General features: G+C 39.5%; 2 protein-coding genes across 4 annotated transcripts; both read right to left on the reverse strand.

The window, feature by feature from the left end:
- Nucleotides 1–3674: 3674 nt before the first annotated feature.
- On the reverse strand, nt 3675–9475 carry ak1 (adenylate kinase 1). 2 transcript variants are annotated; one of them, XM_085279748.1, is made up of 7 exons: nt 9325–9475; nt 6093–6127; nt 5439–5474; nt 5167–5330; nt 4858–4974; nt 4575–4766; nt 3675–4474 (listed from the first exon to the last, which is right to left on the reverse strand). In XM_085279748.1, the coding sequence occupies exons 2-7, from the start codon at nt 6097–6099 to the stop codon at nt 4409–4411; spliced, it is 582 nt and encodes a 193-aa protein (XP_085135874.1). In that variant the 5' UTR covers nt 6100–6127; nt 9325–9475; the 3' UTR covers nt 3675–4408. The 2 variants fall into 2 exon arrangements, with proteins under 2 accessions (XP_085135874.1, XP_085135873.1); XM_085279747.1 differs by lacking the exons at nt 6093–6127; nt 9325–9475 and adding an exon at nt 5576–5723.
- A 636-nt stretch (nt 9476–10111) lies between these two features.
- Nucleotides 10112–37205, reverse strand: gpsm1b (G protein signaling modulator 1b). 2 transcript variants are annotated; one of them, XM_085279746.1, is made up of 14 exons: nt 36983–37205; nt 25711–25932; nt 24106–24241; nt 23852–23994; nt 22617–22740; nt 20516–20631; nt 20134–20289; nt 19938–20046; nt 19732–19846; nt 17809–17879; nt 17545–17715; nt 12559–12721; nt 12186–12391; nt 10112–12062 (listed from the first exon to the last, which is right to left on the reverse strand). In XM_085279746.1, the coding sequence occupies exons 1-14, from the start codon at nt 37042–37044 to the stop codon at nt 11862–11864; spliced, it is 1995 nt and encodes a 664-aa protein (XP_085135872.1). In that variant the 5' UTR covers nt 37045–37205; the 3' UTR covers nt 10112–11861. The 2 variants fall into 2 exon arrangements, with proteins under 2 accessions (XP_085135872.1, XP_085135871.1); XM_085279745.1 differs by lacking the exon at nt 36983–37205 and adding an exon at nt 27100–27906.
- Nucleotides 37206–54283: the final 17078 nt, after the last annotated feature.

Raw genomic sequence — 54283 nt, forward strand, 5'->3', positions numbered from 1 at the left:
CCCCCCCAAAAAAAAAAACAAAAAAAACCAACCTCTGTATACATAAGTTACTGGTAGCTGGAATGGCTCCCATGAGATCATGAGATACCCGATGTCTGGAATAAACAAAGCCCAACAAGCCTTTCCTTAGAATTTCTAGCTGATGTTAGATTCTGCTGTGCAAATAAGTGAACGCAGTTATACATCATGTGCACCTTTTTTTCAGATCGTCCTTTCTGCCTTGGCTGAAATCTCACACATGGACTGTTTCATTTGAAACTTGCCTTTTAACCAGGTTTTAAAGCAAATTAATTTGTGCATGCAAGGCCATTCACTTACTGTTTAAAAAACCTCCACAGGGGGGCACTGAAGAAAAAAAATCAAATCCTACATAGGCTATGAAGAAATAAGTGCTCAGATCTTCCCTGCTTGTTGTTCGTTGTGCAGGTGTTGGACTTGGAACATTGCATAAAATCTATTAGTGAAAAAAGAGTGTAAAGATGTGCAAATCATTTTTGACTTAGTAGTGAATTAGACTTCCAAGCAATGGAAGGTGAGGGAGGAAAAATGTTGTTGAGTTCAAAAAGGAGTGAAGAACTAAGTAAAACTACAAAGAAGGTATTTGGTGTATCCTCTGGACGGAAGAAAGAAGGCAATGACACATGGTGGTGGAAAGAGGGAGTACAGGCAAGTATTTGAAGGAAGAGGCTGGCAAAGAAAAAGGGGAAGAAGTAGTAAAGGAGTACTTAAAGTCTAGTTGTATATTAAAGAGAGAGGTGGCAAAGCCCTATAGGACTTGCATCAATTGGCTAGGCAGAGAGTGTGTGCTGGAAAGGATGTGCAGCAAGTTAGGGCAATTAAGGACAGAGACGCAAATGTACTAATGTGTGAAGAGAGCGTGATGAGAAGGTGGATGGAGTCATTTAAGGAGCTAAAGAATGAAAAGAAAAGGGAGAGAAGAGGACAGAAGGAGGACAGTGAAACTTTAGATGAAAATGGTAAATGTTAAATGGCCTGTATTTGTATAGCGCTTTACTTAGTCCCTAAGGACCCCAAAGCGCTTTACACTACATTCAGTCATCCACCCATTCACACACACATTCACACACTGGTGATGGAAAGCTACATTGTAGCCACAGCTGCCCTGGGGCGCACTGACAGAGGCGAGATGACCCCTAAAAGGAAGCCAAAACAAGACTAAATCAATTAAACATCTACTGATCAAACTTGCAAATGTATCATCTGTAATATGTTACTTTGAATTTTATATTAACAACACTCCCTATGCCGCTTTGATAAAGCTGCGATATGGAAAACACTAGAAAACCTGTCTTTCACTCATAATTACAGAAAGAGTTTACCACTCAGTGACAGGCTATGTGAGCAAATACTTGAACAATTTAAAAATGATGCTTTTCAACATATAAATGCAAAGAATTTGGGGGTTATTTTCTATTCATACTGCATAGTAGGTGATGTATCTTCATACTGTAAATAACACATATCATTAAATAATCCAGAGAATCTAAAGCAGCCTTTAACTGCAAGGGGCAACACCAGAAAAAGAAAATGCACATCACAACACTAAAAACCACTGACAGTGAACATTCATCATCAGTTCAGCAAATGCAGCTCATGCAATAAAAAAAAATATACAAAAATGCCACAACTTTCATTGAGCCCGAGCTCATTAAAGATAGTCTCAGTCAAAGTGAAGAACTGTCTCTTGGTCCAACCAATCCAAGTAATGTACACCAAGCCTGTGGTTTGAGGAGGCAAGAGAATTTCCAGCTTGTTAAGAGCTGAACCTACACCCACATTAAATATATATGTGTGTGTGTGTGTGTGTGTGTGTGTGTGTGTGTGTGTGTGTGTGTGTGTGTGTGTGTGTGTGTGTGTGTGTGTGTGTTTTAAAATAAATATGAAGTCATGTCAGCTTGGATGTCACCCGGATTAACAAGGTCCAGATGTTGAGGAATCAGGATGCCCTGATGAGAAGTGGGCTACTGGAACAAGAAGGCATCAGTGGGCAAGAGATGAAATTTTTATATATGAATGTTTTTGAAGAATCATGTGCAGAGAATGCCAAACTATAATCTGCACACTCATCAGAATTCTTCCATAGCAAAAGAGTCTAGGTGCAAATGTGGCCTGTCTGCAATGCAGGCCTGCTACCTTTTTAAAATATTTGCCACAATAGCAAATGAAAAATGTAATGAATGGTCTCTTCTTTTATACATTAATTTTTTACACAACATCACACGGTGTTGTGTAAAAAAAAAAAGTCTGGAGCCAATCTTTATTTTGTTATATTCTTGCTTTCAAAGAGCTAGATATATAATTCTTGAAGTGTAACAACAAGATGATTCCCCAAATCCTATTAACTTAAGATTTGGCATATCTGCTGTGCAGTAGTCCTTAAAAAATCTTAAGGACACTGATGATCGACATCCAAAAGTCATGCCCTTAAAGGCCTGGGCCTTTAGCTGATCCATCTACTGTTTACCAAAGCCTCAAATCATCATCCATAAATTAAAGGTCAGGAGAGAGATACGGTGAGTGTCAACAACCCTCTGCAGAATGCGGTGGAGGCTTTATCGTGGGTTTCTGGTTGCATTCCAGCCAGTAGTTTAGTTGATCTTGTTAAAATTGATGGAAATATGAACGCATAAAAGTGCCATCAGAGTTTGAGCCTCTGTGTAATACAATCTGATTGTCAAAAATTTCAATTTTCATCATACCAATGATAGCAAACACTCAGAAACAGCTCAGGCTTTAACATTATTGAAGCAGTGTGGGATCAACAAAAGTAAGCCAACATCCAAAGAAGAGCTTTGAATGCCCTTCAAGAAGCCCAGACTACTTAAATAAACCAAAAGCACCAAATAACAGAGCAAGAAATAAAGGGGGACTCAAAACATTTGCTCTGTATTGTATATATTTTTTAGTAAATCAGAATAGGTTAGCTTGGTTGCAGATCCCAAACTTGCAGGGCTGTAGGTAAGTAGACACGCGCACACACTTAGGGTTGCTATCACCCCCGTCTCCCTCTCACCTCTCTCCCCCATGCGCCTCTGTCTTTCTTTCTCTGCTGTACGTGATAAATTCCACTGCGACCTCTGGTCATTCCCTTTGTTTTCTACCTTTATTAAGTAAGACCAGCATTCCTAGCATTCAGGCCGCATCCTCAATGGCTTCATGAAAGCGCATAGAGACGCCGTCTCCTGATTGACTTTCCAATGGACACATCCTGTGCACCTTTCAGAGGTTGTTTTCCTCTTCCTTGTCCCTGCAGCACACGGTCATGATCAGAGCTCTCCTTTGAGAGTAGTCCGGATACCTGCCGCAGTGTTTGCTTGGCCAGCTGGAAATGTGTGTTTGTGTGTGCGAGAGAGAGGAAGATGAGAGGCAAGTGAAGACCAGGTGGTCACCAAGGTCTTAAGGGAAAACTTTATAACAGGAGAGGACTGGCTCACAGCTTTCTGCATCCTGTTGTGTCTACAAGCTTCAGCAACACCACCATTTCCCCTTTTGAACTCGTAAGCCTGGTCAAAGTCCCCTTTTTAGGTGCGCTTGTTGTTGTCCAGGATTCCTCACAATATGACTTTTATATTGTTTTATACACTGTAAAGAAGACAGTATGTTTTTTAAGTATTACTACAGACTGCAGGGCAATGGTAACACAATCACCAGTAATAACTCAAATTGTTTTTTATTATAGGCTATTTTAATCTTTCATTTTTACATATACCACATTATAGAAATACATGTAACATGTGTATATCTTAATGAAAAAATAGAAAAGAAATTGAACCTTTTTGTGCTTTAAATGTAACGGTAAATAGATTAACAGAAATGACCGTGTGAAGTTAAAAGCGGTCAGCAACTGTAATTTAAAAGCTCCATCAACGAACATGAAAATGAAGTTCCACCAGTTTGTCCACAGTGATCTCTGCAGTTATTTAATGGCACAATGTATAAAGAAGTCATTAACTCTTGGTTCTAATACGGCAGCACTTAAGAGGAGAAAAAAGGGGGAGTGTAAAGTGCGTGTTTGACCAAGTGTAGGCCTTAAAGGTTAGAAGGTGGTTAATATTTCTTGTATACAGCACCTCTGAGTTGTAGACAGGCCTGCATCCATATCTGTAAATGTTAAGTATAGAATGGAAACAAGACTTATACGTTGTACATATAGAGATATTTTTTAAAGTTGCTTCACACAGAATCATTTCTGTGTAACTTTAAAACTTTAGGTTCTTATTGCTGGATTAGGATTAAAGTTAAGACATCTTTGAGACTGATGGCCAAATGAGTTGAAAGTGTATTGTTTCTCTTTTGATTTGGCTTTTTTTGTTTGTTTTTTTAGTTTGTTTTTTTGAAATTTGAAAATAAACAATCAGACACAGGCCCATCTAGTTATGCTGCTTTACTACAGAGCATCAATAGCCTTGGAGACTTGGCCGAAGACATCATCCACTGGCAGCTCTGAGTCAACCTGGGCAAAATAAGATGACAATGGATGCGTTAGAATATATGTTGACGTTTCACGTGAGATTCAAATGTTGTTTTTCCGCTGTCGCAGCAGTCGCACACACCTTCCTGACAATACCACGGCTCTCATAAAAGGCAATCACTGGCTCGGTTGCTTTGTAATACAGGTCCAGGCGCTTCTTGATGGTCTCCTCGTTGTCATCAGAGCGGCCGCTGGTCTCACCGCGTTTCAAAAGCCTCTTGGCCATAGTCTCTGCTTTTGCGTCGACGTACAGCAGCAAGCAGGGTTTGCCGATCTGGGATCAAAGACAGTTTGTTCATTTAAGCTTCCGTCTTTCTTTCTTTTTTTTTTTAAATCATTGCTGCAAAGATGAATTAAGCCCATACCTTCTTCTCAAACTCCTCCCCCTGCTTCACCTCACGGGGATAGCCATCAATAAGGAAACCCTTGGAGACATCAGCCTTGGCAATCATGGCTTCCTTAATCATGTCTAAGACTGTGTCCTGCAGGTAGCCCCAAAACATTATGATCAATCTTCACTATGATATGGCACTGACAAAAAAAGCTGTCTTAGAAGAGCTGACACTTGTATTTTGTCTTTTCATTTAGTATTGGACAAAAAAAACATGAAACCTTTTGTTTTCTTTTAAATTATGCATACTCGCAATTATTTCAGTTATAGTGCCCTCTCTTACCAAAGGTACCAGCTCTCCCTTCTGCATGATGGCCTGGAGATGCTTGCCCCTCTCAGAGCCAGAAGCCACCTCAGCACGGAGCAGATCCCCAGATGACAGGTGAGTGTAGCCGTACTTTGCCACTATCTTCTCACACTGGGTGCCCTTTCCAGAGCCAGGCCCACCTTTAAAAGAAGATTAAACAAAAAAAAAAAAACAGTCATGTGGCATGAAGGCAAATAAAAGCTAAATGCGCTACTGCTAAAGTGCTAAGAGCGGCTCAGGGTACTTACCCACAACAAAAATGATCTTGGCATCTTTGAGCTTGTCTGAAATGAGCAGGCACAGACAAAGTTATACATGCGTGAATCGGGAGGTTTTTCTTGACAGCAAAAGTTCAAATCACAAGGAAAACGTTTTTGTAACAAACCGTCTGGATAGTCGGATGTGGAGGAAAGACGCGCACATGATGAAGAAGAAAACACGTCCATTTTTAACTGCTGCAACAGGCTGTTTAGACTGAGCTTGTTTATGTCTAGCTTAGTGCTATTGCTTAAGTAGTGTTGGCATGGCAACTGTTGTTATCCCTTGTTTTGTTGCCAAGTGTTCCCAGGCACTTATAACAAAGTCTGAATTGCAAATCTAGCCAATAAGGCCATTTCCATTTGTTCTTAATCATATTCTGCGATCGTGTCTGGGTTTTTCATTAAATGCAATATCACGACAAAGAATCCGAGCGCAATATTTTTAAAATGTACATATTAAAACCTTCCCTGTGTTATCCAAACTGTCCAAAAGAGGGCAGTAGAGTCCATGGAAACGCAACCGTCTGTCTGCTTTCCTTTACTCCATTAGATTAATAATAAACACACAAATGAACACGTTCCACCTCATTATCATCAATAAAGAGACATTTATAATAATACTTGAACAGGTGTATTAATTACCTGCCATTGTGTTACGTCTGAGTGTTTTCGGTCAACTAAAAGAGAGAAAAGGACACAGAAAAGTGAATATATTCACAGAAGATACATACAGCAAGCAAGGTCAAGCAAGGCATAGATTTATAGGTAGCCCTTTAATGTATAAATCAATAACTTTGGATTATGTATGCATGATCACCTTAATTACTGTGCCAGATTTAGGCTATAATCACCATAACAGGGTCGTTTTCACCTCTACATATTCTTTAAGCAATACAGGACAGTTTTGTGTGCTCAAAAGATCAAATTGCTCTATTTAAAATAGTTTTTTTGTTTCATTTCATTTCATTTTAGAATAATTCCCAGCATAAAATTGAAAATAATTTTGATATTTCAGTATTTATAATTAAAAGTTTAACAGAATTCATATGAAATCTTTAAGGAATTGACACAAAAGCAGAGAAAATTTTGGAGTAGATGTCATAACAATTTTATATTTTACACAATATTCCAACTTTGGGGGGGAAATTGGTTTTGGTAAAGCTGGCAATATTACTATTCCTGGTAAAGTCACAACAGTTTGTTTGTGTGTGTGTTTTGTATAGTATAATGTAGGAAAAGCCAGTTTTCTGGTGTGTCATTGAGAGTACAGTGTACTGAGCACGACTGAGCAGACACAACAGCACACAGCATGCTGTTAATGGCAACCCTGCTTTTCTTTCCTATAGTGTTAAAGCTGGTATGAGCATATTTTGATTCACAAAACCTTTGGCGTAATAAAATACCTTTTAGTGTTGTATTAATAGACCTGGGCATATCTAAAAAAGACAATAGCCAGTTTGTTTCCTGTTTACACGTCCGTTTTAGCTGACTCAAAGACAGAAGTCTGAAGAATGAGGAAGAAGGCTGGGTTGCTGGCATAAATAGGCACGTTCAAGTAGCTGCATGTCCGTCTGAACATACAGTTGAAAAACAAAATACTTTAAAGCAGTGCCAGTCAAAAATATGCCCACACACTCTGTCAAAGTTGTCATGTATTGTTTCCTAAATTAAGCTGCTGTGCACTGAGGTGAGTTTTTGCACTACTTGTGTGCCTTTGGAGTTATGCATACAGCACTTTTTGGCTATTGTGCTTGTTACTATGTTACACACATGAAACAAATTGGCTAGCTATAGTCTTAAAGTAACTTTAGAAGCTGCTTGTATGTCAAATTAAATGTGTGTCAAAAGGCAAGAGAGTACTTCTCAGGTTACTTGGTGCCTCCAAGTGCCTTGGCATTGGCACTAAAAAGGAAAGGACACACTGTACACCAGAAAAAAAACATTATATGGTGACAAATATCTTCATAGGTGCAGTGTTGGACATTTTGAGTGTAATCGTGGACCGTGTATTTAAATGAACAACTAAAAAACAGTATTTTAGGATTTATTATTTAATAGGAGTTAAATATTCCTCAAGGATCTCCAGGAACTGTTTTACTGTGGCAAGATTTTATTAGAATGCATTAAAAGAACCACACCTCGAGGAGTAGCATTAAATTAATTGAAACAAACCTGACCTGGTGACATTGCAGCAGTTTGCATTTTATCTAGCCCTTGCAATTCAAATAGTACAGTTTGCATAGTGCCAGGTTGCAAAATACGCTTGCAGAACAGTGCGATATGAGTCATTTTATGGCTAAACTGCCAGACAGAAAAAGCAAGATATACATTAAAGTATACTTAATCTGAAGGAAACTTGTACATTCCTAAACCTAGTGTGTGCTTCTTGGTTTGCATTAAAAGTTTGTCAGCTTGTTCTCTGATTCTCACTTGTACTACGCCTCAGTGCTCCCTGCCGTTGCTTCTCAGGTGTCCAGTTGTATGTCAGCAGCCATTAACCCTGTGGTCTGGGTAAATGTCACTCGGAGGCTGACATCTGAGTCAGCACAGAACCTGTTTTGGGAGTCTCTGTGTGGCCTATTATGGTGCCACCTTCTGTGTCCTGACACATCATATGTGTACTAACTCCTGATTGCACAACTCCTAGGTGTGGGCATGGCATTTAACACTGTCTGCAATTATGGAAGGGAAACTACATACTACATTTCCTCGGGAGAGTCTTAACAGAGACTTGGTGTCTAAATTGTCCCTTATATAATCCTGCAATATGAAAATTCAATTCAGTCCAATCAAGTGCTGAAATTATTTAGAGAACCTGATATAGTAGTGGTGGTCTATTCATATATGCAGTTTTGGATTTTTTTAATTCTATCTTTACAGATCCTACAATCACCATTACATCCATCCTAAGGAAGATGGGACAGTCCATCTTGCCTGCACCACCCTCATGTCTAATTACCGTTTTTAAACATGCGGCCCTGCTAAAAAAAGACTCAAGCCGATGTGCAGCTGTTAAAGGTTATCTGTCAAGCATTCCTAAAAAGCCCATGGAGATGAAGCTCTGACTGACCGCCCCTGAAAGCAAAACACAGAAAGCGATGATCTAACAGCACATTCTCCCTGTAAATCGTTTGGTTACCAGGGTGCTCTGCGGTTTTAATTGAGAGCGCTGTCCCTTTAAGGGAAATCAGGGGACCCTTTGACGTCAGTGCGGTGGGAGATATTCCGTGTTGTTTGTGGAAGGATGGAGCATGAGACATTCAATTGTTTGCTGTGGGTGTTATTAATGTGTCTGTGCTCCAAATTGCACGTAGAAAACAGGAATCAATAGCACTCAGCCCTCATCAGCTGCTAATGATCCTCGCGGGCTCTGAAAGCTTTGCAGCGGACTTTAATGGCTACGCGGGGTTGCATGAAAATGCCCTTTTAAATGGCTGCAGGTTCAGGAGAATGTTGACACGGTATCAAAGTAGAAGAAACCAGAGAAGGAAAAGTCAAAGCAAAACAAGCAAATACAATCAGTGCTAATTATAGTTTTGGGGATAATTATGATGTAATGCCTTAAGTAACATCACTGTGAATGACAGACGAGCCCTGCATGCCTTTACACTGCAAAGAAATCCATGATTGGCTCCTTTGGCACATAAAGAAAAAAAGAAATGTCAACCATTTTAAAGTGTGACTAAACGGTCCCATGACAGTTCCCATAAGACCCTCTGCCTCTGTCATTCCCACTCTCCATCCCGTCAAACAGCCCTGCCCACTTTGTCTCTCCGATATTCCTCTATTTGTCTCCCTCTCTGACAAGCCCAGCCCTGTTCAGAGGCGTTTCCTGCCTGTTTTCCTCTATAGAGCCTTTGTCCTCTGTACTGACCTCTCTTTCGCGTTGTGGCTTTAGATCTCAGCGCAAGGGGCTGCTGTCCCTGGATCCCCGTGTGCGTGTGACTGCACAGTTCCTGCTGCACGCCAGCCCTCCCTCTCCGCTTCTATGCCTTTTTATAGCTCGCCTGAGCCTGCTCAAGTTTGCATTGCATTCTGGGTAGGAGGGAGGAAAGAAGGGATGATGGACAGGAGGAAGTGGGGAAAGCGGAGTGGCATGGTCTGACAGCTGCACATCAACACACCCCCTTAGTAAATTAAAATCTTGTGGTCAGTGTGTCTTTGCAAGTTTGGGGGATATCTGATGAGAAGAAGAGGACATGTGACATGCAAAAATGCTCAGTGTTTGAGGAAGTTTGATTAAGTGATATGTAACCATTAAAAAACACAGATGCATTATAATGGTGCTTTTTAACCGAATATTGAATCTAATTATTATATAATAGAATTGCAGTGCTTTGTAATTACACTATGCAGATTAAAACAGCTGTAATTACACCGCAGGTTTATCCGATGTGATGCAGGGAGTGGTGTAAATGCAAATAAGAAACTTTATGTTTGTTATATTTAATTCTTCACATTCCTACCCAGTCTTAGTTGAGCAACCATATTTGAGTGGGCCAACAGAGTCCGATTAGCTTTTTGTGAAATGTTCCACAAAAGATTACAGCTTGAGAAATCCAATCCATTCAAATGATTGCAAGGTTCATACAGCACAGAGGTGTACGTGTAAGCAAAGAGGAACTAATGCATGCAAGCTTTTTTTAAAAACAAGTCCAAACTAAACATCTCAAACATTTTATTAAAAGCATGAGGGGACATATTCATGCCCTTAAAAGGAACATAAATACAAAATATCTTTATATATACAAATTATGGCAAAGACAAATCGAAGCGTACCGTGTAGTGTCTAAAAAAATGTTAATTCACAAAAAACATGAAGAGAATTTTTTTAATCTTAGCTCCCAATGTGTTGTTTATCAAAGAGAGATGGACCAAACATAAAGCACTGTGGTACATGATCCATCCTGATTCACAATTCAGTATGTTTAAGGTTCATGTAAGCACTGAGGTACTACTTTTGATTAAAAAAAATTAAAAATAAAGCAAGCCACTGGGTAAGGTCAAATATGTTCGGTGCCATGATGCAGTCACTTTGTACAATAAATATTTTCAAGCCTTTAGCGAAAAAACCAAGAAGAAAAGTTTGTAAGAAACAGGAAAGTGCACCAGGCCGTACCTGGATTTAATGGTGCAATTTAAAGTTTACCAAACAATATATCATGGTAACAATTAGGGTACAGGTTAGCATAACTTTGTTTGCAGAATTTGTGCAGAACAGAATGTAGGTATAATATAAACCTTCAAATATTCTAGAAGAGGGGAAGCCTGTTTTCCCCGACAGACTGCACTCTTCATTTCACAGAGGTAATACTACATTTTGGCCACCGAGAGGCAACATATAGTAGCAACACAGAGTTAGCATTGCTCACCGTGTTAGAATTTTCAAAATATGACACACGTGTCTCATTTCTTATTTAATATATTTGCTTCTAAGTCTATTTAAGTAACAATAAAGGCAGTAAGTAGCAGTAGTCCATTATCAGAATTTTTTGAACACAAAGGGCAGCACATAGCACCACTTTAAAAGCCAAGCAGAAACATAAACTGGAGATTAAATATCACACCATCGTACTTTTGAGCCTGTGAAATGTTGCAGATTTTGTTTTGTTTTTTTGCTCAGTAACATTAGCACAGCATGTGAGATGCACTTTTTAAAGGCATAGATTCGCATAAATTGCATTTTCGTGGGAAACCAGACTTAAATCAGTGTTTTAATTTAACCAAATATAATCGCTTCGTGTGGATGGAGTGCAGTTACCAATAATGGAGAAGTTCATATTGACCAAAGCATTTTTTGTCATAACACTGGGGGATAGGGTTTGTAATACTGTAAATAACAGCACATTTCTATGAGCAGTGGGGACCACGAAAATCGAATGATAAAAGCAGCATTGAGCACTTCAGATATATCTGTCTCAAATTTTCATTATCAGGTATGTTTTTAAGATTCTAAGATTCTCTAATGTCAACACTGTTTCTATAAATAAGTCTTTGTGACTTCCACTGTAGCTATCTATATTAAATGTCCATATTATACAATGTGCTTCTAGAAGAAACACATCTGACACCCGTGAATACAATCTTGAGTCAGATTCTTTTTTTTAATGCTGATTAAGGCATTAGATTAAATATATATTTAATATTTGTAATCATGTCACCCCCACACTTTCATTTTCCTCTTCTCTGCATCACTGAGGTTAAATTCTGCCTGTTTGCCATTATATTTACACACATTTAACATAATACACTGAGCAACATTTAACAGGGCAACATCTATTGCACATTGAATTTGTCTTGTTATTAAAAAGCTTGTTAGTTCACCCTTTAGTACTGTCCTTAAATGTTGGCTCATCCTTTCCTTTTTTCCTGCTTCCATTTTCTTTGACATGAAGCTTTATTCACCAAATCCTAGCTGGAAAATCCGCTAGCTGGCTCGGGACTTGGGGACGGAGGGCTTTCCTGGTCATCTGTGGGCAGCTGGACGCGCTGCTCGTCCATACGCTTGGCCTGCACCCTCTGGATCAGACTGAAGAAGTCTTCATCAGGCACCGTAGGGGCATGGGGGCCCGCTTCTGGTGGGGAGCACCGCTGATCGTCAATTCTAGATGACTAGAACCAGAAAGAGCGCATACAGATTATTTAATATAGGATTCACATTTGCTAAAGAGGCAACCTACATAAACAATACAACAACCACATTTCAAATTTATGTGTGTGCTAATGTGTCATTACCTGGCACTTAATAAGCATGTTGAAGAAGTCATCACTGGGCTCTTGATGATCTCCCTCTCCCACCAGGTGACCCAGGTTGTTATGAGTAATCCTCAGGCCCGGGAGGTTACCAACATTAACGCGTTGGTCATCAAGACGTCGACTCTGAGAGCTGGCGATCAAATCAAACAGCTCCTCTGTCTGGGGGGAAGTGGTAATTGCAGGATCTAAAGAAAAAGGGGGGCGGAGATATCCCAGTGAGTGCAAATGATCTGGTAGATCCCAAACCTTTGCAGGGATGAGCTTTCAGCAAGAACAGAGATGCCATAAAGAAAGCAGTTAATCCTAAGATAGGACACAAAAGACATAAAAGGCATATGCTGTTGTCACAAACCTATCATCTCACTCAGGGATGACATGGAGGTTGCGGCGCCTTCTCTGTTGTCTCCATTCTGTGGCTCATCGAGGTGGCAGCGCTGGTCATCCATGCGGCTGCTCTGGAATTTGCTGAGGAGGTCAAAGAAGCAGTCTTCATCAGAGGGGTCACGGCCCAGCTTCTGCAACGAAAACAACAAATCTCTCACTTTAAGCACAAAGAGCGTCTGTCTTATCTGCCGAGTGCCTGTTTTCTCATTTTCTTATTTTTTGCTGCTCTGTCTGAAAAGATACTTCCTGAAAGTGAGGCAACTAAAGTATTTCAAGCGCACTTGATTATGATGAACTGCTCGTACATTAAAAAAACATTATGTGCAGGTGACTTAATTAAGCTCAATGCCATTAGGAGTTGCATAATGAGGATTTTCAAGATAGCCAGCTCGCGGAGGTGAAAAATAATCTGATTAACTCACAAGGGATGGCACTTCTGAAGAGACTACCTTGACCTACATACGGAATGTGATACAAGCACATAAAATGAGTATCAGCTGCAGCAAGTCATATGGCCCAATGACCATCAACTAGTAAAATCAGATGGAAATCTTTTAAAAAAAATGTAGCAGCTGCCACAGAATTATTGAACTGTTAAACATCATTTTGTGTATCAGATCTAGTCAATGGGCCAGTCACATCGACTGAATGCCATTTTTGTGTTACACTGACTTCCCTGGAGTCAGTCCTCCAGCAACAGCTTTCTGCTGTTTATTCTGAGATAACACCAAGAGGTTCTCTCGCTCATATCCTGCTGAATGATGCTTTTTTTTCCTTTTAATTAAACACAGCCAGAGTCTTGATAATACACACAAGTTTGCAAGTGAAGTGGATAATTTATGTGTGAAACAAATACCCCGTGCTAGCAAAGCAGATGTGGAATTTATTATGTTTGAACAATGCTGCTAAATATTGTGGCAGTCGGGCTACAATATCATACCTCTGAAACAAAAGCTTATCTGCCAGACCGGATGGCAGCAGATGAAATGAGATGTTAACACCATCTCAAATTAAAATTAAGCTGCTGATCCAGCGATCATCTGATGGAAAACTGCTAACAAACCAACTTTCACGCAACACATCACAAAGTGCTAGACTGAAAAGAGAAACAACTTTCAGCTGCATATTTCACAAAATATTAAACTACAATCGTGCAAAAGGGTGGTGGGCTGCACTTCGAAATAAACATTTGTGCATAAATGATCACACTTGCTGCATTAACTCTCTAGACCCTCTAGAGCTAGGAAAATATGTGCTATATAATACTGTACATTTGTCAGAATAATATTGAAAAACTTGTTACCGGCCAGTAATTTTGAATTTAATCTATTTAAGTTTATAAATTACAGCCTAATAGCAATTCTTTTTTTCTTTTTCAAAAGTTTGGCTTTTCATATCTCAACATTGAACAATCGACAACATTCGCTGCATTATATTTGTGACACAAAAGTGCCAGAGCAGGTTAACTTGGGTCAATGGCACTAAAATCAACACAAGCTGATGGGGTCTTCCTTATAAAAGTTTTCTGGTTGCATTCCTCTCCCACGCGCAGCAAATATAATAGACTTGTTCCAAATAATCTGTTTTGAACACCTTCAACACCGACTACTGAACAGAGCTCAAATCACTTTGCCTTACAGCAATATGTGAAGTAGGTCAGCAGACACCAGATTTCATGCATCTCTATTCTAAGAATCACGTGTTTTTCAACTTCTGCATTGAAAAAGTCAAACTGTTGTTTAAAATACACAAAAAGTTGTACTATAGATCATAAAGAAACGTCTTTTTTTCCCAACTCTGCGGTATTTGCTCAGTGAAAACAGCAAAATATCTTTACATGCAGTGCAAGACAAACACACTAACTGCAAATAAAGGCACGCTTCGGTATCAAACGTGAAAAGAAAGTGAATACTCCCTGCTAAACCTTAGCGGGAAGCCGTTTTTCCAAGTTACAAGACAAAAAGTGAGACAACTTACCAGCAGCACTTCTTTGTCCTCTATCTACCCTTCTGTCTCATGTCTTTATGAGCTCTCTTTCTGTCTAGCGCTGTCCGCACGTCTGGCTCACACCTCCTTCTCCCCTACTTTCACCCACCCCTTTACATCACTCTCTGCTTTCCTACTACCTACCTCTAATTTCCTTGCATTCTCCTCTTCCAGAGTTTTTTTAATCTCTACCAACCACTGCCGCCTCTTCTCTCTCTCTGTGTCTATCTTACTCTCTCTGTGCAGCTCTCCAGCAGGCCATTTTTATCCTGTTCACTCACTGTGGGAAAACAACTCATTATGGAGAGCTGGGGGGGGGTTGACCCTATGGGGAGAGTAGAGCTTCTCTGATCAAGGTCACATTATCAGCTAAGAGGGAGGGCTGGTATGGACAAAGGGGAAGAGGGGGAGGCAGCAGGGGGAGGCAGCAGGGGTAGAAAGATGGGTGGAGGAGTACAGTTATGAGTGAACTGCATGCGAGCACCCATTTCCATCAGAAGTCAACTACTCTCAGATGGCAAAAAACACCAATATCTTCACTTACTTCTTACAAACTCACATGACTGGGCTCTATAAACACACACCCAATGTGACTTAAAGCAGTTTCCTCTCTGTCTCTATGTGGATGCTGTCGTTTGCTTCTCTGTATAGGCCAACTAATCAAGTAGGCCATATGGAAAGAACAAGAGAGAAAGGAACACGTGATGATGGTGAGAGAGGAAGAGAATAGACAGTAAAGATATGTGTGTGCTTGCAGAGAGAGACTGGGAGTACTGTCAGACCGGGACAGTGAATGATAAAAGGAAGTTCTTCCTAAAGTATAGATAGGTGACAAAATGAAAGGAGGACCTGAATCACTGACCCCCAAAGCGAGGGGGATCTGGTGACTTTGATATGCTTTGGTGGGCCTTTTGCTTGATGGTTTAGGTCTACTTCCCCCCTTAGAAGGAAGTGATTAACTTTTTTCCATGATGAAATTTTTTAATCCTGATGGGAGAGGTTTCTTTCAGGGTTAACCTTCCCCTGTCTATAGAGTATGAAGAGGGAGGCCTTTGCCAGATTTCAACCAATGTAAGAAAAGCACTGCTTATTGAGTTCTGTGTCTTCTACATAACTTTTTCCCTGGTACATACAGCCTAAACTGCCTGTCAGTGCATTTATCTACTTTTTGCATGTTTCTGATTTTTAAAAACTAGAAGGACACAGACACTGCAGACATCCCCCACAGCGAGCACTCAGATCAAACATCATAATGATTTATTCATGAACAAAGCGTAACACCAATTAACATACACACCATGTACTTAAACCACAAAGGAGTAACACTAAACATCACTGAAATCCCAATTAGACCCAACACTCTCTCATAGTCTACACTGCTGGTGTGCATTGCATTCACCCTCTACCTAGGGCCCCTTTCTCAGGAGTTTTTCTACTGATATGTCATTGCAAACCATCTGCTGGTTACTTAACAGGGAGGGAGTAAAGTTTGTCAGTCCTCAGTGGCCCATTAACAACCCGAGCCTCCAAGCATGGAGCTTGGCATGCCTGTTCACAAGCTACTGGTGAGGCTAAATTTGTGAAACAGTTTCCATTCAAGTGTCATTAAAACTTGGCCGGTACTTTTTGGGTAATCCCGACCCTATCAAGCAGGCGCAGTTGACACAAGCAACGAGTCGTCTGGTAATATTAAAAACTAAGCACGATGCAGCTTTTTCAACCGACTCGAGAGCTAAAGTTAGCTTATCTGCCTAGATACACTCGCTATGGCAAAATCAAATGTCAAACTGCATGCTGCAGATGTAGCATGGAAAAAAAGCAGAAACACGAAATGCTTAGCAACCGAAGCAGAGGACTTTATCCCCTATGGTTTCATCAAAAATCAGCCATTAACTTGTAGCAAAAACAAAGAAAAGTCGTAACATCTGCAGCTCACAGATACACAAATGGTCTTAAACGGTCTTAATGCTAGATTTGAAAATAGGTATGACTCAAGATCACCCACATTTACTTCTGTACTTCTATTTCTACTTCGCTGTGATAAACTGTTATTCCTAAAGCCCTGTAATTTTCACTCTTTTTTTTTCCCGCATGTCACATTACTAATGACAACAATTAGCAATGCCACAGAAACAAGGCATGATTAGGTGCTGTGGTGAGTCAGACAGAACAGCTGTGGGGGGAAAAACACATCCATTAAGAATCTAGTTTATATTATTAACAGAGAAGTCACTTTTACACTGCAGAAGACATCGTTTACCAAAGTTATTTGAAATTAATGTATTTTCTCCCTCATTTTTCGCTTTAAAGCAGAAGCTACAATGAACAGAAAAGATAAGAAAGCGAAGTTAAGTGAAACATTCACCATCTCACAGTCATCTCGCGCTTTCTACAAAATTATCTCCACCTTTACTCAAATGCACTGTAAGAGATTGCACTGAGGCTCAGGTGTATCTTAGAAATATGAAGCTGGTGAAATGAACGCTCATCAGTCCATGTACAGTAAATGAGTGTCTGTGTTATACTGTAACAGAAATATCTACATTTTCTTGTTATTTCAAATGAGTCCATAAACAGAAATGTCTACTATGCTTATAAAGCTTTTGTGTACAGTTTAAACAAACTGTTATTCAAGTGCTGGTAAAATCCTATAAGAAAAATCCTTGACATTTTAGGCTTCTTGAAAGTGTAAAGCTTGAAATTAAATTTTAAGTTTTTTGTTTGCTGTTATCAGCAAAAAAAAAAAAAGAGGGGGGAGGGGTTAAAAACAAAAAGAGACACAGGAACACACCTATACTTTAAGAATTTTCACTTGTATTCCATGAAATGGAGCTGGAATAACTACTGTTTAATTTTTGATACTTGTTGAAGATCAGGTTACGAGTGCAGTGACGAGGCAATAAGGATATGATGTGAGGTCGGGAGTCAATAAGTATTTAATAAAAACAGCAACATTGAGGCCACTTACTGGCACTGGAGGTGGAACTTGCACAGTGATGTCATCAGTGTCCACGGGTGAGTCAAACCACAGCCTTTCCTCTGATGACTGGCTGTCAGAACAGCCTTTTCTTTTGCTAGGCTGCGACAGGTGACTCTTAGATCTCCTCGGTATACTTTCCAAGTCTTGGTTCTCACCATTCTGCATGAACAGAGCATGCTGTTAGAGGTGGATCACAATGTAGGCACATTTTCCTACAGTGGTTTAGAGACATGTTCAAATAATGGAAATCACCTTATCTGAAGAGTATTTCCACAGTTCTACACTGTCCATGCTGTTTCTCTTGGTGAATTTGGGTCTTGCTCCTACAGGACAAAAAAAAACCCCAAATATTTAATATTGCAATTTTGGGTTTTGATCACTTAGACAGTCTTGAATCCCATTTATGAGCCGATTTAAGCTTGCAAGCTGCCCTTTGTTTATCTTTTATTTTCGCAGTAGGCTGTAATCTCGGCTGTGGTCCCATGATGTTCGGTGTGGATATGAGGCTTAGGCCGACCACTAGGCAAGCAAAGTGAATAAGAGTCTGTTTGCCAGCTCTGCTCCAGAGGGAAATGTAGGACATGGGTGTGAATTTCTGCCTGGAGGATAGTTTATGAAAGCAAATATCACAGAGAAGCCAGGCAAACTGTTCAGATATTACAGTTTCTACTCACTTTATTATACAAGGCTCTGATGTCTATGTGAGCTGGTGGACCATTTGAGGGGACTCAATAAAACATTGTTGTTACTCGAGGCCTGATATGGCTTACGGACAACCCATCCTCCTGGACCACAGAGTGAAACAAGTATCTTTATCCTACCTCATAAATATGCACACACCACTTGTTTTCTGTCACATTTAGCCTCAGTGCAGATTTAACACACCGTCCCACGTGGAGTTTGTTTTGCATTTATAATTTTGTGCACACATAAAACATTGTAGTTAGCTTGCTCAGGCCCACACATACCACACAGAACTTGTGCAGTATGTGTGGGCCTAATCGGATGAGAAAAGCCTTTAACTGCACATTTACTAACTACTTCAACAAAGTTCAGAATGATTCTTGTTTTTACAAGATTGTTTTTGATTATATATATGTAGTGCTTAACCATGACCTGTCATAATAACAACAAAACAGAAATATTTTAGAAATCTGTAAAAAAAAAAAAAATTAAATACAAATTTGCTGAAGTGTATTTATGTGTATTTAAGTAACAAGTAACCAAATAATTTCATCACTAACATTTTCTGTTTAAGAATGCAAGTTAAACAGGTGTGATTTGGCATCTTAAGCAAATATTTTTTCCAGCTTTTTTGTAAAAATTTGTGGATAATAGTAATAATAATAATAACAACAACAATGATGATGATGGTTATTATTACATTTTACCATTAAAAACATAATTTTGATTACACAGTCTGCACATGCTAGCAGATTAACCACTAAAGAAACATAAAAATGTATTAATTTAATGCAGATGTGTGTATATATGTATATATATATATGTGTGTCTTAGTGATAATAAGCACTATCCAATGCTGTTCCATTTATTGTTTATGCATGCATATGTGTAAGAAGCCTTTCCTCTCAGCCTTGGTTTGCCTTTTTTCTGTCAGCTGAAGAAACAGACATTGCAAACCACATGAGGACGTTCACATTACATATCAGCGATAAGCAGTTTTATTTGGGGAGAAGCGATAGAGTAAATGCAGGAGAAAGGTCCTGTGTTCTGGATTGGTGCATTTATCTGTGAGAGAAGTTAGTATATGCACATACTTTGAAAAGAAGAAGCACCGTCTTCACACAATTGAGCAAAACAAGGAAGTTAATACTGAGCGTAAACAACAGCATGCTAACAAGCTACATGATACAGTTTGTGCTCTGACATATTCCAGACACACACTTTGTTGCAAGAGATCATCTCTGTGGGACCTTTGCTTGAAAGTACCTGACCAAACTAATCAACAATTATATTTTTTAATATTTCTGAGCTATTTCTGTTTTGGGATCTTGTATTCATGTTACCATAGCAGGTTGTTTTTCATGCTTTATCTACTGTGACGATAATTTCCCAACTTTCGACATCAATAAAGTATATCCTAAACACAAAGTCCAGCATGACCACATTACCTTTCATGTAAAAAAAGCAAAAAAATAATAATTTCAGTGCTACCTTGCATCTCAAACTCTGAACTTGAGGGTGAAAGGTCGCTCTCAGTGACCCCCAGGGCCTCCATCAGCTGATCCACGTTCATCCTGGCTGTCAGTTCACCATTTCTGTCTCCAATCTGCGGATGAAATCAGGGACAAAGAGACAAAAAAAATTACATAAAATGCAAGCGGCCTTTTTATATTGTTGCGCTTGTAAAGCTTTCTCACTTCTTTAGAGATTTCCAGGTGCTTTCTGGCATAGTAAAGCGCTTGTTTGTGGTTCCCTAAAGACACATATGCATTTCCCAGACTCCAACATGCACGGCCCTCTCCAACCCTATGAAAAAGTGAACGCACAACATTAAAAAAAACCTGTTCCTGTGGTCATTTGTTTGGTTTTCTTTCAATTGTTTTTAAACAATACCTATCTGTTAGCTCCTGCGCTATGTACAGGTGCTTGAGGTGATAGTCTATGGCCCTCTCATACTGCTGTAAAAGAGTGTAAGTGTTGCCCAGGCTGTAACACGCTTGAGCCTCCATCACCTGATCCCTCAGCTGCCTGGACAGTTGCAGAGTTTTCCTATAGGAAGGAAAATAATGGGATAAATAAGGGTTGGGGAAAAATGAAGAAAATAGAGGCTAACAAAGGAATGCGAGAAACAGGGTACATGAATAAGAATGATGATTAAACAGCTACATAGCTATTTCACTACATGTACTTAAGCATTCATGAGATATTCTAAGTGGTTAAAATTGTTTCATTTCTCCTTCAATCCACTAGATGTCAGACTGCACTCTTTCCTCACCTGTAGTACTCTGTGGCTGTGTTGAACTGTCCCAGGAATATCAGGGCATTGCCTAAGTTACTGTAAGCTCGCCGTTCAGCTGCTTTGTCCCCGAATTCTTTGGCAATGGATAATCGCTGTAAATGATGACAGCAACAAGTTCACAAATCAAGACTTTTAATTTCAATTGTTAACTTTAATGACAACAAGTTAAATCCTCCTTTCACTTTGCTTTACTTAGGTGCATTTGTTTTACTTGGTGCTCAGGCAGAGAGATTTTTCACAAGTTCATATTGGAAGCTCTGTAGGAAACCTTATTTCATAAGCAGAGGTGATGCTGCAGCAGCGGTGCATCAAATCAGCTCCTCTGATTCTCTCCATAGGAAACCTCTCCTCTGCAGCATACTGATAGATTTGTAACAGGGAAGGAAGGGGAGAAATCAGTTTCCCACTTGTGGAAAAACTTGGTTTTCAATAGAAAAATGGAGGGTGGAAGCCGGAAGCCATGCTTCCCGCTGATTCACCAAGAAACCAATTTTGTCCTTTTTCTGTATGAGTAGCCATCAATCTCTGCAAACTGTCCGCTAGGGCAGCTTTAGATAGATACCAAAGCACTGAAACACACACTTTTACACCACATTTACCTTGGTAAGACCAGCAAAAACATCTCTCAGGAACACCATCTGCTTCACTGACTGAAATTAAATGAACTGTACTCTACTCTGACTGAACTTAGAAGCTAAACGCTCAAGTCATGCAAATGTTTCTGATCTTATCTCAACACCAAAGCAAATTCGGTGCGGGCCACCTGTTTACTTCTCAGGTGCATTTAACAGATAAAGGAGGCTAAAATAAAGAAAATGTAGTTTCACTCAGTGCTGCAGTTCAAACATCCAGGATGTCAAGGCCACAACAGTAAGGACACAGGCCACCAAAACCACACCAGACAAGGCAAAACATATGTAAAACATTAGGTTCATCTTTTACATGATGTTGTGAAACAAATTTGGAAAATGAAAGAGCTTCATTCAAATCTTTTGGGGTTTTTTTTTTTTGCTCAGCCAGATGCAAATAACATTTGTTCATTAATTCATTTTATTTCTGTCTGAAAATACTGCAAAAATACTGCAAAACAAGCAATATTTTCCAAAAGCAAAGGGAAACAAGAAAAGAACAACTTTATCTCTGCAAAAAGGGCACATAATATAAACAAACGTATATGCAACTACGCTTTATTCCTTTTAGAATTATTATTTATCTATTTACAGTACTGTGCAAAAGTTTTAGGCAGGTGTGAAAAAATGCTATAAACAAAGAATGCTTTCAGAAATATAAATAATTGTTTATTGGCCCCAAATGTACTCTGCAGCAGGACAACAACCCCAAACACACAGCCAAAGTCATTAAAAACTATCTTCAGCGTAAAGAACAAGAAGTACTGGAAGTGATGATATGGCTCCCACAGCGCCCTGACCTCAACATCATCGAGTGTGTCTGGGATTACATGATTAAGATCTATGGTTAGTTCTCCAAGATGTTTGGAATAACCTACCAGCCGAGATCTTTCAAAAACTGTGTGCAAGTGTACCTACAAGAATTGATGCTGTTTTGAAGGCAAAGTGTGGCCACACCGAGTATTGATTTGATTTAGATTTGTTGATTGATGAAAATAAATGATTAACACTTCCATTTTTGAAAGCATTCTTTGTTTACAGCATTTTGGTTTTGCACAGCACTGTATTCCATTCCACTTTGTAGGTCAAGTATGGAACTACGAGTGAGCAGCACATTATCTAAAAAGAAATGGGATTTATAAATTCTTTGACTTGGTGTAATAACGCGATTCTTGTAAACATTTTTATTGAAATATGTTTTATTGAGTTTCCTTACTTAATTTACAATCTATTAATACACCTAAGAACTTCAACATCATTCACCCAAACATGATATGTATGTATCACACATGTATTATATGATGGGAGGCCACGGCTGCTGAACAGCTGCACAGTGAATGGTCCAAGCTGGAAAACTGCTCATATGAAATCATTATGGCTGATACCTCCCACCTCTGCATTACAGCAGTGCGATCTTGAAACTTGTGGATGAAATGTGGATTTCTTACCTGACGGTGGAACTTTATAGCCTCCACAAAGTTACCCAGCAGGTAGTGGGTGTTGCCCAAGTTCCCGTAGGCCCTCCCCTGAGCAGCTCGGTCGCCAAGCTCTTTGACCAAACACAGGTTCATCCTACACATCCAGGCACACGCATTTAGTTGTTATTGGTTGTTGAACTTTTTTTTTGCATTCCCATTTTTATGTGTAATCAACAGAATTGAGTCTACTATGCGAGGTATGACATGAGACAACAGCTAATTAATTGATGTTGATATAAAGCAATTACTACATTCATTATAGTTAGAAAGAAACCAAAAAAGTGAAATATTAATTCTTTTTTTTCTTTTTTTCCAAATGGGCTCTTTAAGTTACCCAGGAAGATGAGCTATGTTGCACACACTTCTATCTGTAAAATAGTGTTTTTTCAGTGTACCCTTTTTCTTATGTATTGGCCATATTTTCAGAAACACCAAATTGGCACTAACTGCATTTGGTTTCTTTTTAATGTCATTTACAGCCTGCCCGTGAACATTTCAGCCCATAATTTATAAAGAAATAAGATGATGTGTTGCAATATACTCAGTGTGTTGTACTTCTTGTGTTGAAAGACAACACTTCCTTTATCAAAGTTCAACTGAAGACTTTATGCTGTAAAACCTGCATTACAATAAGTTTAGGCCAGTTTAGCCCCAATTCAACCCTCTCAACATGTGGAGGAGAAACCGGGTCAAGGACCTCATCATGTTTACCTGATTGGCACACATTATTTAACTTATTTGCTCTTATCTTGGCATATTATTGACAAAGATCTTGGTAAAATAACAGCAGGAGAGTAGAAATTAAAATATTTGATAGTATGGTGAAAATAAAATGAAACCTTCATTATCACAGTGGTGGTACCAAGACTGTATTAAAACAGATTTAAAAAATCTTTTCAAAGTCACCCTCACCCCAGTCATAAAGACGGTAGCACAGTGAGGGCTGTGACGGTTGCTTTTAATCATCAGGGACTCAAAAGTAAATTCAGTGTTACACACATGTACACTGTTATTCTGTTTAAAATGAGAAAGCAGCCAAACCAACTCTCGGCCACTACTTGACAAAAAAGGGAATTGACAATATTCAAAAATCATCAATAGTACCACAAAATGCAGCAACATTCGTATGTCAGAGCTACTGACTACTGTGACTCTGGTAGCTGTTCTATACATTCATTTGCTCTACAGGCATAAAACATACTTACTCGTAAAATCCAGTAGCCCTTTGCAGTGTGTCTCTGACATCAGGAGGCAGGTCCCCTGGTTCCTGGGTGCAGCCCCATAACTGCTGTTTGCCCTTTGCGTGAAACACGTTCCCCATGTTATACAGTGCTCTGGCCTCTCCAACCTTCAGGACAGTGAAGAAACACAGGCTGCCACTATCTTTTTCCGAGAAGATTTTCATATTTCTGTTTGTGTTGGTTTGTTTGGATATCCAAATATATGTACATAATCTTACCTTATCGCCCTGCTCTTGAGAAATGTCCAGGTGTCTTTGGCAGCAGACAGCGGCCTCATCGAAACGCCCTAATACTTTTAAAGTGTTACCGAGGTTGCCGCTGGCCTTTCCTTCTCCAATTCGGTCTCCTATTGTTCTGTGGAGGAAAGACATCTTTGGTGATTAGTGGCAGAGTTAAAGACCAAGTTATTGCTCGGAGATCTTGCACCATTAGAATCAAAATCACTGCTTTTTTGAGACCTCACTAGTTAAACATTTAGATCAATCAGTGATCTACACAGCTTTTATTTTAAAAATAAATAAATAAAATAAAAAATACACAATAAGCTTGGTGTACCACAAACTAAATATCACTGCAATTAATATCTACAACAGACCGTATTTGATTACTGTCATCTGGTGAAGAAAACAAAGTGAATCAAGGAAATCAAATGTCACTTTAAGGTTGTGGTTTTGGTCACTGTTTCTGTTTTCCAAGACTGTTTTTTCTGGACCTAAAATGACCATCCACATCAAGGAATTTGTAAGATATTCAGTCATATTGCTGCTATATTACATTTATTCAACAACGGGCTATTGAACATAACTGATTTCCTTTATTTGTTATACATGTAAAGTTATACACAACCCTAGAGAGTCACTGACAATGCATTATAAAGCATAACAAGCACTAAATAAAGCACCATGTCCACTAATTACTTTAGGCTTAATCATGCATCGCTGAATCGGAACTTGTCAACACGATTAGTTCCTCTCTGGTTGCTATGGCCTACTTTCTCTTCATGCTGGAAGTGAGAAATAATTTCCCCATTGTGTCGTTCTCCTTTTTTCACTTTCACACTTTGAAACTGAGCAACTAAAAGATGGTATGCACTAAGTGCTTGCAGTTACTATATGCTCTTATGAACCTGCTACTGCCACATTGTTTCATTATGTTATTGTCCTCTAGCAGGCAGCCCAGATGACCCACAGGAAGCCACGAGTTATCCATTTAGCTAATGAATAACCATTAAAATATTGCAACAACAGTTGCCTACTTCCGAGGACCAAGCCCCAGTGGCCCTGGTGAGACTGTAATGTAACAAGGTAAATCTCCCTAGGGTTCTTAATCAGTTCCCTGCAGGAGTACCAGCTGCACTAACTGCAGGAGACCAGATTACTCACAAGATAAATATCCAGTTGGTATTTGTCAACTGTTACTACGTAAAAGTCTCCTCCCTTTTTTTTTTATTTCTTTGTCTGAAATTCATGAAGGTTTCCATGCATCAAATCATCTAAAGAAAAAAGGGTGGAAAAGGCTGTTTTCCTTTTGAACTGTGTGTACATCAAATAACAGAACATAGCATATGATTCCTGCATACTGGTGCACAGTCCTCTTATATGTCCGTGTGATGGATGCAGTACGCATGCAGGGTTTATTGATCTGTGTATAAGTTCCCTTATCGTAAAGATGCAGTTCTTCTCAGCTAAAGATTTCAAATGTGAAGTTTATTAACCATTTACAGTGCAGCAAACAGATTGTTGAATAAGACTCCCGAGCAGCTCAAAACAAGCAGCACAAAGCTGAGGTGAATGTTTTACTCATAGCTTGTGCACATTGCTCACCTTGCTAAGGTAAGGTCATGTCTGTGGTATTCCAGGGCTTTGCCATACTCCTTAAGGTAGAAGTATGCATTGCCCAGCTGGCTGTAGATGGCACTGAGGGTCTTCAGGTCTTCTGTGCCGACCTTTACGGCTGCTTCGAAAAACGCTGTTCCCCCTTTGAAGTCCCCAGCCTTGCATAGCCGCTCTCCTTCCAAGGCCAATTCTAAGCACGAGGCCTCCATCCTGCAAGATACACGCATACAATAAAGTCATGAAACTAATGAAATAAAAACATTAGCCCGATCACAGATTAGGACATACAGTAAACATGGATACCATTACAGTCGCAGTGAAATATACTTTCACAGAGACGCAGTATCGCCATGACAACAAGGTCTGTAATAAATTCTGTGGACTGTTGCCTTAGTAACTGAGTTTGAGCTCAATGACGAACACCTTGAAAAGGTGATACACTTTTAACTGCTTAAATCAGTTAACAGCCTGATGTTCGAAGACGTGCCGTTCTCTTGCATGTTCTGAGATTTTTATGAGGATATGAAACAAAATAAGACGGAGACAGAGTGTCCCACCCACACCAGAGAGAAAACATTTGAAAAACAATATGGTTCTCTACTGACTGCAATCTGAGACAATGTCATCCATCCACTTCCTTAACTGCTTATCTACTTCAGGGCTCCGGCAGCTTAAAGCCTACCCCAGCTGTCTCTGATGAGAGCAGGGGTACACGCTGGATAGGATGCCACACCTCTGCAGGGTTAATGCATGAAGTCTATGAAAATCTGGTATTTCTGAACAGCTAAGGGGGTTAATATTTTGCCCTATGTTGCACTCCATGCCTTGAAGTTAACAAAACTATGTTTCAGAGATTGAAGTTGGCTGCTGAGCTAAAATACAGCAAAGCATCAGTGGTGTCCAGTCAGAACTCACTGTAAGCATACAACAAGGCTTCATGAGTGAGCTATATCCAGAAGTATACACCCTAAATGCATTGCATAATCCAGGATAAACAAGACCAGACAGTTTAGTAGTAACACTAAATTCCAGATAAAGTACTAGAATGTAGAGATAAGCAAGGATTATCCTTGCATCTAATCAAAAGGCTTTGCAAAAGGCTCCATTCAAAAGGTAAAGAGTCGTACCATTTGCAGTTTTCTGCATTACAGCTTATTTATTGTCAAATCGAAGACGCGAATGCATCGTCATTTTTGAGGCAAAAAGGATTTACTTTGACGTGAACAGTCATTTAAAGCAGCTAATATTACACTATCTTCTAGTCAGATTTCATAACATTGCCCTAATATGGAATGTATGTGTTCACCAAGGTCATTTTGGTTTGTAAAAACTTGACGGGTTACTTTTGAGTTTTGTTTTGTTTTGTTTTTACAGTACCTGTGTTTTTGCTTGGTCCTTGTTTTGTCCACATACACCTGGAGCTCCAGAGGTAAAGGCTTTAGCATAGCTTGAGGTCGGGGTCCACAGTGGACAAGTCTACACACGGCTCTCTCTGCTCCAGTCAGAGGACAAGGCTCAGATGCCATGATGGTATTGTTAAGTAAAACTAACTTTATCAGAAAACTCTTAAATGAACTCTGTAGAGTTCATTTAAGTACTATGCTTACAACTAAGAATTCCTCTCACACTTTAACAAACTGCGGTCTTATAAAGTTTATATTTCCCAGCTTCAATAAAAACCACCATATCAGCAACATTACAACAAACCTGGACACACTCCAATTGTAAATTCTAACCACAGTCCAAAGCCAGCCGAGAAAAATGTGTGCTATTCAAGTCCTCAAGATCGCTCCAAAACTACACAGTGAAGCAACCTGCAGACAAAACAGTCCAGAGGGAATTTGAGATCATTCCACACGAACGTTGAGCTCCAAAACAAGTGAATTTCTAAGACGTCACAAGTTTACAAGTTTATGTTTTATTAATCCAGATGATTTTAATCAAGTTAAGATATCCATTGTTGTTATGTAATTCAGTTCCCGCTACTCCCAACAGAAAATTGTGCTCATCTCTAATCCTCTTCAACTTCTCCTCAAGTCTGACCCGGAGACCAGTTGTTCTATCAGGTTTTAAAAGAACAGGGGAGCATGATGACAGACCATTCTGGGCAAGAGTAGAGGAACAGTCAATGATTACAAAGTGAATACCTTATATCTAAGCTTGACCATTGCCCCAGAGAGAAAGGATGAGAGAGACAGGGATGGCTAATCCAATGCCCTGCACCTCCTCAGTAGAGACAATACAGCACAGTGAGTGGCCTAAACAAATCCAACTACATGCTGACACTAGCATAAACATTATTAGGTCACCAACCGAGACAGATGACACTGTGAGTAAATAAGACCTAAGGGACGTATTAAGTAAACTTATTTTCACTAATAAGGAAACACATGTTGCTTTTCTGTTTTTAATCTTTAGATTAATTTTATTTTAAAGCTATAAAAAACACTTCCTGCATGAAAATCTTGCCACTATGACACACATGTCCAACTGCTTTCAAAGCACAGAAAGCACAACTACATTAACAAGTGCCCTACTTAACCAAGACAATGTCACAGGGGCAGCAAGCAAAATACAAGCTAAACAAGGGATTTACAAGAGATCTCTTCACTACAGCATTGTTTTCCCCTTTTATTAAATATCAGTCTATACAGTAACATGGAAATATACATAGGAATTTACATTTAAGCGGGTTTTTTTCCTATTTTTGCCGTCTACATGTATATAATAAATACTATTTTTGCCTTTTATGGCAAAATAACATGATAAATTGAATGCAAATAAATTACGTATTAATATTAATTCTCAGTGCACAATGTAATAAAGAGAATTCAATGATTTTGATTAGCTTTCAGTATGCAATTCCTCCTGCAACTGGATACAAACTTTCATTGGAAAATGTAAACAGGAAGAAAATGATTATTTCATTTTTCATAGCTGAAGTGGAGGGCAGTGGAACAACCACTATAACTGTATAAACTATATTAGGAAAAAGGAAGGTGAAGAGAAGAATGAGTAGAAACCAAAATTAAAGCATGAATTTACACCAAAAGAGTGTTTATTCAGTGGAGCTCTGCGGCTGAAGATCTTTCAAAAGCTGGTGGCATTATTTTTACAAGATCCTTATAGAACTCAACCCACTACAAGGGATTGGAAGTTCAGGATTGTCGGATATATATATATAGTTTGCAACCATAAGTCTTGTTCTCTTAAGGTAGACTGTGTATTTTGCTCGTGCCTGCTAGGAGGTGGCTCACTAGAAAGTACCCATTGTGAAATTAGATACTACTTTACAAACAGGAGAAACATGCAAAGCCAACCATCGAAGAGTCTTGGAACGTGCAATACTGAATTGCAACAAAGTCATCAGTGGTCTAAAAATACAAATACTAACAGGGTGGCACAATGATGCAGTGGTTAGCACTGTCACCAGTCCATTTCTATTACCCAGTCTTGTTTAGAAATTAAGGTTTTGTGTGAAAACCTCGATGACATCGAAAAATCAAAAATGCATTAAATTAGCAAACTACTAACAATTAAATTGTGAAGTATTGTTGGTTGAGGTTCCACAGCTCTTTGTCTTTCAGCTAACATTAACAAATTTTGCTGTTGTTGCAGAAAAACATGCTGCTAGAGCAAAAGCGGGACTCTCATCACCTTTTTGTATGGCTGACAATAACAAACAAAAGTCCATTCTCTGGAATGTGGATAATCTAGTTCCCACCGTAGATAACAGTCCTTGAAAGTGTATAACGTTATCTTCCTGGCATACATAAAACAGCTACTTCTTCAACAGTGGAGGAAAACTTGCCAGCTCTGTAGTCCTTGCGCCCTAAAATGAATTTTGCACTAGCCATAGCTAAACAACTTGCTTAAAGACAGACCAGCATCAGAATGTGCCAAGGCTACCCTTCAGTGCAAACAGGAAGGTGGAGCAGAGCCTAACAGCCATAGCCAGAGGGATGAAAGGCATAAGGTTGGTGCATATACAAAAGAATACAGAGGCGATTTACTTAAAGCTGATCAGTTATATCAGCGGCATGTCAAACTCACTTTGACTCACTGTGAACACCCACCCTCCCGTCAACATTTCTATAGTAGATAGGATCTGTAGAGATAATGAAAATACAGGTGAAAGTAGGGCTGGGCCATATCACACCGTTCACGGTAATACCGGTATACTGTTAGGCAATGATAAGAAAATGAAATATTGCGATAGAATATGGGTAAAACGCGCATGTGCAGTGCCTTTGTTTTTATATGCACATGGTGGAAAAAGCGAATGACAAGGGCGAAAGCGGATTGTTGAATGAAACAGATGAACCAGAATTGGTTCGTAAAAATGCTGCAACTTCAGTGGTGTGGAACTAGTTTGGCTTTCGTCCGTCAGATACACACAAAAGCACAATTTTTGGTAAAGCATGGAAGCGGGCCGTCGCTATTACCGTGTTTTTCAGAAAATAAGGCACACTTAAAATCAATCTTTTGATTTTCTGAAAAATCGACAGTGCCCCTTATAATCCGGTGTGCCTTGTGTATGAATCCTGGTTGTGCTTACTAACCTTGAACCGACTTTATGTGGTACACAGTGCTCGAAAATCTGTCAAAAGATGTTTTAGTACAACTTTGACAAGCTACGAAGGAGCACCGCTTGATGGATTGTCGGAGCATTATGGCTACCATAGTCGGGAGCATCACGGAGTAATATGTACTGTGCTTCAACATAATATTACCGTATTGTGTGTGTATAACCTCTTAAGTTTTGTGGATATTATACATGTTATGCTGAGGATATCTCAGCCTGTTTCCACTGGAAATGTCTTTCGGTTAAACTGTCAGCAAGGAATTTGCATAAAAAAAAAAAAAACAGCTGCTTGTTTCAGTGAAAATACACTGAGGGTTTTTTGCACTAATAAAGTTGCGGAGTTATGGTCTCGAGTCAATTATATCTCGGTTATATCATTATCGCAAATTTTTAAATATATATTGTGATAAATATTTTTGGCCATATTGCCCTGCTCTACTGGTGTGCATGGTCTGAGGAAGTTCTGGTGAACATTTGTTAATAACTTTGTAATGAGACAAATATTTGCGCATTTAATCACAGAGTGTTGACAAATTCATGTAAGAAGATATTGATGTAGCACAGATTTGTGCATTAAATGTTTGAATGGACTGCTTATGCAGGGATTTGTGCATATAGAGTGTTTGTAAATAATGCTAAGAGTAGGTGGGAGGCACCAGCCAAAATGTTGATCTACCCAATCGTCAGTGCTATTGTGGTTGGATGAGAATTCAATTTATGGCTGGAAGTCACAGATGTGCAAGAATATGAGAAGAAAAACAAAAAGACAGCAAGTCTGGTCAAAGACGGTGACGGGGGCCTCAGTTTGTTAAAACACAGCCGAACAATGAAGGCTTGCATTGTAAAACTGTGGCTGTGGAAAAGGGTGTTGCCTTAATAATGCCTCGCAATATTTTTAAAAGCTTGAGCAAAATCCAAACTCTGCAGTTGTAAAGTTGGAAGTCAACACATCCTCACTCACTTTAATCAAAGTCTGCAAACTAAACTTCAAGAGGCAGCCTGCGGGCTGACTCACACACAAAAAATAAAGAATAGAGGGGGGAAAAGTTGAAGCAAACAAAGAGCAAAATTTCATGGCAGGATTTCCACAAAGTGACATTCATTCTTGCCATCGTTGCGGTTGGAGTAAGAAGAATTTGTGCCAAACAGTCGGCCATTCTCTCCTCTTATTACCCCCTCTAATTGTTCTGTTTGGGAGACACTCATCTCATAATAGCCTGCTTGTGGTCTAACAGAGACAAACTCCCAGCGCTGTTACCATGGCATCAAGGAGTACATGTAGCACACTGGGCAGGTTTCAAGAGTAAGTAAGAGAGGCAGAAGTGAGGTTAGAGTGCAACAATGTCAGTGGAAAACAATATAATGCTAACAATAAATATTTGTCAAATAATTAGATATAACCTATATAAATGTGAAATAATGCTTCATCATTAGGCTAAAGTGTAAATGCAAGTTTAAAAAAGCTCAGAAGACAAAGACGGGGAGTAAAGATGAGACATCCAAATGTTTACGTTGGTGGAGGTTTATGGAAAGGTGACCTTCAACACATAAACTGGTCATGGCTACACAATGCCTACAAAGACGGGGACAATGCGCAGTAGCTCAGATGTTAAGCTTGAGTTGTAAGTCTAGACTAAATGTACACTGTAGGTGCACTGGAGCAGCACGCATTACGCCATAGCCTGAGCTGTAGCTTTATGTGCAGCTCCCCCGGAAATGTAAGTATACACAACTATCACAGTACTGTAACAACTATTACTGGTCCATTTGGAATTTACGATTTAAACAGAGCATATTGATTTGTGCAAAGATACAGCCTCTGTGCAACAAAATGTAACTAGGGCTGCCACAAACGATTATTTTGATAGTCGACTAGTCACAGATTATTTTTGCGATTAGTCGACTAATCAGATCATCATCCATTGGACGTAAAACTACAGCTTACTGCACCAGCAGCATCTGCTCTTATATAACTATCATTAGCTTACAGCTTTAAGTGTTCAAGGTATGTGCTAACTAAAAATAAAGACAAGATGATAGTTCATTAAATTTTAATGAAATTTGCAGATTGTTTCGGTGAAGTTTAATAAACTCCTTGCTATCTAAAATATAACGGGACACCGGAGTAAATTCTCGAGCATCTCACACTTCTGATAATCAGCTGTCTGCTTGATGTTTATTCAGCTGTGTAAAAACTATAACTTTAATCTCAGCCAAACCGATTTACTCAGGAACAAATAAAATACTAAAAAAAAAAAAAAGCCAAAGAATAACATTGTTAAGTTATCTAAGTGACTTATATATCATGTTTAACCTGAGTAGCGAAAGACAGCGGTGGGTTTGAAAACGATTTGCCGGGAGTCCGGTGTTCTCACGGCTCTAGTGAGCCTAGCTCCTGGCTCGCTATCGAGCTAGTGGGTAACAGACGTCTCTGAAAACGTCGGAGCGCTTTTGAAAATATGTGGTGTCCTGATAAACTGAGCAGATATTTGAGGTTTACACAGCTAAATTCTCGCCTGAAAATATGTTAAACATTTATTTTGTGACCCAGAAAGAATAATAAGAGTAATATTAAAACTAACTAGCTGCCGCCATTGTTGTAAACTGAGCTGGGCCGCGCTATGAATTCTGGGACACAGCTGCTTCTTCTTCGGGGTTTAACGGCAGCTGGCATCCTTGTACATGCAGTGCTGCCATCTTCTGTTTCAGGCCGTTATTACACTCTTAAATCCTGCCACTTATTCCTGCGTCTTTTGTGATCTTACAAAGCTTCAAACGACGCGTCGACTATTAAATCAGTCGTCGACGATTTTGATAGTCGACGTAATCGTGACTAGTCGACTAATCGTGGCAGCCCTAAATGTAACAGTAACAGACTGTAATAAATCCTCCTGTCCATTAAAAACAATCAAATTAGGATGTGTTATCGTTGTTTGTCTCACTGGACTCATGCTTTTGGCTTGCAAACTTGATGCTTTTTAGTAATCGTAACTGGCATTCAGTTTAAACAGGCAAGGCTTGTTGATTCGGAGATCAGATTGAACTTTTTCCTAATAGTGTGACCTGGAGGTGTGGATCGAATGGGAGGGAGAGCCTTCAGTTTTCAGGTCCCTCTTCTGTGGAACCAGCTTCCAGTTTGGATTCAGGAGACAGACACTATCTCTACTTTCAAGATTAGGCTTAAAACTTTCCTTTTTGCTAAAGCATATAGTTAGGGCTGGACCAGGTGACCCTGAATCCTCCCTTAGTTATGTTGCAATAGACATAGGCTGCTGGGGGATTCCCATGATGCATTACGTTTTTCCTTTCCAGTCACCTTTCTCACTCACTATGTATTAACAGACCTCTCTGCATTGAATCATATCTGTTATTAATCTCTGTCTCTCTTCCACAGCATGTCTTTTATCCTGTCTTCCTTCTCTCACCCCAACCGGTCGCAGCAGATGGTCGCCCCTCCCTGAGCCTGGTTCTGCCGGAGGTTTCTTCCTGTTAAAAGGGAGTTTTTCCTTCCCACTGTTGCCAAAGTGCTTGCTCATAGGGGGTCATATGATTGTTGGGTTTCTCTCTGTATCTATGAAGCGCCTTGAGGCGACTTATGTTGTGATTTGGCGCTATATAAATAAAATTGAATTGAATTGAATTGATTGTACCTACAGTAGCTTGCATTCACAATAGCTGTTATGCTGCAAATAAGCTCTACCAACCTTTGCATAGACTCGCCTGGTTCTGACATCTTCTTCCTTTTCCTCGTTGCACAATATTCAGTAAAAGCAAGCGTTGAACATTTACTACTAGCTCTAAATCCAACAAGGTCACCCTCACTTTCAGACACCACTGTTTCATGACCACATTAAAAAAAACCTCAGTGGCCAAATCGAGTGTAATGTTACTTCAGGTAATCGCTCAGCAGATCAGCTGACCTCAGTGTCTGCTCACAGCTGATAGCGCAGCTGATTCACTTCTGTACATTCAAAGCATGCCCACCTCCAAGCTGTGTCTGACTTCATCAGTGTCACATCTGCTGTCTTCGATCACGTGTTGGCTTTTGCTGCTGCTCTCCTGGTACAGAGCAGAGTCCGGAGGACATTTAAATAGCTATTCAACACTCATACCTGAGATTCTTATCAGGCATGTAGTTGGGAAAGCAGTAAACCCATTAGGATACACGCTGCTTCGGAGTAGTATTTAATTACAACTGGTATGTGACATCTCAACCAATTAATGGCCAGCAATCAAATTTACTTGGATTATATTTCATCATTAAAATCAGTTATACTTTTGTTTTAGCTGATTTAATTCAATTCATGGATTCTTATTTCATTTTTAAAGGCCTATACGTCCAACACTGTGAATCTTGGTTAAGCTAAGAAACTGTGCACTCAGTAATCCAGCCATAATTACAGAGTGCCATGGCTAGTTGTCAGGGAAACCAAAGAGAAACTCTCTAGGAATGCTTTCCTTCCTCAGTGCATGTCACTTTCAGTTAAAGCTAGACTCTCTCCTTCTCTCCTTTGTCTAAGTCTCTTGTGAAGCTGCATTTTTACTCTCTGCATGTTCTGTTTTCTAGAGCCAGGTTGAATAGTGCTACTTACACACACACACACACACACACACACACACACACACACACACACTGTAGGCCATACGAAGGGAACCAAGTGCTGCAGGGGCTATGAAAACAAAGCAATGAACACGGCAATGATGTTAGTCAATCTAAGATGAATTTCAGTTAGTAACTACTGTCATTACTGACAGAAAGACAGGCTAGATTTAAAGATTTCAGAGTAAATCCCTTTCTCTAGCTTGCTTTTTTACGACACAAAGTCACAATTTTATAGTCAAATCATTTGTTACACGGCAACAGGTGCTGAGTCAGACATTTGTAATTTAAGTATTAGTAAACGTTTCAGTTTTCAGTCGCAAAAATCTAGTATAGGTTCAGGGAAAATACCATTACATGAAGTTTATGGAAAAACAACAGTACTATTTCCAAAGCTTACAAAACCGCAGCAAATAGTTGTTTTTGAGGGTTTAATTCAAAGTGCTTTGGTACTGAAAAAGAGCTTGTGTAAGTCTTGTCTTATTATTTTTAGATTTATTTATTGAATTAATGCTAATTATGTTTTGTGGCTTTTTTGTTGTTGTTTTTTTCTTTCTTTTTTAAAGATATAAAGATTGTTTTGTTCTCCTCAATCATCACACACACACAAACACACACACACAAGTGGACAAATAGGCTTTAAAATACTAATCTCTATAGCCGGACACGTTCTCATTTTAGGAAGAAAACAAAAGGATTTTACAGGATGGGTCAGTTGACAAATAAATCCTAAACATAACGTCCCCTTTGTGCTTGCCTAAGCTTTTTGGAGTTTAAAGATAATACACACACACACACACCAAACCGTCATGTACAAAGGTCATGTGTTGAGTTAAATAGAGGAAAACCTATCACAGCTCTAATAGCAGTCCTACCCACCCCATGTGTGTGTGTATGAATCTTGTGTTTATGTTGGCAGAGCATATGATAACCTTGCAGGGTTTGTGAATGTCACTCCTGCAGCTTGACAATAGTAAGTAAGTTTAATTGTTGTTTTCTTAAAGTATCTAACATAATCACTTAAGATATATATTACATATCCCTTAAAGCCACTGGAATAAGGTATCAACTTAGAGTATACAAGCATGATTTGACTTTATATATAAACATGCCTGCTCCCTCACCCCAGCTCTCTGGGCAATGTTACCATAAATGTGTTTAATGTAGGATACTTCTGATATTCACAGTGATTAATGATAGTTTTGTCCAATGCATGACACTGGACAAAATGTCAAAATTATGTGATAAGTGGTGCTGAATCACACCGTCAGCTAGCTGACCAGATGATGAGACATCACATTTCTCATAAGCAAATGGATCATCTGAGATGAAATAGAGATGATTAATCATAAATCACAAACAACATAACATATGCTCAAGTTTTGTCAAACTTAACTAAAGTTCGGTAACACTGTCATTATTGAGTTCTTCATCATGCAAAAAACTAATAAATACTCTCACTGCCTGGCCATGGAGGACACAGTCAAATGTTATGCTAATTAAGAGGCAAATGGTGCAAGTATACATATTTCTGATGATCATCAAAGATGATTAAAAGAAACTACAAATGAAACTGAACGAGGCTGTGACATTTGTATCTAAACACTGGGTTTTAACTAGCAACGCTCTGAGAGCCAGTCTGTGTGCATTTGGGTTTAGGTCCATCACCCTTCAAGGTGAAGTTCAGCACACACATCGCACCTTAAAAACCATGCGCGCTGTCAGCTTGTGCACCCTTTAGCCAGTCTCCCCTTGTTACACCGCGTCTGCATCTTATGAGGCTCCTCTCAGTCTGTACATTCCAGCCACAGCCGCTCAGTGACCCGAGCCAGGAATGAGGCTTGGAGCTGGGCTCTGGCTGCAGCTGTGGCTGGGTCTTGAGCTCTTTAAATCTGTGAAAGCTTGCTGGTCAAGCTCCCCCTGCCCAGTTCCTCCTTAGTAAGCAAAGCTGTGAGCTGGCAGCCCTTGCTATTCTCTCCCTCAATCGTCTTACTTGTCTCTTTTTCGGCATTCAAGGACGTGCTACGGAGCTGACCCCCCTTATGATATACCGATGTACTTCCGAGGCTTCCTACCTTGAGTGCAGCCTCTTGCTGGCCAGATCCTGGTCCACACCGTTAGTAGCCGAATGAGCCATAACCTGGCTTGCTCGCGCCCGTTATGAGGGCCCTTCCCTGTATGCTCCAGAGGCAGCTAGCTCTTGTTTCTTGAGACCACCCTCCCTCTCGTTCTTCCCCCACTGTCCCCGTATCTCCCACTCTTCTTTCCTCATTCACCACAATAATGGCAGCAGCCGAGGAAGTGAGGTATTCTGCAAATACACCAGAAAAATATCCAAGCCCCGCCCCCTGAAATGACGTCACGTAGCTGCTCGTGGTGTCGCCGGTGAGAAAGGACTAATTTCACATTTAAAAAAATAAATAATTAAATAATAAATATTATATTAACAGTACTTTTGTTAAATTATTTCCCCACCCATAAAAAGACCTAAATGTACCAAATCTTCTCTAGGCTGTTAGGGCAGCGGAAAGTTAATAGTCTTTCCTCAATCCCTGTACGACAGTTAATAACAAAAAAAGAATTTAAGTACAAAAATAAGCCGCACACTCTCAAGTTCGCAGACACATATGCCCACCACGGATGAGTAGTCATCCCTGTTATACAGCCATACTTTTTTCCAAGTACCCTGAAAGCAGGCATGCATGCACAGTTCATCGCGGTCAAGCGGTGTCTTGGGGATGACGCGTAAATATGGGCGTGTCCTAATGTCTCCCAGAGATTTGCAGATCTGCGTCTACGTGTTTTAAATGTGTACTGTCAGCAGGGGGCAGTGTCAGCCGGCTCACAATGTTTGTGTTGCTCTTTGCTTTAAATCAGTCTTTGCAGTGAGAAAGGCAGGAGTCGCCTAACAAACTTATTGAACGCCAAAAGTGCCAATGTGTCATAAATAAAACTAGCATGTGTCCTCATTTAACTACAGTAGGAAATAAATAATTAATAATTTACAAAATACGTAATTAAATAGGTACACGTACCATTTACTTATTAAAGTATAAATTAATTTCATTTAAAAACCATTTTGATTATTTTTACTATTTGATTTCATGGTTCCTGTGCTGCAGCGCATCATGAAATATTTTAACTGTCACTGCATCTCATTAACAGATCCAAACATCTCATTGGTTACCTTGTACACAGCAAGTCAAGACAATTTAATCCCAGATAATGGACTGATGCAGTGTCACAGTCAGTTGAATTGGTGGTAGTATAACCCTGGAACAGCTAGGTATCCCAGCAATTTGAAGAAAATCACCAATGGCAATGGTTGTGAAAAGTGCTCCAAACTGTAAGTAAAATTTTGACACACTGTTGTTTTTCTGTCACCAACTATACTTTCGAGATTTTTTAAAGCAGGAATGTAGTGGTGTGTTGCACTTGTTTATAACAGTTGATTTTCAGTTAAAAATATCATTAAAGCCAGGAGGTTTCAACTAGGAGGATCTTTACCCGTTCAAGGATTGTTCCACAAGTCAGACTTGTTTCATGTGGACACTACCACAACTTTTATGAGCACAACACAATTTATGTGTAACAAAGGGCCAGAGGGTGTCCATTTCCAGTGATTTTTTTTTATCCTGTGGGGATCCACAAGCCATGATCTACAGCCCACCCTGTGATCCTTGCAGTAAAAATAAAAGCAAATGGGATGAGAATTAGTTCCTCTATATCTGAATCCATAGATTTTAGCCTGAAAAGGGTGGAGTGCCCACATTATGTTATGCCACATCACATGGAGGGTTTTCAGTAATTTGGAGTGTTGTTCATGACTGAGTGAAAAGTGGAGCAGGAGACTTAGAGCATCTTGGGAAACCTGAGGACAATGGCCAGCAAGTTCATCTCTGCACCCTACTGATACCAGGATAAGAAAGTGGGTGGAAGAGTGGATGGATGGCTGGATGTATTTGGTTCTCCTTCATCTGTATCACTAAATATGACTGAGGAAACCATTAAAGGCAGCAGGCCCAGACAAGGTGTGTCCTAGGATGCTAAAGGCGTGTGCTGCTGAACTTGGGGAGCCGCTACAACGAGTCTTCAACCTCAGTCTGCGACTGGGGAGAGTGCCCGCCCTATGGAAGACATCCTGCATCGTCCCGGTCCCCAAAAAGAACCGGCCCAATGAGCTGAATGACTTCCGACCGGTGGCACTGACGTCACATCTTATGAAGACTCTAGAGCGGCTCTTCCTCAACCTCCTCCGACCACAGGTACAACATGCCCAGGACCCACTACAGTTTGCATACAAGGCGGGTGTCGGAGTGGAGGATGCCATCCTGTACCTCCTACACAGAGCCCACTCACACCTGGATGGGGGAAAAGGCACGGTCAGGATCCTGTTTCTTGACTTTTCCAGTGCCTTTAATACCATCCAGCCCTGTATGCTTCAAGAAAAACTGAACAGGATGGAGGTGGACCCCTGCCTGGTGGCTTGGATCTCCGACTACCTCACCGACAGACCACAGTACGTCAGGCTGAAGGACATCACGTCTGACACAGTGGTCAGCAGCACAGGAGCACCACAGGGAACTGTGCTGTCCCCTCTTCTCTTCACCCTGTACACCTCTGACTTCTGCTACAACTCTGAATTATGCCACATTCAGAAGTTTGCAGACGACACAGCCATCATGGGGTGTATCTGGGATGATCAGGAAGAGGAGTACAGAAGTCTGGTGAGGAACTTTGTCGCATGGAGTCACACAAACCACCTGCAACTCAACACCTCAAAGACTAAGGAACTGGTTGTGGACTTCGGGAGGTCTAGAGCAGGTCCACTGCCGGTTCAGATAGAGGGGGAGGAGGTGGAGGTGGTCAACAAGTACAAGTACCTCGGGCTGTGGGTGGACAATAAACTGGACTGGTCATGCAACACAGAGCACCTGTATAAAAAAGCCCAAAGCCGACTGTACTTCCTCGGGAGGCTGAGGTCTTTTAACATCTGCAGGAAGCTCCTGAGGATGTTTTACCAGTCGGTGGTTGCTGGAGTACTTTTCTATGCTGTGGTGTGCTGGGGGAGCAGCACAGCAAAGAAGGACTCATCCAGGCTGGAGAAACTGATCAGGAGGGCTAGCTCTGTGGTCGGCATGAAGCTGGACACTCTGGTGACAGTGGCAGAGAAAAGGACACTAAAGAAACTGATGGACATTATGGACAATGCCAGGCATCCTCTGCACACGGCCATTAACAACCAGAAGAGTCTGTTCAGTGACAGGTTGCTTCTCCCAAAGACAAGAACTAACAGACTTAAAAACTCCTTTGTCCCACACGCCATCAAACTGTTTAACTCCTCTCTGGAGGGGAGAGGGAGGGGAAACAGGAGGACAAAGGAGGGAACAACTAAGCTGTAGTGCCTCTTCACCTCACTGTGCAATACCTTTTGTGCAATACTTTTGTAAATAGTCAACGGTGCAATAGACTCAATACTTGAAATGTGCAATTCACTTGTATTTTTATTTTTATTCCTATTTATTCTATTTATCCCCTTTGTATATTTTATTTATATTGTCTCTGTATTTATATATATGTGTGTGTGTATAACTCTGTAACTTCTGTCGGTGCTGTGCTTTTTTGGAAATCGAATTTCCCAGAGGAACCCACCCGAGGGATTAATAAAGTTCTATCTTATCTTATCTTATCTTATCTAAATGTATTGCTGGTATGATGCCCTTTTTTTCAGAAAACACAGAATAATGAAAACAACGCAAAGAATACCTGCTAATTCTGCAAATACCCTCATGTTCCACAAAATATGTGTTCTGAATATGGGGGGGGGGGTCATTTTTTACAGGAAATAAGAAGTATTAGATTAAATTAAACTGATCCACACAATACTCGTGCAGAAGACCGGGAGGTTGTTTTTCTGTGCTTGATGGGAACTAACAATAGCAGCGTACATACATCTGTTAAATTACTTTGCTGTCAATGTCACAGATATAAAATATGATTGTTTTTCTCTTTTTATATGTGACTGTGTAGGTAAGAGCCGTATGGTTTTCATGCCAATCTTCCAAGTGCTAATAACACACTTGTACACTGGTGTTGCATAAGGTGTTCTGTTAAGCAGCTTAGAACAGTAAAATATTAGTTTAGTCTTGTCTAATGTATTTTGAATTTTAAAAGCAAATCCCTCAACACTGCAAGCTTTTGTTATAAATTTGATTCGTATCAAATATACAAAGATCCCTGCAAAAAAAAAACTAAACCTTACCATAGGAGGGCAGCATTGTACTGGTGAAAGACAAGCAGGAATAAAGCTGGATTTATATCCCAAGGAAAACCAAGAATGCATGCAATTAAACAACAACAAAAAACAGTGATCTTTAACATGGCTGAAGATATTTCAGCATAGTTAGACAGTTACTCTATATAATAAATATACTGCTGGCACAATAACACAGACGGATATTCAGTAGTCAGTCTGTGATGTGGGTTTTTTTTTTTCCAATATTAAACTAATTTTGTATGTGATTAAGTCTGCGTGTGTAAACAATTTGCTTTGTAATATACAAGCTATGCAAGATAATATCATATTATTCACTTAGCTGTCTTATCGAGGGATTTTCTTTCATTTCCTTTTGAACACAGCCCTACAGCTGTTGTGCTGTGATGTTTACAGTGCTGTTATTTGGTTGGTGTGCACCCCTCAAAGATCTTCTATTATATTAATACACCAAGAGGAATATTACAATTATAGGAAGATTTAGAAACTCTATGTGAAAATAACAGCAGCATACAGAGTGTAGACATCTGTGCACATCCAGTCCTCTTCATCCATCATGAAAAGAAAAGCATTTCTGACCACCAGAATAAATGTTAAGATGTCAGATATCTTAAATAATTTCAATCATCAGAGATTACAGATTTTTTGTTGAATCTATAAAGCAAGTGTAAAAAAAAAAAAAGAATACACTGACAAATCCTACATTTTTTATATAAAGTATATTATATTGTTTTAAATGATTAATCTGCTATTTGATTATTTCTGTCTTATTTCATTTTACTCGTTTGATGAAAATTGTTTTAATACTTTTTTTGCGATCATATGGTGATGCGGTGTCATCATGCAATTAATATTATGACTTTCTATGAATAAATTCACACATTTTGCCCAGTGTCATCTCAGTTTTAGATCAAAAGATTTTGTTATTCTAAATTTCTGCTTTGCCAAACTAAGAGCGATAAAATGATTCTGGGGAACAAAGGAAAAGCCACTAATCTTCAGAGTGTGCTTTATTTGTTTGTGTTTGATATTATGGCGGTGGGAACCACTTATTTTAATGAATTGCCATTTGACTGTTCAGATAATAATAAGCTCCCCATGGAAGCTATTTTAATTTCCATTTTCTCACCACTCAAAAAACATGTTTTCTTCTGTTCTCACTTGTTTTACATTTTTGGTGTGTTTTTGCTTTAATCCTCAGTTGGATCTCATCCATGGGCCACCCATGCAATAGCTCATTACAGACAAAAAGGAGCAACAGAATCACAATGAGATTGAGGTAAGCTGATTTTTAGATTTAAAGGGAGCAACTTAAATTTGTTTCTCTTTAGTAAGGCAGCCAAACAAATAACAAACCAAACCGTATGCCTGTACATATTAGGTTATCTCTGTCCTGCTCATTTTCCATTGTTGTAGGATCAGGTTGTGAATCTGTACCAAAAGGACATGAAGTCGTTACCAGTCACATGATTTGCAGATGATATTGCCTGGTGGATCAAAATCTGATGCTACATGTGTTCTGTGTTCATAATTCTGTCAATTTTAACAAGATCCTGAACATCACCGGCTCTACTGTGTTTTGCAGATGACTGTAGACTCTCACTGTTGTATCTCTCTCCTGACCTTCATGCATATCGATGACTATTTGAACCAAATAACCAAACCAAACCAAAATTTACACAGTATTGGACCTGCTATTAGTCCAGATGTTGTGTAATTTGGGCACACCTCAACCTTTCCTCCCTGTTTTCCCTGCTTAAGAATGGCTTCTTGACAGCCATCTTTTCACTGAGACCATTCCTGATGAGGCTCCAGGGAACAGTAGATGAATCACCTGATTTTTGCTGGATGTTTTCCTTTTTCTTTAGGGGCATGATTTTCAGATACCGCTTTCATATTTTCAGCTCAGCTATAGATATTTTTTTAGGTCTGCTACTTCTTCCTTGTTATCTTTTGTCATGTACGTGTTCATTTTTAAGAACACACTGCACACGATACAGAGAAATGCCAAGTTTTCCACTAATAGCTCTTTGGGAATGGCCTTGTTTGTGCAAAAATGCTATTTCATGCCTGTCACACTATGTCATCTTTTACATTTAGATTCAACTGAAGAAATGGCAACAAATGACATGTTTTTTATGTAAAGATACAATTTAAAATTAGTTTGCTGTATTTTATGTGTAGACACAGCATTGGTTCATCCTTTGAGTCACTTCATGGCAGTGCCAAAGATCCAGAATGAGGTACCTTTGTTGGGATAGCCATTGTGAAAAGCTTTTTTCATCCGTCCATCAATTAAAGGAGAAAAGTAAGTGGTCTAGATGGACACCTTTGGACATTCTAAGTTTAGTTTAATATCACCCTCTAACAGATACAAATGCTAGATACAAGTCGCTATAGGTACACATGCTAGTGGTCCAGACATAGGAGCAGTGCTGTCACAGGAATATGCAGGGAGCATGCCATTGCTCACAGTGGTAGGGCTCTGGATAAACAAGAAAGAACAAGATGTAAAAATGTGAGATTGGAAGATATATTCATGCAGTGTGTGATTTTGTGCCGTGTAGGGTGTCATATCGAAAATAAATAAAAACTGTGATATCCAGCTCTCTCTGTACCCTTTCATATGATACATTACTCAATATGGTTTCTTGAAATTTTGTTCAAGGTCACCTTTGATCTTGGGTGCTAACAATGATTGTCAAGGTCAAATGCTTAGCCAACCTAGGTACTCGTGTCCCGCAAGGCATACTAAATAGTTGTGAGGTTTTAAGACTGTCCATAATTGAGGGTTTTTTAAAAACATTTAGTGTAACCTTGACCTTGACTCAATTTTCACTGAAATTAACAGCTGTTATTGGCATCTACCATCACACAAAATTTGAAAATAATATCTTCACAACTGTGGATGCTAAACTGCTAACAAACAGACAGACAGACAAACAAACAAACAGAAATGATTACATAATCCCTCCCTTCAAGGGGCAAAAAATGCTGCCACCAAGAAGGAGCTTCTGTTCATATTCACTAATACAGATACTTATTCTAGGCTGTCTGCATTTCTGTGAGCTATCTCAGCTACCATGATGGAAAGAAAAGTGGGCGAATTTTCAGTGCCATCCAATGCAGGTGCAACTTGGAGTTAGTGTCTTGCCCAAACACAACACATTCGCTTAGTACATTACAGTAAATTGCCTATTTTCTACCAAGTTTGGTTCTAGTGATAAAGCATTATTTTAATAAAACTGTGTGAGGAAGGATAAATGAGAAGGATAAAACAATTTACATAATGTGAAAATCTGACATAATCTCTTGAAATCAGCCTGGGAACTTAAAGAAGATGAAGTAAAGGAGGGGGGAAGGATGTAAGAAATGGGAAAAGTGATGGATAAGCCTTTAAATAATACTCAAAATCAAGCTCGTCTTGTCTCTTAGCTCCATTCTTAAACCTCTTTGAACACCAAGACAATTCTTTAGTCTCCACCAAACCTGATATTGAAGAATACACCGATAAGCCTCTCTATTTCATACGTGATTTCTATAAAATCATGAAATCATCAACTGTATCTTGACAATACCGTTTATAGATAATGTATGCATGAAGGGTGGCAACTGTTATTTACATAGTTTGATATTTACTCATTTGCTTTATTTGAAGTTGCAGCATGTGGTCAACTGGTATAAGGCATGCACACACGGCCAATACCACTGCTTAGATTTCGAACACATCTGAGTAAATTTACTCCAAAGAGCCAAGGGGTGGCAGCGTTGTTCATTCCTCTCAGGTCTGAGTTTACTCAGTTATTATGGTAGAAACTGCAAACCACATTAAACTGTAGTCATGATATGTTAAAACAATAATCACGCTTTTGTGCATAAGTCTCCATCGGTGTTCTTCCAGGTTTCCTGTGCCTAATAAAAAGGAATCACATTTGTTTACTGGCATGCAGCTTGAGGATAGTGACAGCTAAATGATTAGCTTCCATGCATTTGCCATATATTTGATTTACATGAACAAAGAAGTGCATATTTCACAGAACATTAAATGTTTATTTTATTGCCATCACTTAAATCATATTTAAATTTGCAAATCCCAGTGTCACTGGCCACAAGTGGAATAAAATAGCAAAAAGCCACATATACAAGTTTTGAAAAAAAAAAAAAAAAGATAAGATAGAACTTTATTAATCCCTCAGGTGGGTTCCTCTGGGAAATTCGGTTTCCAAAAAGCACAGCACCGACAGAAGTTACAATTACAGAATGTTATATATATACACACACACACACACACACACACACACACACACACACACACACACACACACACACACACACACACACACTTATATAAATACAGAGACAGATATAAATAAAATATACGAAGGGGATAAATAGAATAAATAGGAATAAAAATAAAAATACAAGTGAATTGCACATTTCAAGTATTGAGGTCTTGCACCATTGACTTTTTACAGATGTCACAAATCTACTTTTTTAGGGGACTTTGAGGTATTGTATTGACCTCTATGCATATGTTTAAGTCAATAATAACCTGAATAACAAAGAATAATTGTCCAAAGCAGACATGTCAGTATTTACACCTACTGTCTATGTGGACAGCGTCGCTTGCATGCAGGATATGATCTGGAACACTATTGATTTGTGTAAACAGTTAATACTGAGCCCCTCCTGTTCTGCTAAGAATAAGACCCAGTAAGCTGTACACAGAAAGTCATCATCTAATCAGCTGAAACAGAATATGGAGATGATTCAATTTGGATGATTGAAACACTGAAATCTGACTGTTGAAGAACATAAAAGAAGTCGAAGAAGTCTAATGATTCAGGTTAGCATCTGGGTGTGTCTGTGTGTCAGCTTGTCACATATGTGTCTATATAGTACTGTATACCAGCTTATACACCATCAGTCCATGTATCCGTCTGTGTGCATGTGCCAACGTATGTGTCATTCATGCCTGTCTGTCGGGACGCGTGATAATACTGAGCCTCGTGAAGCCGCTTGCCTCTCTGTTGTGGCTCCTTGTTCTTGGCCTACTTTGGGAGAGGTGAATTGAGGGCAACTCGAGTCTATGGGTAAGGGGATTAGGTCTCCAAACACGCTCCTCTGCAGTTTGGGATTTTGCCTCGATGCCAGACACTTAAAGTCTGCCAGGGATTAAGATAAAGAGAGAAGTAAGAGCTGTGTGTTTTCAGCAACAAAAAAGCAAGAGCAGGGGCGGGTGGTGATGGTTAATAAAAAGAATAAGAAGTATGGTGGTGATATGATCTAATGCATAATGCAGCATTTGTTGACCTATTTGCCTTCAGCGCGTGCCATGATGTCGGTCAGCATGTTTCCAAGGTATGAGACATAATAGTGGAGAAGCTGTTCTTTTCATTTCATTTCCTTTGTATCGGTGGATGATCTCTGCTTAATTCAGTAGTTTAATTAGGAAATGGCTGAGATCCTTGCTTTAAAGTCTTCCCATTTCCTGATGTAGTTAACAAAAGAACTACATTGAATTGGCAGATCAGCATGAAGTATTAAGAATCTTCTCAAGAAGAACCATCTGACATGAAGGCCAAGATCACTCAGCGGCTGTATTTGCCACTTTGGTCCACTGACCGACTTAAATTTTAAATCTTCCAGTAAAATAGAACATCGTCTGCATAAATGCACATTTTTACAAAGGTTTCCTGAAAAAACATGATATTCACAAAGAATCTTAAGCGTATCAGCAGAACCACCTAAAAATATATAAAGTCCTCAACTAACAGATTTTTTTTTCCTTTATTTTTCCGGACTGGAAACAAAGTGGCACATCCTCTGAATTATTCATCAGATTGAACTAATAAGAGCATCAGGTTTGGGTATTAGTGTTCCTGAACCTCTTATTTGGCTTTTGGGAGACTTTACAGGAGTCTGCCTTTTCCTTTGTCTTGACAGAGTAGGGGGGATTGTTCCACCCCTCCACCCCGCGTCTGGAGGCTCCTCATGGGTAAGAGGAGGCTGCTGCTCCATCATGTTTCTCCAAGAAAGTGGGTCATGAGTCTGAGACTGTAGGATTACCGAACATCATGCAGGCGTGTGCCGGGGCCCTTATCCGTAATGTTTAGACCACAAGCACCTACCCCACCCCCTCCCTTCAGTGGAAAAGAAAGACAAAAAAAGAAAAACACATTATGTCCTCCACTCACAAGAGGTATACAAACATCCATCTTTAACCATTAGTTTGTTAGTCAGAGGCAACTCTGAATTCAGTTTCAAATCCTCTGTCATATGAAGAAACACACAAGCAGTGGTTGAGGAAAGAGTGGCAAATCATGTGTCATTTGAACAGTTCGTTTAATTGGTTCTCATTTACTCATTTACTGTGTCCCTACAAGCTCAGTAATAATAGCAACTAATAGTGCAGAGACATAATGATAAATGCTAGCTTTAAAATAGCTGACCCATGCAATACTAATGGCAGGATGGCTGTCTGGTATGCTCTGAAATGGAGTATAATTAATCAGCAAATAAACTACTAATAATAAATACATTCGTTTTGCAGTAGAGTGATTACGAGCATCATCCAAGGTCGCTGTTGCCTCGTATAGCCACTAATCACTGTTTCACTCTCTACTTTCCATCTAGTTATTGCAATATAAAAGGATAAGACAGTGATAGAGTGAGGAGATTTAATAAGTGGTACTCTATTCACGTTTATAAGGATGTGGTTCAGGTGTTGTATCAGCTGGTTCCATCCTCAGCTTCTCCTGTCCCTGCACAAAATACCAAATCTCAGTCACACATACATCACACACATGATATATTTGATGTTCTGATAGAAAAAAAGAAGAATCTACCAACAGGACCCTTGGATTATAGATGGTATGCTTGGCAGCAAGGATGCTTCTTTTGATCAAAACATATCAATATGCATAGTTTGGATCTCCCATCTGGGCTAACAAACCTGATTAGATGGGCATAACCTGCCCTTTTAAAGCTTAGATAACTGGTAAGCTCTTTAAAACTTCTGATTTCCTCTCAAAAACTGCCACCTACAAACCAGATAGATCCCTGAGGCAGGTCAACATCTGGAATGACCCGCAAGGTCAAGCTTCGGCTCTGCTTGAAAGGTTTGACCTCTGACTTCGTAGGCATTATGTCTGCCTCTGGGGTGGCTTATCATTGCTCTACAATGCTTATGTTTCCCATCTTGGACAAAGACAGCTAAAACACAATGTAACCAGTCAGGACCCCCAGACAGTGCATCCGCACTGAGTAACAGAATCCCCTGTATAAATGGACAGACAGTTGTTGGCCTTTATTGTCTGAGCATGAAACTAGGGACACATGTTGGGTGGTAAAAGTGTCAGAGCCTGACTGGAGTGCCATTGTACCGCTTTCCAGTGGTAGCATTCAAGCATTGTTCCCTGTGTTGTTCGTCATTAGCATATCAATATTCAAAGGGGTTGATTGGCGGCACTGGCAGGCTTTTTAGCGCAGCATAGACCCTCACACACAAATAATGAAACCTGCATTCAGTTCTTAAGGGCCAGCTGTTGAGTTAACCATATAAATGAATGATCACAATCAATCAAAACATAGAGCTTTAAAGCACTTGTCATTTTTTCCCCCAAAGATCATTTTAAATTCTTTGCAGTACACATGTAACACTCCTTCTCTTTGGCATATAACAAAGGGCTAAATGGTGTCACCCATCTTGCCCCACACCACCCTTCAAGCATACACCCCCCCAAACTCAACTCAAGCCAGCTGACCTCAAGACTGGCAGGCCAGTGGACAGTTAGCCTTGTGCAGCATTGTGTGTGTGCGTGTTTGTGTATGTTTGAGCAGCAAAGCCACCAGAGAGTGTCGGTTAGTCGCCGGGCTGAGCAGAAAAGCGGTTGGGCAGTTTAGCCAGCTGCTAGGGGAACGACCCTCAGCTCGCCTGGTCAGTGAAACCTTGCCAGATGGAGCCATTTCAAAACAATGAGAGTTCCTGGCTGTGGTTGAAAAATAGAGGATGGTTGCTCAGAGGGCACAGAAAGTGTAACTTTAACTAAATTATTATTTTCAGTATGTTTAGATGCTCTTAGGGTCTACTCAGTCAATCGGAAACTTTTTGGGTTATTCGCTGTAAAGGCTTACTTTTCAATTTCCGGTTTGATTCTGCTGCCTTCCCTGACATCATCCTGCTAATCTTTTATCTTTCTCTCTCTTTTTCTATACCCCTCACACACATTTGGACTCTTCCTACTTCTTTCCAGACAGCAACAGGCTGGGGTGTCTTGGGACTACTTCGCATAGGAGTAACCAAGCCTGGGTAATGAGGCGTGTGATTGGTCTCCTCCCTCCAGGACAAGGCCAGTCTTTGGAGGACATGATCGATCATGACAGGAGCACAATGGCAGACTGGTGTCAGAGGGGTGGCATTGGTGCACACGGACCCCCTGCAGCAACACTCAGCCCCCCAACTCAGCTGTGCATAAGTAGTTATACAAATAGACACAAGGAAGGAAAACAGAGTAACGTTTCTGGATGTATGCAAAGATGTAAAATTGAATAAAGGATCATAGAAGCATTGTGTGCTGCAATAAGGGCATCTGAGAATATTTTGGATCCTCTTTAAACTCAAAAGTTTCAAAAAATATCAGAGAAATCCTTAAAAGCCTTTTGTCAGCATATGGTAGAAGACTAAAGAGACTTATTTTTAAAATATTAAGTTCTTTGTACCTCTATTTTTTTAAGTTAGAATAAGGACTTTATCAATTTTCGTGGTGTTGAAAACTACTCAGAATTTTATTGTTACAAATATATGGAAAATATTTGACAGCTTGGTTCTATCACTATAAAAAGGCATTTCTGTGATATCGTTTAAGGATTGTTAACTTCAAATCTTACTGGAGTTATAAATGACCGAGGGAAGAATTCTGCTAAGTGAAGTTTACAACTACGTTTATTGGCTGAAATGTAATCAACTCTGCTCTGTGAATGTGGTCTTTGTTACTGTTTGTTTGTTTGCTTGTGCATGTAAACATACTGGAAGCTTTAGCAATCACCGAAATCCACGGAAAGTGCAAATTTTAGTCACAACAACCCATTATGCATCAGTTCCACATGTCCCTGATTATGTTCATCTTTGCTTTTTGACTGCCTTCTCACTTTCATGCTCAATTAAATAGTCATCCATGTTTCTTTTGTTTTCTGTCTTTTACAGAAAAGCTACTAGACAGGGTTCTTCCAAGATGGGTTTCAAATACTACCGGCTGAACCGAAGATGCACTTCTACAGCCTGGAGCACACAAGTTGGCTGAATGAATGTAATGTGACTTCAGAGTGAGGAAGGGAAAGAAGTGAAAAATACTGCTGTAAGTCTGTGAATTGATTTGATTTTAAAACATTATTTAAAGAGAAAACCTAAAACAAAACTACAAACAGGAGTTTTTTTGTTACTTGATGAACTTGAATGAATTCTCCTAACATTGCCTTTAATTCATCCATATCTATTTGATGCATATAACCATAGATACACCGTGCCCCACCCTCCGAGCCCTTTTCAGTTCTTTCACTTCTTCACTTCTATTTAGTACATGGTGATTTACCAGGCCCGGGACCAACCACCAGTCCCCTTCGAGGCCTTCCCCAAACCGCAGCTCTGTGTTTAGTTGCTCCTACAGTTTCTTCTCCTCCTGCTTACATAGACAGTTTTATTTTTTTGCTGGAGATCTTCACACATTTATTCCTAGTGTTTATCCCAACCCTTTTCTTCGTACTTCTTCTCCAGTTGATGTTCCTGTTACAGTTTTTCTCGATTGGTTTGGCTCATTTCTTGAAACTGAGATGACATTCTCAAAATAACATGGACAAATCTCCAAACCACCTTGCAATTGTTCACAACAGAATGTCATTTTTCATTGGTTTTATCAAATTGCAAATGCTTTAGTACATGTCTCAGGTGACTCTGTGCTTCTTTTCAAATGATTATGTACAAGTAGCTACAGTTAGCACAATGAGCCCACATTTAGCACATTTTCCAAATAAATAGATCTTGGCGATCTAAACTGATTTGTTGATTTTTCAGTGAAATGGTTACTCACTCCAAAACATATCAGCATGGTTTCATTGTGTAAGTCATCATATGCACAATTGTCTGTTCAACTGTCAAAATTAGTCAAAGATATAATACCATGAAAGAATATCTTGGAACATTTGATAAAGTTATGACAGTACTTGACAATCAATCAGGTGAAATTAGAACTAACGAAGGAGCAGTTTCCCACATCTCAGATGACCAATCAAGCAGGTTTTTTAGATACCTGACAGGTGTTGTCTATGATTATGACTGCTGCCAAAAGTATATAGACAGAGCTTGGCCTGGGGCCAGTTTCATTTGCAGTGTGAACATGGAAGCACCTCGCCAAGTACAACAGCAACTTCCTGCTCGAGGAAGAGGAGGAAGAAGAAGAGGAAGAGGAGGAGTGAGAATGCGTGGAGGAATAGGGGGAAGAGGCTGAGGAGCACGGAGGCACCATGATGTCCCAGATGAAATCCGGGCCACCCTTATTGACCACGTTATAAACCATCGCCTCACAATGGCAGAGGCAGGTCGCCGAGTGCAGCCTAATGTGCCTCGGTCCACAGTCTCCTCCATCATCCAAACCTTTCGCAGGGAAAACAGGTACAGAACTATGCTATTGAACTATTCAGTGTTGGTGTGTGTGTAGGCCTAGAGTACTGTAATTATTTGTGTTTTTTTTGTTTTTTGTTTGTGTTTATAACTGTTCACATTTACAGAATCCTGTATATGTTTTCTTTTCACAGTATGTTCTCTAATGTTAACATTTCTTTGTACGAATGACAATGTTGACAGTTTCCTTGAGTATGAGTGGTTTATTGGAGGCTGATTTTACTGTAAAATCTTTTAGTTTTATTCATAGTGGTATTCTGTTGCTGGACCTGTGCCTCAGTGACATAACGTCTAAGCATTTTGACTTGCAGTGCTTAAACAATGCCAAAGGTATAATGCATTTTGGGGGCATTGACTATTTATATGGGAAGGATATTTAGTTTTGACACATGGATAAACTCTTTTGGGAGAGATATGAGCTTTTGCAGGGGATCCATGGTGTTGTGCTAAACCATCCAGGTTATTTTGACAAAAGCACTAAATGAATGCACATGTGCCAAGGCACTTGAGAAGGATCTGTGCTATTTTGACTGTACTGGCCTTTTATATGGAAAAGGAATCTGCTTTTGAAGCATGGACGAAGAGTTTGGGGAAAGATATTTGATTTTGCTAGTGAGCTATAATGTCGGGCAGAACTGTAAGACTGTTTGGCCAAATGACCTTATGGTTTTGAGAATGTCATCTCAGTTTCAAGAAATGAGCCAAGCCAATCGAGAAAAACTGTAATAAATGTGGTTCATCCTTTCTTCATTTCTGGAGATGCAGCAGTGTCACCACTCCAGTGAGGAGGGCCAGCATATTCTCTCTGTCTTTGGTAGACTCTTCCCTGAGACCCTGCCAAGAAATGATGCAATAAATGTTTGTTAATGTGATAAAATATTATACACAGCAAAACAAAAGAAAGAGATGCAACAAAATTTACTCCATGTAACAAACAGGCTTGATCTCTGTTTAACTTTACAGCATACTAAAATCATATACATAGTTTGATTAAAATTAAAATTCCATTTTCTATTTTTTGAGTAGTTGAGTAGTAATAGCAGTACTAGTAGGACAAGCAAAATTTACAAATTCAGTGATGCTTCTGTCTAATTCAGAAGTAAGTAAGAGGTAAAGGATTCCTAGTTCCCCTGGAGCTCTCTTTTACAGCTGTCTTTCTGTAGATGCTAAACTTACTCGACATCCATGATCACAAATTAATCAAAATAGTCTAGTTTTATATCAGAAAGTGCACTTTTTCCCTTCTATATCCATTAAGGGCTTAGTACAAATTACATTAAGTTTAAAACAGCACAAACTGATGCATATAAATATGTTGTGACTTGGTGATAATGTGATACAACATACAGCAGAATCTTCATGTTTATGATTAGTTCGCATCTAAAGTGTCAGCTCTTCAACTCTGTGTCTTCTTTTTATTATTATTAGTAGTAGTATCATTATTATTATTATTATCATCCTTATTCAGGGAAACAAGCTCTGATAGATAGATAGATAGATAGATAGATAGATAGATAGATAGATAGATAGATAGATAGATAGATAGATAGATAGATAGATAGATAGATAGATAGATAGATAGATAGATAGATAGATAGATAGATAGATAGATAGATAGATAGATAGATAGATAGATAGATAGATAGTGGAGGAGCGAGGTGGGTTTTCCACCACTCCAACTGGAATCATTTTAGAGAAAAGAATTCAAGTATAAGTGAAGTTGATTTTCTATTACGTTTGAAACCTAACAGATCTGAGTATAAATTTGTGTCCTTCACCAAAACACTCGCTTGTTCAGAAAAGTGCCTCCACTTGAAGGACAACAGAGGTTTCATGTGAAGCACCCTGTGTGTGCTTTGAAGTAGCCCTCATTTGTGTGGCACTTGTGAGATGATGAAAAAATAAAAAAAATAAAGTTCTCATGGGTGTAAAAGGCAGAGTCTTATATGGAATCATTAGGAGCTGATTGCAGCTGCTTTCTTAAGTAGGACCCAGGTGTATTACACTTTACCAATTTTCTGTGATGACACTTGAGGTTTCACAGCAGCCAAACAAACAGGGAAAAGAGCCTCGGCATCTTTTGGATAATCATCATAATACTCGTGTGAGGGAGCTGAGGATAGAATAACACAAAAAGACTGGCAGAGAAAAGAAAGTGCCCATGGAAAAAGCTGTAGTGACACAAATTTAGATATGGATTTCTAATCGCTCATGAGTGTATGCTTCACATTCCTCCAAAAATAGAGAATTTGTGCACTTATAGTATACGGAAATAATAGAATTGTAGAATTAATAGGGATATTAATCAATTATTAATTGTTCCTAACCCAGATCTGTTTTATATCCTATGTGATAAATATGTAATTACATAATTTTATAATGCAGAACACAATCAGAGAAGACAGCTGATGAGAGCAAAAGGAAAGC

This window comes from Mchenga conophoros, linkage group LG7 (assembly GCF_057382185.1).
Source record: "Mchenga conophoros isolate Kocher_MC1m ecotype Shallow Benthic linkage group LG7, M_conophoros_male_GT1.1, whole genome shotgun sequence".
NCBI lineage: Eukaryota > Metazoa > Chordata > Actinopteri > Cichliformes > Cichlidae > Mchenga > Mchenga conophoros.

What these genes read in the sequence shown, in the direction of transcription:
- ak1 (XM_085279747.1), bottom strand. Translation starts at nt 5,636, where the DNA reads ATGGACGTGTTTTCTTCTTCATCATGTGCGCGTCTTTCCTCCACATCC. An exon ending in AGGGAGAGCTGGTACCTTTG is followed by an intron (nt 4,975 to 5,166) that starts GTAAGAGAGGGC and finishes GGCTACCTGCAG; the next exon opens with GACACAGTCTTAGACATGAT. An exon ending in GCCGTGGTATTGTCAGGAAG is followed by an intron (nt 4,475 to 4,574) that starts GTGTGTGCGACT and finishes TATTTTGCCCAG; the next exon opens with GTTGACTCAGAGCTGCCAGT.
- gpsm1b (XM_085279745.1), bottom strand. Translation starts at nt 27,248, where the DNA reads ATGGCATCTGAGCCTTGTCCTCTGACTGGAGCAGAGAGAGCCGTGTGT. An exon ending in CTCAAGAGCAGGGCGATAAG is followed by an intron (nt 23,995 to 24,105) that starts GTAAGATTATGT and finishes ACTGTCCTGAAG; the next exon opens with GTTGGAGAGGCCAGAGCACT. An exon ending in GGAAATACTCTTCAGATAAG is followed by an intron (nt 17,716 to 17,808) that starts GTGATTTCCATT and finishes CTGTTCATGCAG; the next exon opens with AATGGTGAGAACCAAGACTT.